This window comes from Humulus lupulus, chromosome 7, assembly GCF_963169125.1.
Source record: "Humulus lupulus chromosome 7, drHumLupu1.1, whole genome shotgun sequence".
In the NCBI taxonomy this organism is placed as follows: Eukaryota; Viridiplantae; Streptophyta; class Magnoliopsida; order Rosales; family Cannabaceae; genus Humulus; species Humulus lupulus.
Window position 1 is genome coordinate 118,158,506 of NC_084799.1, and position 72,089 is coordinate 118,230,594.

Here is a 72,089-nt window from a genome sequence, read left to right on the forward strand (position 1 = left end):
TAATGCAAATATTACAAGCTTGCGCATCCAAAAGGAAATAGATGAAAGTGTGCGACCATACTAGTTGCACCCAAGCATGAGGCTTGACAAATCAATAACTATCTGGTCGATAGTCGAACAGGACTCATTCATTTAAAGTTGCCACATCCCTGCCATGTGTAGGTCAATCCTACCACGTCACCATGAGCCATTTTAGGGTACACATTTGCCCCCCAAGTTTATTTTATTGCGACCAGCATAAAGTAAACTTGAGTGATCGTCTTTTCGTATGCCCTATCAAATCTGTCAGAGCCGCTCATGCCTTCTCGAAAAGGGCAACCAATCATGTCTTTTCTATTTCCCAAAAGTGGTCTGACGGCTATTACACTTACCCATGCCTCGGAAAGTTACCCCTTATGATTACCTTGGTAACTGCTCCTCGATTAATATAAATAACCCTTCAGAATCATTTTTCACTTTTTACTTTTCACCTTATCCTCAAGAACACCAAAGAACAAGGCGTAAAAACTCAGAAACCCAGACAACCTTGACGATCCACGAAGCTCCTACCCAGGCAAATCGATTTAGTGTCTCAGAAATTTACTCCAACTTTTATTAAAGTAAGTTTCTCAAACTTTTCAGTCGTTGAGATGCCATGCAATATCTGTTTCATATCTATTGCTCTTGAATGTTCTTGACTGTTTTTGAAAAAAATTGTTTTGGGGTAAAAAGGGCACATAGATGTTAGCCTAATATGGTAGGAAAATAACACTTTGCAGGGGTTAGGAATCAGTTTGGTAGTCAGGATTATTAACTTAGGGCGTAAAATTGAAGTAAAAATTCGATTTTTAATCTTGTAGAAAAAATTGGGTTTTTCCCGCCCCTTCCGAGTTGAAAAGCTTTTTCTAAAAAACTTTTTCACTTCTGCTTTTTAATCCATTTTTCGAACTGTTCGCTTAGATTTTAGTGTTTTTGCTAGAATGTTGTTGGTCGTATAAAAGCTTAACTTTTATACACGAGCAACGTTATTCTAACTTTCATACTTCTTGGTCTTTTGGCCGTTGATTCTCATCTCCCCTTCTCTGCTTGCAGATTTTCATGCACAATCTGTGGGGAGGTGAGAGGCCAATTGACAATGACCTGCTAGCTCAACTGCTCGAAGACGAAGAGCAGCCGTCGTTGCTAATCTGAGAAATTCCTTTCTCTCGCAACCCTTCAAATAATCCTTCTACCAGACCGCAAAACATCGGTCGAGTAAAATCCACTACCAAAAAGAAAAGACAAACAAACACTCCTGCCAAAAAACCTGCTCCTCAAGCTGAAATTCCTTCGACCAGACCTCCACCCGAAAACATACCCCAGGCAGAAATCCAAACAAAGGCCCAACTCTGGGACGTCCTTCGACCAGAGGTCGAATGGTACTCCTAGCAACATCACTGTTAGGATGGTAGGGAACTATCTTAAAAAGTACAGACTTTCTAGGATAACCCTACCAAAACCTTCCATCGACCAATGGGCAAACTTGCCTGGATGCGCCTACAGCACCTGGTCGAGATTCCATATTGAGGCAGGGGCAACCTTGCCCCTTCATCCATTTTTCCAGGGGGTGGCCAACTATTTCGAGGTCACCCCCTTCCAAATCACCCCAAACGGATATACAATGCTTTCTGCTCTCTATATCCTGTACAGCCACAAGACGTGGCCTGCTCCTACACCACATGAGATCAATTACCTATTTGATCTCAAGTCCAACCCCAATCACAACAATACAAGGTTTTTTCATTTCTGTCATCAGGAATCTGCTCGCATTTTCCTAAGTAATACCACCTACAAGTCCAATGTAGGAAAGTACTTCCAGGAGTACTTTTTAACCACAGACCTGGTCGCCAACAACTTGGCCTTCACCGAAGGAGGTAAATTCTTTATTCACTGGTCGCTTAAATTCCTTTAGCTTTCCCGCGTGTTTTTTAGAACTTTTATGCCATTTAGGTCCATGGCATCGACCAGATCCTACTCTGGATATGGAAATACGAGTAGCATCTTTGGCCAGCATGACTGACGTAGAAAAAAGAGTCAAAAAGCTGGTTACAGAGGCCAATCTAAGGCTGGTCGGTCTTCTGGCACCTGACCAGGATGTGAGGGAATTAATGGTGGGGAGTGCTATTGGTGGAGAGCTTCCCGAGTAGCACCAAGGCGTGTCACAACCTCCGAGGAGGAGAACAACTGGCGTGACAATCAGGGAACCCTTCAGCACCCCGCAAGCAGCTGCTCCCCCTGCTCCTTTGGGAAAGGGAAAAAAGAAAGTTTTCGAACACCCTGCTCCCATTGATGAATCTTCATATGAGAACGGTATTGAGCTCTCACTCTTAGACAGTTTGCCCATTCCCTGTCATTTATTTGACGGGGATGGCAACTTCAAATACACACGCAATTTAAATTCAAATTTCTTCCAGGCAATGAGTGAGTGTAGCGGTAGTATAGTAAATAATGTAGCGACAGTAGTTATAGCTCGGGTATATTACTTATGGTTTCCCTGCTCTTATTTCCTTGACATAGTAGTACATCTATTCATATTGTCTAACTGCTCGTATGTTTTCTTACTTGTAGATATGTCATCTGAAGATATGTTCGAGCTTTATAGCATACCCATTGGTCCTCCGAGCAAGAAAAAGGAGAGCAGGCAACACTGTGGAGAGAGCAGCAAGGCCCCTCCAACAAAAAAGGCTCGAACCGGGGATCCTCCAGCAACAGTTCCTTCAAAGGAAACAACGCCCCCTCTGTCTCCCCTTGACCAGACGTCTCCCCCAGAACCAATCGACCAGAACCCTCCTCCACCAGCACCTGTCGACCAAACTGAAGATGTCCTGACAAATGTCGTGGTTAGTTCTGCCAAAGAGAGAATGACCAAACTCTCAAGGCACAAATGCAGCCGAGAGGCCATTGTCAGCACATATTCCATGGAGGTCTATCAGATAATTAATCGAGCGTTGAACGAAATAGCCAGCGTAAGCTGCTATCTATTGCTGAGTCTTTATTTAATTATTTTTTCATTTTCTGCCATCACCTTATCTTTTTGTTTGATCGCAGGGAATGCTGACTATGACCGCCAGCTGGCGCCGCTCGGGGGATTTGATTATTCAATTCAAAGAGTCCGAGGCCAGGCATGTCGAGGAGTCCCAGATGGCTGAGAAGAAAAACACAGAATTGCTCGAGCAGAACACCAAGCTGGCAAAAGAGCTGAAGCAGTTCCAGGCTGCCCTGACCAAAGCCATTGGAGAAAAAGAGAAGTATAAGGAGTCTTCTAAACTTAACTTTCAGGAAGCCAAAAAGTTTGAGGGTGAGCTGGTCGCTAGTAGAAAGGAAACTGAAGGGCTAGAGGGGTGTATCAAAGAGCTCGAGGAGGCCAACGCCAAGAACTTGGAGAGATATAAGGGAGCCACCTCCAATTTCTTCTATGCATTCTGGAAACACAACTGCGAGGCCAACTTCAACTATCTTTCTGAGCGCATGAGGCGAACTGGAATAGCCTGGTGCCTTGCTCGCCTAGAGGAAGAGGAGAGAGCGAAAATCCCAGCCTCCCTCGAGATCTCCTTAGCCACAGGCATTGAAGGTGCGGAAGTGGAAGCTGGGGCCTCTGTCGACTAGCCAACTCCTCAGGACCCTCCTGCCACTTCATAATTTTACTTGTTTTTCTTTAATTTTAACCTGTAGTTTAAGACATATGAACTACGGTTTGTGATGTCAAAACAATTTATATTTTTATTGTTGCACGGGAATCTTTCCTTTTAATAGACAATTACATCCGAACAGTAACTGCTCACGATGTAAAGGATTTCATTTTTGATATTTTAATATTTGCATTTTATTATAACATATGTTCGCATGACCGAACTTAGCATATCACTTTGGTTTGATTTAACAAAATAACAAAATTTTGAAAAATACTCTAAGTACCGTAGCATGCTTTCACTTATTTTTCTCGTGTGTTTACATACCTATTGATATGCTTTGCTTACTAGATACCTTATATGCCCCCAAGTGATTGAGGAGCCTTAGGTCCTCGGTCACTTGCCTTGACCAAAACCTATTCGAACATTTCTGCTCGTAATAGAAATTTTAGAATGATAATATAGCAAAACAACACACGTAATGAGCAAATACTTGTAATAAATACAATAGTTTGCCAATATTTTGCGCACAGTCCCTTTTATTTCTTGTAATAAATGGACATTCGTGTCTGTACGAGTGATCAAGAATATGATCTTACACTTATAAGCGATCAGTCACAAGAATGACTAACCCTTGTTCATAAACTTGTAAAAAGTATAATTAATACAATCCAATTCTTTAAGAAAAATTGTTTATTGATAGTATTTGTGCAGGTGTTCTCCATTCCAATAGCGAGGAATTAGATCTCCATTTAAGCAAGCAAGTTTGTAAGTGCTTGGATGGAGGACTTCTTCGATTTGGTACGGTCCTTCCAAGTTAGGTTGAAGTACTCCAGCAGCTTGATCGCGGGTGTTAAGGAAGACTCTTCTAAGTACCATATCTCGCACATTAAATTTCCTTTCATGTACCTTAGAGTTGAAATACTGGGCGACCTTTTTCTGGTAAGCTGCTACTCGGAGTTGGGCTTGCTCGCGCCTTTCATCGACCAAATCCAACGATTCCATCAATAACTGGCTATTAGCGCCTTGATCGTAAGTCGTTCGTTGATGTGATGGCGGATCTAATTCAATAAGCAACATAGCCTCATATCCATAAGCTAAGGAAAATGGTGTATGGCCTACTGCTGTTCGATGGGATGTTCTCTACAACCAGAGGACTTTAGGCAATTGCTCTAGCCATGCCCCTTTTTCTTCCTCAAGCCTTTTCTTCAGAGTATCCTTCAGCGTTTTATTGACAGCCTCGACTTGCCCGTTTTCTTGTGGGTGAGCAACTGAAGAAAATCTTTTGATAATTTCATGCCCCTCGCAAAAATCCGTGAACAGATCACTATCAAACTGCGTGCCGTTGTCTGAGACAATTTTTCTTGGTAATCCATAGCGACACACTATGTTTTTAACCACAAATTCCAGCACTTTCTTGGTCGTTATGGTTACAAGGGACTCAACTTCGACCCACTTTGTGAAGTAATCGACAGCCACCATGGCGTATTTGACGCTGCCTTTCCCTGTGGGCAAAGATCCAATTAGGTATATACCCCATACTGCGAATGGCCACGGACTTTGCATCTGCTTTAGCTCATTAGGGGCTGCTCGGGGAATCTTGGAGAATCTCTGACACTTGTCACATTTTCGAAAAAATTCCATCGAGTCTTCATTCATTTTTGGCCAGAAGTATCCTTGCCTTAGGATCTTTTTCAATAAAATCTGCCCCTCAGCGTGGTCCCCACAAAAACCTTCATGGACCTCTCTCATTACTTCTTTGGCTTTTTCTTTTGAAACACACCTGACGAGTGGCATAGAGTATCCTCTTCGGTAAAGAATTTTCTAGAGCAGGATAAACCTAGCAGCCTGCCGCAGAAGAGTCCTGGCTCTGTTCCTGTCCGTAGGCAGTTCTCCCTATGTCAAGAATTCAATGAAAGGTGTCATCCATGTATCCGCTGCTTGAATCACCAAAGAGGTTTCTTCTTCTTTGATGCTTGGTGCGGACAACCATTCAACAGGTACTATATTCAGGGTGTCAGCATCCTTGGCACTCGCTAACTTGGCCAAAGCATCATCGTTTGAATTCTGGTCATGAGGTACTTGCTGGAGAGTTTACTTTTAAAACTGTGCCAACAGATCCTTTGCTTTGTCCAAGTAAGCAACCATCTTCAGTTCCCGGGCTTAATACTCTCCAATAATCAGATTAACCACCAACTGGGAGTCACTATAGATTTCAAGTGACTTTATGTTCATGTCCTTGACTAACCGTAAACCTGTGAGCAGCGCTTCATACTCAGCTTCGTTGTTGGACGCCGTGAAGTCGAATCTAATCGCGTAGTGGAATCGATGCCCTTCAGACGTTATCAAAATCACTCCGGATCCAGTGTGATGTTCATTAGAAGAACCATCTGTAAACAACTTCCAAGTGGGAGTTTGGTTGTGAGGCTCATGCTCTTCTGCCTGTTCACCATCTGGAAGCCCATTGAGCTCTGCGACAAAGTCAGCCAGAGCTTGCCCCTTTATTGTTGTTCGTGGCAAGTAAGAAATTTCAAACTGCCCAAGCTCAACTACCCATTTCAACAATCGACTAGCGGCCTCTGGCTTCTGCAGATTTTGCCGTAGGGGTTGGTCGGCTAGTACAGTGATGGGGTGTGCTTGAAAGTATGGCCGCAACTTTCTAGAGACTAAAATCAAGCAATAGGCTAATTTTTCGATGGGTGGATACCGTAGCTCTACTCCTATTAGCCTTTTGCTTACATAATATATGGCCTTCTGCACATTTTCCTCTTCCCTTACCAAGACAGGACTTGCAGCATATTTTGTGACCGCCAAATAGATGAACAAAGTTTTTTTTTTTACCGGCTTTGTAACGACCCAAAGTCGCTAATAAGGCTTAAGGGCCTTGATTAGCGTGCCAGGAGGGCATGATGGGATTTATGTGTGACTTTGATGAGTTAAATGCATTATTATGATTTAAAGCATGTTATATGACTATTTGACTATTTGAGATGCATGACTATGTGTATTAGTATGCATGTAGGCCCTGATTGTGTTAGAAGGGCATAATTGTAATTTTGGCCATTTTGGAGCATAATTGTATTATTATGTGATGATTGTTGAGACCACAGTGGTATGTGGGTGTATCCGTGACTTGTGACTCGAGACGATCTCAGTGAGCGGATTAGCGGAAAGGCAAGGAAGAATTTATACCCGTCTTGGGTTAAGCTTGGGGGTATAAGCAGGAATTTAGAGAATATATTGAGGTCAATTTTGATAGTAAGGTGTTGACTGCGTTTTTAGCCAACGACGTGAGAACGTCAATAACGACAAGCCTTCAAGAGAAATAAAAACGACACAGACAGTACAATCAAGAAAATAAAGAACACACGAGATTTTTATAGTGGTTCAGCCCCGATTGTCGGTAATAGCCTAATCCACTTAGAGTTGTGATTTATAAATCTATACTCAAGATCAGATGGACTGTGCCAACTGAGTTTCTTCAGTACAGATTGTGAAAATACAAGAATTCTCTCTAATTTCAGCACTTTCTCTCTCTAGAATAGACAGACCCAATTTTATCTCTCTAGAAAGAAGAAGCAAAAGGTGCCCCCCTTCTCATCCCATCAGCTCTCTATTTATAGAGATGGAATCCTCAACTGATATCCCCTTATAATAGGGATATTTTATTATATTTATTACATTTATATTACAAATAAACATTCAAAATTCAAAATGTAACAAATCCCCCTTTGTGGGAAGAATGAGAGATTCCCGCGCATGTTGTTGAAGTTGTGTCTGACTTAGTCTCCTCTAACTAGTTGGTCCACCTCCTACTCACTACCCATGCAAGTGCTGGTTGAACATGCATGGTGGTAGGATATGCATGGTGGTAGGTTGAACGTGCATGGTGGTAGGATATGCATGGTGGTAGGTTGAACGTGCATGGTGGTAGGATATGCATGGTGGTAGGTTGAACGTGCATGGTGGTAGGAGATGCACTTCTCTCCTCTAACATGCACTCTCCTCTAGCATGCCATGTTCCTCCTTGAACCAATCTCCTTGGCTTCTCCTCGGACCAAGGTGGTCCGAGGCAACCTCCTTGGCACCTCACCTTGGACAATTGAGGGAACCTCACCTTGGACAATATTGAGGGAACCTCACCTTGGACAATATTGAGGCAACCTCACCTTGGACAATATTGAGGCAACCTCACCTTGGACAACATTGAGGCAACCTTCTTTAGCATCTCCCAAACAATGTCCGATCGAACATTGTATAGACTTTCCTTATGAAAGTCTAAGTCTCCATTCTCTTGCATGAGACTCCTCCTCCTTAGCTATTTACCTTGGACACGTTCGAGCCAACACTTAGAAAACTTTGGGAGGCTTACCTCCTACACACCCTTGGGGTCTCCTAGGACCACACCCTCCTTGGGGTCTCCTAGGACCATTCCCCTTAACTCTCCTAGAATGCACCTTCCTATTTTTTGGGTATAACATTTGCCCCCCAAGTTTATTATACGATTTCCCTCGTATGATAAACTTTTCTTCTAGCAAAATGCTCTCGAGGTCATCCCAAAGCTCCTATCCGGTTGATAACTTTCACGTAAACTCCCATGACAGAACTTGTCTCGAACTTGCCTTGTGATTTCTTCAAACTCTATTTTCTTGATGTAATGAAAACATAAGCTCCCTTTGTATATGTTGCAAAAACATCATAGTATAGAGACAAGTTGTTGAATTGGGAGATCCTGATGAGCAGCAGGCGGTTGCTCCGGCCTTTGAGGGCGTGCTGGTTGAAGCAGAGGACTCAGATTTGGGGCCCGTTGCAGTGGTGCATTTGGTGGCTGATCCGGTTGAGAAGGCAATGCAGCTTGTCCCCGAGCCAACTGAATGGCTGCTTCTAAAGTGGCTGTGGTATCTCTCCGCCAGCGGTCCATGTCTGCCGGCCACTCATTCAGTTCCTGACGCTAACGCTAGATTTCCCTCTGTTGTAGCGCCAAGGTCTCTACCACATTCTCTTGATTGGCCAACTGGTCCTGCAACACACTCAGTGTTGTCCTCAGCATTTTAGAATCCATTTCTTCCTCCTCAAAATCCAAGTGTGGCTCATTTTCAGCCACATTTGGAGGAGGAGGCTGAGTGGATGCAGCGCCAGAAGTCTGTCCAGTTCTCTTGGATGTCTTAGCCATTTGAGCTTCTGGAAGTCTGGAATTAAGCTCTCAATGAAAGAACCAAAATGTTGACCCTCGATTTGGCCAACGACATGGAGTCAAATAAACGATAAAGAACAAAAAGAAAACAAGAAGAGAATCCAATGGAAAGCAAATGACACAAACGATTTATAGTGGTTCGGCCCTAACTAGATGGTAATGACCTACGTCCACTTAGTGTTCTTATTGATATTGAATCTCAATATTGTGACCAATGAACTAGGGTTCATGAGTTTCATAAGCCTTGAGAGGATTACAATTTCGGTGGATAATCACACTGTGCTCTTTTCTCTGAATACAAAGATCAAAAGTGAAAAAGTCCCCCCCTTGAGCTCTTTGATTCTTATTTATAAGCTCAAGAAGGTTACATGGGCCAATGGACCTTAATTACAATTAAGATTTGTGTATCAAGGTAATAAAGGAAAATACAATTAATGCAAATATTACAAGTTTGCGCATCCAAAAGGAAATAGATGAAAGTATGCGACCAGAATGGTCGTACCTAAGCATGAGGCTTGACAAATCAATAACTATCTGGTCGATAGTCGAACACGACTCATTCATTTAAAGTTGACACGTCCCTGCCACGTGTAGGTCAATCCTGCCACGTCACCATGAGCCGTTTTAGGGAAAACACTATGGAAATCAAAAGAAATAAAATATTGTATAAATACTAATGACATTTTAAAAGTCTTATATGAATATATTTATGGGAATTGTTTTAGCGAAAATCCTTACGTACTTATATTTGTGGCATTTAAATAGTTAGGTAAAAAAATTGGCTACAAAACTCCTCATAATAAGTATTTCAGTGCAGGTTGTAAGTCATTGGTCATTAGGTCTAACCAAGTACCATGTGGGCCTAACTAATTGGTCCAATTTTTTTTAATGTATTATATATATTAATGTTTAAGTAATTTAAATTATAACAAAAAGATATATTTAAATTTTAATTTAAAAAATAAAAAAAAATGTTAAAATATTAAATTCAATATAATAAGGTGTTTTTCCTAATATTTCTTTAATTTTAATTTAACTAAACTATAATTCCTAACATAATTTTTTTTAAATAAAAACCCACTACTCTAAAGCATCTCTTTCTTCCTTTCTAGTTTTACTTTAACTCAAAACTACACTTTTTAAGATCTATAATATTTTTCAATTTTTTTAGATTTTTTTTTTCAAGTAATGAGTTACCATGATGGAGTTACCTTCACATTTTCATTTATGTTTTTTTATTTCTCTTAGATCTGGGTTAAATAACATGTTATCATTAAAGTAACGAGTTACCATCAAGGTAACCTAGTATGTATGTTTGATTTGTGAGTAATTTATTACCTATATTAAAGCAACTATGGACAACGAGTTGTTATGCAATATAAAACTGAGAAAATTATAATTGGTTAGTCTAGCATTTGTATTTGGTTTCAAGCAGTAATATGAGTAATTGGAAAAATGGTAAGAGAAATTTGAGTTTTTATGCATGATGAGGTAGCTTATATAACAAATATGCAATCCTATGTGCACATGACATTTTCATGCTACTATTTCACTTGTTTCCAAAACTGTCATTCTCATTATTTCTTTCATCACTCTTTCTAGCTCTCTCTTCTCCTCCCTCTACCGCTATGGCCAAGGCCGACGCACCTCCATCACCAGCGACCCACCTCCATATTTTTCTTAATTTTCTCCTATCTCTTTCTCTCTATTCCCCTTCATTTCTCTTCTCTCTTAAGTTATCCATGGAGATAAAAGAAAATATCCATGATAGTTTTTGATGATTTAAAACTTAAACCCACAAAAAGTATAATTAAAACACTAATTTATGTATTTCGAACAGATCTTGGCAAGATTTTTTAGTTTTTTTTTTTCAAAATTTTCACGATTTTTCAGATCTGACAAGTGAAAATTTGTAGAAAACTCGATGCACATCGATACACCTCGATTTATCTTGATGCCTAGATCGATGGGCCCTTAAAAATCTTGATTTTCATGAAAAAAAGGATATTCCTCGATCAAATTCAACACACCTCGACATACCTTGATCAAACTCGATGCAATTCATAAAAATGCATAACTTTTCACTCGAGTATCCATTTGAAGTGCTTTTTTTTTTAATTTGGGAATTTTTTTGAGATCTACATGTTGAGATGTGTAAATATATGTAACGCCCTGGATAGCCAAGACCGTTACACTGTGTGTTTATAAAGTGCCAGACTTGCTAATCAAGTCATTTAAATAAAATCGTGTTATTGAAACTATAAAGGAACTAGGGTTAAAAGCGTTTTGGTCTCAAAAGCCACATTTTCATTAATAAGCATCATCTGTTACATGGGATCCAAAAATTTAGAGTTCAAAGACCGTTTACTAAAGACACAAGGTTTATGTACAATAACTGGCCATACTAAGGCAAAACGAGTAGTTAGGTGATCCCTGTCCTGGTCCACTCCTCGACCGTGGCGGCCGAATCGCTGGCTATGTACATTCCACCTTGGAGCTCTCCACCTCAGGCTTGGTCCAGCTTGCCCTTGCCTTTACCTGCACCACATAGCACCCATGAGCCAAGGCCCAGCAAGAATTCACAACAACAACAGAGCAAAACGATTAGCAGACAAGACAACATCTCACACTGCACCTCATAAACTCAGCCATATCATCAATCAGTTTAATCAAGTAATCCACATACTAAGCATATCAATTCATAACATAGACAGTTCACAAATGATAACCAGGGCTAGCGCTCTCAGGCTGCTCCCTCCGTTATCCTGTTGTTCTTGGCTACCAGTGGCCAATTCGCGCCCTGTGCGCTAATATCATGTACGACACTCTTAGGCCGCTTTTACATGTCCCATGGCGTGATAACAACATTGACACGACACAATTCTCGGGAGCACTTAGTCCCATCACAAACATACAACCGGGTGCAGTTTTCTGATCTTTCAATTTACTAGTTTCCGATGCCACGAAGCCGCGAGCACGGTCCTCTACCCCAAGCCTCTCCAAAGGCCTAGTCACAATGCAAATGAAACATCCTCTGTCACTAATCAATCCAAAACTACTTCCCGGAACCAATCCCACACTCTCGGAATCCCCCAAATTCCTAAAACAATGCATCGAAGACATCCCCCGAACCCCCGGAGCAAAGGCTCAAAATTGCAAAATCCCATGCTCTGAAATTGGCCTAGCGCCGCGGCGCCCAGCAAGTCAGATAACTTGCTCCGCCCAGAAACAGCCTCGCGCCGCGGCGCCCAAGAACAGGGCCGCGGCGCTCCTTCGAGAACCCAGATTTCTGGGTTTTCCCCTGCGTTTTCCCCGAACCCAAATCACTCCAAATCATTCCAAATTCATAACTAAGCCCCAAAACCAATTCAAAACCCCAAATAGACCATTCCACAACCTATAAACATTATAATCTAGCTCAATTACACAACCACCCTCATAATTCATACTTAAATTTCATATTCAAACCCTTGAACCAAAACTTAAGAAAAGTGCAAACCAGACCTTTAGATTCTTAAACCATAACAGGTACGAAAATTAAACATGATACACTCTTACCTCAGTCAAGAACCCAACTTGAATTCTCCTCAACTCTAGCTTCAAATCACCTTCTCTTTTGATTATCCCAACTCTGAATTCTACAAAACCAGCCACTATCTTGTTTCAATTCATGCTTATCCTCTAAAAACCAGACTTGAAACTTAAACAAACCATAGACAAATCCTTACCTCTGAGTAATCTTGACTTATGCTCAGCTTAGTTGTCTTGAACCATCAAAACTCTCTTCTTAGGTCTCCCAACTTCAGCTTCCCTCTTCTTCTCTTTTCTTCTAGATTTTCCACCAATTTCAGCATAAATCAATTTTCCAAAGTGTTATACGTGACTAACTTTACCTCTCAGTTGAAGCTCATCTATCCACTGCCAAAAGACCACCTTATCCCTCCACTAATATCCCTTTCTAACTAAACCTCAAGGGCACACTTGTCCTTTTACTTACATTACAATTCTACCACTTGCCCAACAAAACCTGTTACTCTCTATGGTTACTAACGGTTACACAGGTTACCAAATCACCAGTTACCATTATCTAGCTTTCTAGGACCGTCTCGGCACGTGCATCACATTGATACCACCACACCCACGTGGTACAAATCACATAGCATAATTATCACATAACATAATACACATAGTCATATAACATGCTTTAAATCATAATCATGCATCTTAATCATTAAAATCACACATAATTCCCATTATGCCCTCCAGGCACACTAATCAAGGCCCTTAAGCCTAATTAGTGAATTTGGGTCGTTACAATATACATTCGAGAATTTTAAAGCTTGAAAACACCCCAAAGTTCAAAACAAAACCCCAATTTTCTCAAAGTTGAATATATTTTAAACCTTTAAACTTCTCAAATGTATATATACATACCTCAAACGTGTAGATCTTGAAAAAAATACTCAAATTAAAAAAAAATCACCTCAAACGTACCATCGAGTGAAAAGTTATACATTTTCAATTAATTACATTGAGTTTCATCAAGGGGCATTGAGGTGTGTCAAGGTGAATCGAGGTTTTTTTTTATGAAAATCATGATTTTTAAGGGCTTATCACACTTGTCATCAAGGTGCATCGTGTTATATTCAGGTGAATCGAGTTTTATCAATAAATTCATGATTTTAAGGCCCCACCTCGACACACATCGATGAAACTCGATGCAATTCATTTAAAATAAATAACTTTTCACTCGACTATCCATTTAAGGTAAAACAAAATTTGAATTTAGGTATTTTTTGAAATCTGCACGTTTGAAAAATGTACATACATATTTGAGAAGTTTAAAGGCAAAAAACATATCCAACTTCGAAAAAATTAAAGTTTTGTTTAGAACTTTGGGGTGTTTTCAAGATTTAAAATTCTCAAATGTATATTTACACATCTCAAACTTGTATATCTCGAAAAAATACCCAAATTAAAAAAAATCACCTTAAACAGACACTCGGGTGAAAAGTTATGTATTTTTATGAATTGCATCGAGTTTCAACAAGGTATGTTGAGGTGTGTCAAATTTCATCGAGACATGTCCTTTTTTTATGAAAATCATGATTTTTAAGGACCCATCGAGCTAGGCATCGATTTGTATCGATGTGCATTGAGTTTTTTTTTGTAAATTTCACGTTTCAGATCTAAAAAAATCGCAAAAAATTGAAAAAAAATCCAAAAAAACATGTTATGATTTGTTCAAAATGCGTTAATTAATGTCTTTATTGAACTTTTAGTGGATTTAAGTTTTAAATCATCGAAAAACTATCATGGATATTTTTTTATCTCCATGGATAACTTAAGAGAGAAGAAAAATGGAAAGGGAAAGAGAGAGGGGAAATGGAGGAGGAAGAGAGAAAGAGAGAGGAGAAGACTAAGAAAAAAATGGAGGTGAGTGGGTGGTGATGGAGGGGTGTCAGCCTTGGCCATGGTCGTAGAGGAAGGAGATCCAGAAAGAGAGATGAAACATATAATGAGATGGACATTTTCAGAAACAAGTAAAATAATAGCATCAAAATGTCATATGTATATAGGATTGCATTTTTTTAGTTATAGGGAAACTTCATCAAGCATAAAAATTCAAATTTCCCAATAATAACTAATGTAGTGGTAACCTGTTAAAATATATCATAGATTGCACTACAAAACATAGGACTGTAGTACTTTAGATATATTTTTAAAAAAAATTTATAATCACGTATTAACACACAAATCCCAAGCACACATACCCACAAAAAGTAACAAACTTTAAAATTTAAAACAAGATACGACTATTTACGATAAAACCAAAAATTTCTATGATGCTTGCTTAGGTTTTAATAAGGAGTAATGCTAGACACACTTAAATTACACACACTTTTTATATACACTGATGTGTGTTAAATTTTAACTATAGATAATTTTAAGTGAGGACCACATCACTTTTAATTGTATAGTTGATATGTATTGTATGTAAATAGAATGTACAAATTAAGTGTGTCCTAATCATATTTCATATATTTTTATATACGTATAAGTATGGTTGTATCTTACTAATTAAGTCTTTTGTTTATTTAGTAAATAATAAAGATGGAGGTTGTTGGTTGTTCTCATCGTTCACCTAGATGTTGACATGCTTCCTAGCTTAAAGGTTGAGGTAATAATACATACGTACGTTGATAGTGTGTTGTCTTGTTTTTTCGCAAGTTCGTGCTTGTAATTCATAAGAAGCTTTGTAAGGAAAGTTTGTGGAAACTATTTGGATATTGAACAAGTAATAAAATATCCTTATATATAAAAAAATGTGTTTTTTTACGCATTATTTTTTTAGTAAATATCATACAAATTATTAGTTTAACAACTCTTTCCAATTAAGTTTACAGAATATTCTCAATATTTAAGGAAATATTAATTGCTAATTAAGTTACAACTAGATATTTACTATTTGATATAGTAAATATAAGAGTAAAAGATAATACGTAAAAGTTAAGTTACAACTATATATTTAATATTTAATATAATAATAAATATATATATATATATTAAAATTTTATTATTGGCAAGTACCAAAAGGAAAACATACTTTTATTATAAGCTTTATTAATTTCTCTCTTGGTTTATTTCGATAAATAATAACATCGTTTATGTTTACCCGAAAAATGGCTGCTGATGACGTGGCAATGATTTCTCACACGTGGTTGACACGTGGCGGAAGTGTTGTTCGACTATCGACCAGAGGCACATCACTTCGTCGAGCTTAACTATTAGATATGACCAAGCTGGTCGTATAATTTGATTTATTTTCTACTAAGATTGTAATCCTATAATAATTGCATTGAATATTTCCTCTTTATTACCTTGACACGCGGTTATTAAGGAAAGTTAAGGCACATTGGCTCATGTAACCCTCCTTGAGCCTATAAATATGCATGAAATAGCTCAAGGAAGTGATTTTTTGATCTCTGGATCTTTTTCTTGAATATTGAGAGAAAGAGCTATAGTGCGATTATCCATCGTTTCATTGTAATTCTCCCAAGGTTTATGAAACTCAAGAACCCTCATTCTTTGATCACGGCTTTTAAATTCAATATTAATAATAACACTAAGTGGACGTAGGTCATTACCATTTTTGGGGCCGAAGCACTATAAATCGTTGGTGTTTTCTTCTTTTCCATTAGATTAAACTCTTAATTGTCGTCTCATTTTCTGTCGTATATTTGACTCTGTGTCGTTGACCAAATTGAGAGTCAACATTCTGATGCTTTCATTGAGAGCTGATAAAAAAATGTGAGAAAATCTAATGGCGAAAACATCCAAGAAGACTGGACAGACCGCTGGCGCTGCATCATCCCAACCTCCTCCCCCAAATGTAGCTGAAAATGAACCACATTTGGAGTTTGAAGAGGGGGAGTTAGATTCTGAAACACTGAGGGCAGCACTGGGAGTGCTGCAGGACGAGCTGGCTAATCTGAGGGCCAATAAGGAGAATGTTGCGGAGGCAATGGCAATGCAGCAGAGGGAAATTGAATGCCAGCGCTAGGAGTTGGGTGAGCGGCGGGCGGACATGGAACGTCGGTAGAGGGATTCCATGGCCGCTCTCGAAGCAGCCATCCAATTAGCTCGGAGTCAGGCTGTGCCAGCCTCTTAGCCAGATCAGCCGCCAAGTGCGCCGCCACAGAGGGCTCCCAATCCTAGCCCTCCGCTCTAGCCAGCAAGCCCTCAAAGGCCGGAGCAGCCACATGTGGCTCAAGATGATGTCCCAGCTAGGGATCCTGAGCAGTAGCCTCCATCTTAGGCTGGTCGAGGTAATCCCCAGCGCCTGAGGCAGAATAGGGCCGGGTAGCCGCCCCGCAGCAATAAACGCCCGGGGGATAAAGAGCCAAATCTACCGAGCAGGGGGCAACGTCCTTCTACCAACAGAAGCAACACTGAGTCATGCTCTGTGGTCAGGGGCCCCCCATGGCATAACAATGCACAGGGACCCAATGACCAGCGCAGGCCTCCCCTTGACACTGGAGAAATGCTAGCCTGAGGAGGAAATAACATGAATAGCCGGTCATGCCGTAGTCAGCCACAGTTTAGAGATGGCCATGACTATAATGAGGCCGATTCCGACAGAGGAAGCGCTGGTCAGAGAAATTAGGAGAGTGGTGGAGGCAGAAACCCCCCACCAAGGAATAATAGGTCAGCTAACCAGAACGCTGGGGTGCAACCCAGGCAGCAAAACGTCTTTGATCGGCTAGGGGTTAGTGAGCAGAGACGTAGGGATGACGACTTAAGGGACGTACTCAATGACCATCGGGAAAGGCATGAAGAGTATGCTCCCCTGGCAGCGGTTGCCCCAACAGTCCCAGAAGCGGTTCAGGCTCATATTGATGCTCTGAACCAGGCACTACAACAGCTGGTCGGGGAACGAACATCCCATATAGAGTATGATAGGAGGAGAGGCACTCCATTTGTACAAAGGATTGTTGCGGCTGAAACCCCCAGTAAGTTCAAATTGCCAACATTGTCGAATTTTGATGGGTACAGAGACCCAGTATCTCACGTTAATAAGTTTGAGATACAAATTGATATACAGAAAGTGTCAGAAGATGCCCGCTGCTGGATCTTCCAAGCGACACTGTCTGACACCGCCCAGGAGTGGTTCTTCAAGTTCCCTCCTGCTAGTATAGTATCTTGGGAAATGTTCATGAAGGAATTTTACGGAAAATTCTACGCGGGTCGCGTACACCCCACGGAGGCTAGCCAGCTGGTCGAGATACGCCAGAAGGAGGGAGAGCCCTTAAAGGAATATGTCCAACGCTTCATGCGAGCTGCAGCTGGAGCCAAGACAGTGGGTGATGAAGGCAAGATGATGGCCCTCACTGCTGGGGTTAGGCGCCATTCACCCCTCTGGAGTAGCCTCAGAAAGAATGGAGTTAGAAGTACCCAGGAGTTTTTGGATCGAGCTGATAGATATATCAAGCTCGAGGACGCGATTTCCAATGAAGGGAAATCACCAACAAAAGACAAGGGGCCGACGGAAGAACCCGCCAACGGGTCGGAAAAGCCCAATGGCAACGACAAGGGAAACGAGAATGGTAATGGTAGAAACGGTGGAAAACGGGCAAACAATGAACCCTGAACTTCTGAGAATAAATGACTATCTACCCGCAACTATAAGGAAAGATATCTCCAAGAGAGACATGATGAAGTTTTGTCGTTTTCACAATGGCTACGGGCACGATACTAACTTATGCAACCAGTTGAAAGATGAGATCGAGTTCCTAATTAGGCAGGGACATCTAAGGAGATATGTGCGAGTCGTAGAAGGATCCCAGCTAGCTCCTGTGGCAGGCACTTTACTCACCATCTGTGGAGGCCCACACCTTGCAGGGGACAGTGGGAAGGCAAGGGAATGATATGCTTGCACCCTACGCCACGACCAGGACATCGAGATGATGATTGTGGAGGATCGAGCACCAAAGAAGGCTCGAACAGAGGAGGAATTAATAACCTTCTCTGAAGACGATGCCCAGCACGTATGATTCCCACACACCGATCTGCTAGTCGTGGACGTGCAAATTGCCAACATGATGGTGAAGAAGGTGTTGGTTGGCATAGGAAGCTCGGTCAACATCCTATACAAGTCTTCACTGGAGAGAATGAAGCTGTCTGTCAAGGACCTGGAGCCATGCAACCAAACCATCTATGGTTTTCCCAGCGAAGGGCTCGCCCCAACTGGGTCGGTTAGGCTTCCAATTACAGCAGGTACTGCACCTGCTAACAGGACATTACTCACTACTTTCATAGTAGTTGATTGTCCTTGGGCATACAATGCTGTAATTGGGAGGCCAATTCTGGTCGACCTACGAGCCGTCACTTCGATATGGAACCTTGCCATGAAATTCCCAACAGACACAGGGGTAGGATGCGTATTGGGAAATCAGCGGGAAGCAAGGGAGTGCTACAACGCCTCGATAACCAAAGCAAAGAAAGGTGTGTCGAGTGATGTTCTCAGAAAATAATTGCAAATGGCAGTTGATGCTCAGGCTCAGTCAGGTGATAATGTCACCAAATAGGTCGTTGCCCAAAGTAAGGATAGAAACTTGGACCCTCACTTTGGGGATTTTGCGGAGGAAATAGGACCCATCGAGGACCTTGAAGAGGTCCAACTCGACGAAGAAAATTTGACCAGGGTTGTGAAAGTCGGTAAAAACTTAGAGAAAACAACAAAAGAAGCACCGGTGGAGCTTTTGAGGAGGAACCAAGAAGTCTTCAGCTAGTTGCACAAAGATATGGTTGGGATAGACCCTGCAGTCATCAGTCATGTCCTGAACATCGACAAGAGTTTTCCACCGGTGCAACAGAAAAGAAGGCTGCTCGACAAAGATAGATCAAAGGCCTTACAAGAAGAAGTCGAGAAGCTGAAGGAGAATGGGTTCATCAGGGTGGCATTTTATCCATCGTGGGTCTCTAATCCCGTGCTAGTTGCCAAGCTGAATGGAAAATGGCGAACATGCGTGGATTTCACAAACCTTAATAAAGCCTTCCCCAAGGATTGTTTCCCACTCCCTAGGATCGACCAACTGGTCGATGCCACTGCAGGGCATGAGATTCTCTCTTTTATGTATGCATACTCTGGGTATAATCAGATTAGTATGCATCCTCCTGATGAGGATCACAGTAGCTTTCGAACTGATACAGGGCTTTACTGTTACAAAGTAATGCCTTTCAGTTTGAAAAAAGCTGGTGCGACTTACCAGCGACTTGTCAACCACATGTTTAAGGAGTTGATCGGTATAAACATGGAAGTATATGTCGATGACATGCTAGTTAAGTTGAAGAAGGAAGAAGGGCACATCGAGGATTTGCAGGAATGCTTCAGCGTCTTGAATAAATATCAGAAGAAGCTCAATCCCCTCAAGTGCTCCTTCGGAGTAGGATCAGGGAAGTTCTTGGGATTCATAGTGAACTCACGAGGAATTGAAGCCAATCCTGAGAAAATCAAGGCCCTGGTCGATATGAAATCGCCAGTAAAAATCAAGGATGTTCAAAGCTTGACCGGTAGAATTGCTGCTCTTAGTAGATTTATTTCCAAATCGACGGACAAATATGTCCCATTTTTTAATCTACTTAGAGGCAATAAGAAATCTGAATGGATGGAGGAGTGTGAGCAGGCTTTTCAAGCATTGAAGATTCATATGGCCCAACCACCAGTCCTATCGAAACCTGTTGATAAGGAAACTTTGTTCATCTACCTGGAAATCACGGAATATGCTGCCAGTGCTATTTTAGTAATGGAGGAAGAAGGCGTGTAGAAGGCTGTTTATTATGTAAGAAAAAGTTTGATTGGAGCAGAGCTGCGATATCCACCAATTGAGAAGTTAGCCTATTTATTAATTTTTTCATCAAGGAAGCTGCGGCCTTACTTTCAAGCTCACCCAATCACGGTTTTGACCGACCAGCCTCTACGGCAAGTTCTTCAAAAACCAGAGGCTGCAGGTAGATTGTTAAAATGGGCAGTCGAACTTGGGCAGTTCGATGCCTCTTACTTGCCATGAGCAGCAATAAAAGGGAAAGCCCTGGCTGACTTCATTGCAGAGTTCACTGAACTTACAGATAGCGAGTAGACCAAAGAGCCTCATGAGCCTGAGTCTCAAAACCAAGCTCCCTCGTGGAAATTATTTACAGATGGTTCTTCTAACGAGTGCCACGCAGGAGCAGAAGTGATATTGATAATGCCTGAAGGGCATCAATTTCACTGTGCAATCAGGTTTGACTTCACTGCTTCTAACAATGAAGCCAAGTATGAAGCATTGCTCGCTGGGTTATGATTAGCCAGGGACACGAATATAAAGGTACTTGACATCTACAGTGATTCTCAGTTGGTGGTGAATCAAGTCATGGGAGAGTACCAGGCACAAGGTTTAAAGATGGTTGCCTATTTAAACAAAACAAAAGATCTATTGGCTCAGTTTGACAAGTACACCCTCCAGCAAGTACCTCGCGACCAGAATTCCAATGCTGATGCTTTGGCCAAGTTAGCAAGCACGAAGGATGCTGATACTCTAAACATAGTACCAGTTGAGCGGCTGTCTGTGCCAAGCATCCGAGCAGAAGAGACCACTATGGTGATCCAGATGGAAAATACATGGATGGCACCATATATATAGTATCTGATGCAAGGCGTATTACCAACGAACATAAACAAAGTTAGGACCCTCCAGCGACAGGCTGCTAGGTATATCCTGGTCGATGGAATCTTGTACCGAAGGGGATTCTCAATGCCACTCCTCAGGTGTATTTCAAAAGAAAAGGCCAAATAATTGATGAAAGAGGTACACGAAGGCTTTTGCGGGGACCACGTTGGGGGGCAAAGCTTGTCGAAAAAGATCATGAGGAAAGGATACTTCTGGCCAATGATGAATGAAGACTCGATGTAGTTCGTACGGAGGTGCGACAAGTGTCAGAGGTTCTCCAAAATCCCACGAGCAACCCCTAATGAGCTTAAATAGATGCAAAGTCGATGGTCGTTTGCAGTTTGGGGTGTAGATTTGATTGGCTCTTTGCCCACTGGGAAGGGCGGCGTCAAGTACGCCGTAGTTGTCGTCGATTACTTCACTAAATGGGCCGAAGCCGAGCCACTTGCAACCATAACAACCAAGAAAGTGCTGGACTTTGTGATCAAAAACATCATACGTCGCTATGGATTGCCAAGGAAAATTGTCTCAGACAACGGCACGCAGTTTGATAGCGACCTGTTTACGAATTTTTGCAAACGACATGGGATTATCAAGAGCTTTTCTTCAGTTGCTCATCCTCAAGCAAATGGAAAAGTCGAAGCATTCAATAAAACGCTAAAAGATACTTTGAAGAAAAGACTTGAAGAAGCTAAGGGGGCATGGCCAGAGTAATTTCCTGAAGTCCTTTGGTCGTACAGAACTTCCCACCGAACAGCAACAGGTCATACCTCATTTTCCCTAGCTTATGGGTATGAAGCTATGTTGCCGGTTGAGTTAGATCCGCCTTCGCATCATAGAATAACATACGATCAAGGCTCTAATAGCCAGCTATTGATGGAATCCCTGGACTTGATCGATGAGAAACGTGAACAAGCCCAACTCCGAGTAGCTGCGTAACAGCAAAAAGTTGCCCTGTATTTCAACTCTAAAGTACGAGAAAGAAAATTCAACGTTGGAGATCTGGTACTTCGAAGAGTTTTCCTAAACACCCGCGACCAGGCTGCTGGAGTACTCGGACCTAATTGGGAAGGGCCATACTAGATTGAAGAATTCCTTCATCCATGCACCTATAAACTTGCTCGCTTAAACAGAGATCTCATTCCTCGCTATTGGAATGGAGAACACCTGCGCAAGTACTATCAATAAACAATTCTTCTTAAAGAATTGGCTTGTATTAATTTTACTTTTTACAAGTTATGAAAAAGGGTTGGTCATTTTATGTGACTGATCGCTTATAAGTGTAAGATCTTATTGATCACTCGTACAGACACGTTTTGTCCATTTATTACGAGAAATATAAGGGATTGTGCGCAACCAGTCATTCTTGCCAATTATTGTATTTATTACAAGTATTTGCTCATTACATGTGTTTTTTTGCTATATTATCATTTTAATTCTTTTGCTCCGAGCAGTAATGTTCAAACAGGTTTTGGTCAAGGCAAGTGACCAAGGACCAAGAGCTCCTCGATCACTTAGGGGGCATATAAGGTATCTAGTAAGCAAAGCATATCGAAAGGTATGTAAACACATGAGCAAAATAAGTGAAAGCATTCTGAGGTACTTAGAGTATTTTTCAAAATTTTGTTATTTTTTTAAATCAAAGTGCTATGCTAAGTTCGGTCATGCGAACAAATGTTATAATAAGATGCAAATATTATAATATCAAAATGGATTCTTTTACACCGCGAGCAGTGACTGCTCGGATGTAATTATTCAATAAAAAGAGAAAAACTGCCCGTGCAGCAATAAAAAGTTAAAGCATAAGATTGTCTTTACATCATGACCCGTAGGCCATGTAATTCAAAAGAAAAAATAAAAAATAAAAAATTATCAAGTTGTTGGGGGATCTTGCGGCGATTGCTGCTGCTGCTGGTCGACTGCATCCCCAGCCTCTTCTCAGGCGCCTTCGATGCCGGTCGCTAAAGAAATTTTTGGAGATCGTGGAAGTGTTTCCTCTTGTAGACGAGCAATGCACCTAGCTAACTCCGCCTCCCTAATATGATCTGGAAGATAGGAGAAGTTAGCATTGGGGTTGTTCTTCCAAAACAAGTAGAAACACTCGAACGAAGCCCCTTCATAGTCTTCGAGGTTGCGGGCATTCTGTTCCTCCAGTGCAGCAACTTCCTTGCAGCTTATCTCCAGCTCATCCTGAAGCTTATGGGGTTCCTGGTAATTGATAAGCGAAGTCTCCTTGTACTGCTCCTTGGATGTAGTGATCTTGGCAATACTCGCATCCTTCCTCTTCAACTCCTCTTCGAGAGAAGCAAGTTTGACCTCAATCACATGCACCGCCTCGAGGTGTTTCGCCCCTGCTGCCATAAGGGCCTCGGTATGCTTCGCCTCAGTATCCTTAAGTGCCTCAGTCTGCTTTGCCTTCACCGCCTCCAGCGGCTTGGCATAGGAAGCTTCTGCTGCCTTGAGTTGCTCGGTATATCGAGCCTCAGCAGCACTAAGCTGATCGCTAAGCCTCTTTTCGAATTGGACATTCTGCGTCCTCAAAAATCACCAGCCAGAGGTCAGGGTAAGCACCCCCTGCGATCAAAAAAAGATAAGGTTGTTAATAGGAGCAAGTTAAAAAAAATTCATAAAGTACAAAGCAGAAAATTGAGGCTTCTTCGTGGGTTGATTGCTGCAGCCCTCCCCAGACTGGTGCCTGTGGGAATTTTTCTTGCTGTGACTTGGTGTACAAGTCGAAGGCACGTTCAGCAGGCATGTCTGCAAAAAAGAAACAAGCAATCTGTCAGGCAATATAATAAAAGAAACTTGCTAAGTTTAAGAAGCAAGGACAAAGAAATTGAAAGTATAATACCCGAGCTACAATTACTATTCGCTACACTATTTACTTTACAAGTGCTACACTCACTCTCTAGCCTGAAGAAGTCTGAATTTAAAGCAGGAGGGTATTTAAAGATGCCATCCTCATCGAAGAGGTGACAGGGAATAGGCAGACTATCTAAAAGCGTAAAATCAGTACCATTGTCGTCCGACAACTCAAGAATAGGCTCTGTGGCCTTCTTCTTTCCCTTCCCTGGAGGGGCCGGAGCAGTAGCAGGTCGGGGGGCACCAGTTGGCTCGTTGATGGTCACCCCAGTTGCCTTCCTCGGAGGGGGTTGTGACACATCTTGCTGTTGTTCAGGGACTTCAGTGACGGTAGCACTCCCCACAGTAGATTTCCTCACATCCTGGTGAGGAGCCAGAAGGCTGACCAGTCTCAGATTGGCCTCTGCGACCAGCTGTTTGACACTTTTCTCTATGTTGGTCATGCTGGCCAGGAGGGCTGATCGGATCACCATGTCTGGAGTGGGGGTTGGTCGTAGCCATGGGCCTGAAACGCACTAAATTTCTAAGGGAAATGCAGGAAGACTCAAGAAGAAAAATATACGACTAGGGGTACAAAGAATTTACCTCCTTGTGTGAAGGCCAAGTTGTTCGTGACCATATCGACTGTTAGAAAGTACTCCAGATGGTACTTTCCTACCTTCGAGATGAAAGTGGTGTCAGTCAGTAAAGTGAGAGTCGTTTCCTGGTGGCAGAAGTGGAAGGACCCTGTGTTTTCTTGGTTGGGTTTGGACTTCAGGTCAAACAAGTAGTTGACCTCATGTGTCGTGGGGACCGGCCACTTCTTGTGACTATAAAGGATATAGAGTGCAGAGAGCATTCTATATCCATTTGGGGTGATTTGAAAAGGAGCGACCCCGAAGTAGTTGGTCATTCCTTGGAAAAAAGGATGAAGAGGCAGGATCGCTCCTGCCTCGATGTGATACCTCGACCAGGCGCTATACGCGCCTCCAGGCAGATTTGCTCTCTGGTCTCTGGTGGGTTGAACCAGTGTCACCCTGGGAAGCCCGTACTTCTTTATGTAGTTTGCAATCATCCTAATCGTTATTCGGCTAGGAGGGGCGATGTACCATTCGACATCTGGTCGAGTGGCGCTTCGGAGATGGGCATGAGCTTGGATTCCTGGCTCAGGAGTACTCTCATCTCTACTGTTGGTCGAGGGAATTTCTGCTTGGGGGTTAGGCGGGTTTGCAGAAGGTTTTTGTGTTTTCTTTTACTGGGGAGTTCATTTTACTCTACCCATGGCTGAAGGGTTTAAGTGAGGTCTGCTAGGTGGAGTACGAGAAAAAGGGATGTCCGGAATGAGTAACGACGGCTGTTCTTCGTCCACGAGCAGTTGCGCGAGCAGGTCGTCATCAATTGGTCTCTCACCTCCCCACGGATCTTGCATCAAAATCTGCGAATAGAAGAGGGGAGATGAGAACTTAGTCTAAAAACTTGTGTTGGATGTGAGAATAACGTTGCTCGTGTATAAAAGTTAAGCTTTTATACGACCAGCAGCATTCTGGGAAAACAACGAAGTTTCATACGAGCAGTTTGGGAAAACGGATTAAAAAGCGGAAGCAAAAAGTTTTTAAGAGAAAACTTTTTCAACTCCGGAAGGGCGGGAAAAACCCAGTTTTTCAGCTAGCTTAAAAACGAAGTAAAACTTCGATTTTACGCCCTAAATCTACAATCTCGACTACCAAACTGACTCCTAACTCCTATAAGACATTGTTTCATTACCCTATCAAGTGGCCCATTTACCCCAAAATAGTTTCGGTCAAGAACAGTCAACAACACATATATGAAATACATAAAAATAGTTTTGCATGGCATCTCAAACGTCCAAGGGGTTCGTAAAACTTACTTGGATGAAAGGAGGGGCCTAAAACGAAAGCTTTGAGCGTCTGAACGGAGGATCCTTAGAACAGCGATCGAAGCTCCTCAAATTTTCTAGGCTCTGAAAGTCGAGGTTCTTAGGAGTTCTTGACAAGAAAATGGCGAGTGAAAAGTATAAAGTAAAAATATGGATTTGGGGTATTATATATAGTGACTACGACACGATAAAAGAGGTAAATATGAATTACTTTTTTCTGAGTATGAGGAAGTGTAATAGCCGTCGGACAAGTTTTTGGGAAACCAAAAAGGCTTGATTAGACATGATTGATAGCTTTTCCCGAGAGGGCATGGGCGGCTCTGACAGGTTTGGTGGGGTAAGCGAAAGGTCAGTTTCCTAAGTTTATTTTTTGCTGGTCACAATAAATAAACTTTGGGGGCAAATGTTTACCTGAAAAACGGTTGCTGATGACGTGGCAATGATTTCTCACACGTGGTTGACACGTGGCGGAAGTGTTGTTCGACTATCAACCAGAGGCACATCGCTTCGTCGGGCTTAACTATTAGACACGACTAGGCTGGTCGTATAATTTGATTTATTTCCTTCTAAGATTGTAATCCTATAATAATTGCATTGAATATTTCGTCTTTATTACCTTAATACACGGTTATTAAGGAAAGTTAAGACCCATTACATGTAACCCTCATTGAGCCTATAAATATGCATGAAATAGCTCAAGGAAGTGACTTTTTGATCTCTGGATCTTTTTCTTGAATATTGAGAGAGATAGCTATAGTGCAATTATCCATCATTTCATTGTAATTCTCCCAAGGTTTGTGAAACTCAAGGACCCTAGTTCTTTGATCACGACTTTGAAATTCAATATTAATAATAGCACTAAGTGGACATAGGTCATTACCATTTTTGGGGCCGAAGTACTATAAATCGTTGGTGTTTTCTTCTTTTCCATTAGATTAAACTCTTAATTGTCGTCTTATTTTCTGTCGTATATTTGACTCCGTGTCGTTGGCCAAATTGAGGGTCAACAGTTTAAATTTCTTTAATTTTTTTATATGTTCATGTCATAAATTATACATTAAACATATTCTTTTATAATTAATAATATTATTACTTATTCAAAATTTATATGACAACTAAAAAATTATAATAAAATTATACTAAATTGATATATTTTTTAAAATATTAAGTAGAGGTGCAGCGCATGTTACTTTCACCTAGTTATTGATTCGAAAGTGTATTTTAGCGAAAATAATTATATATATATATGGACAAAATGCTTCTTCCCTTTACCTATAGCACTGTAGATTTTTAACAAAGGACAATTCTTTATGATATTTCAAATTTATGTAATTTAAATTTAAAAGTTTGTTAGTTTACCTTAAACTTAAGAATTGGTCTACGCTTGTTTCAACTGTATGCTTAGACTTAGGAATTAGTTTTAACTTTGTTGTATTCATTGCTGTATCAAATGTTTTCATGATCAATACAAAAGTAAGGGCTTCTATTATCCAGTTTTACATCTATTATGGTTTAAAGAGCATTTTAGATAGTTGATATATTTTTTTTCTCTTCTCTACGATTTCATTTTATTATTAATATTTATTTGTTTTCCTTCCTCCTCGAACCATGAGCTCCAACTCTATCCCAGCCACCATTCACAACAGCAATGAACCTCACAAAACACTTATCAGTATTAATGTCCGCTCAAGCTCCACTCAAACTCACTTCTACCAATTATCTTTCATGGAAATTACAGTTCCATACTCTTTTTGTTGGCTATGATCTTATTGGCTATGTAGATGGCTCCAAACCTTGTCCACCAGCAACTATCAGCAGAAATAATACCACCACAGCAAACCCAGATTACACCACTGGATAAGACAAGTCCAATTGATCCTCAATGCTCTTATTGGCTCTATCTCTCCAACAATAATCCCTTTCATAGCTCAATCTAAAAACACACAAGAAGCCTGCAAAATTCTAGCCAATATGTATGCGAAACCCATCCGTGGACGGATCAAACAAATCAAAAACCAATTCAAGAACACCACCAAAGGATCATTAGGCATCAGTGAATTTTTGCAAACTCTAAATGCTAGAGCAGATGAGCTTGCTCACCTTGGGGCACCAATTGAGGAAGAAGAAATCACAGATAAAATTTTAGAAAGCCTTGGAGATGATTACAAGGAATTGGTACTAGTTGTACAAGCCAGAGATACATCCATATCCTTTGAAGAACTACACAAGAAACTACTGACTTTTGAGGCATCCATTAAATCATCAAAGCCAAATAATTCTCACTTTCCAGACACAACAAATCCAGCAAGTCGCAATAATAAGAACTAGCGTTAATCCAGTATGGCAGCAACCCAATACAACACAAACACCCCAAGTCCAAATTGGCGACCACCATTCAACACTTTCAGCCGCCCACATGCTCCCAACACTGTGAGACCCAATTTGCCTCAAGAAGCTCGTCCTCCTCCTTGACCGTATCCCGACCACTGTCAAATTTGCAGAATTCAAGGACATACAGCAAAGCGGTATCCATCGCTCCGCCTTGTACCGGTTCAATCATCAAGCGATACGTCAATGAATGCTTCACCGTGGCAACCACAAGCTCACATAGCAGCAAATAGATCCAACACTCCATCATGGCTTTTGGATAGTGGTGCTTCTCACCATGTTACATCTGACTTAAGCAATCTCTTACTTCATACTCTGTATAATGGCAATGATGATATTATGATCGGCGATGGCTCGAGTCTTCCCATCACACATACGGGTTCCACCTCTCTCAAAACTTCTCAAACTACGTTCACATTAAATAATGTTCTTTGTGTTCCTTCCATGAAAAAGAATTTAATTTCAAGATCTTAATTTTGTACCAACAATAATGTCTCAATTGAATTCTTACCATCCACCTTTCTTGTGAAGGAACTTCGCACCGGGACAATTCTACTGCAGGGCCAAACTAAAGATGGTATATATGAGTGTCCAATCTCTCCACCTTCTCAACCTCTACTTGCTTTCTCCACCATAAAGACCTCATCATCTATTTGGCACCATAGATTAGGACATCCAACATTTCCAATTCTAAAAAATATTGTTTCTAGCAATCACTTAGATATATCTTCCTCTTTATCTTCAAAATTTTCATGTAATGCTCATCTTTTCAATAAAAGCCATAAGTTACCATTTTCAAGTTCCACACTAATGTTTACTTAACCAATACAAATAATTTTCTCACATGTTTGGACCTCCCCTCTTTTCTCACATGATAGATTTAAGTATTATGTAATCTTCATTGACCATTACACTAAATATATATGGTTTTATCCTCTCCAACAAAAATCTGATGTCAAGGAGATTTTCATGAGATTTAGAGCTATCATAGAAAAATATTTTGATCTACCTATCAAGACCCTTTACTCTGATAATGGTGGTGAATACATATCTCTTGCAAATCTTCCCTCCACCAATGGTATTTCTCATTTCACAACTCCACCTCACACACCTGAGCACAATGGTTATTCAGAAAGACGTCATCTTCATATTGTAGAAACTGGTCTTGCATTGCTTTCTCATGATTCGCTGCCTTTAGTCTATTGGCCTAATGCTTTTGCCACAACAATATATCTATTAAATAGAATGTCAACTTCAATACTTAATCTATCCTCACCTTATGAAAGCATTTTTGGCACTACTCCAAATTATTCTAAACTTAGAATATTTGGATGTCTCTGTTATCATTGGCTTAAACCTTATACCTCCCATAAACTTGAATCCAAATCTAAGCCTTGCGTCTTTCTTGGCTACTCTCTCACACAGAGTTCTTACTTTTGTCTTGATCCTTCAACTTAAAAAATATATGTTTCTAGGCATGTTAAGTTTGTTGAGTCACTCTTTCCATTTGCAAGTCTAACCACACATTTACCACGTCCACAAGACAACACAATAACAACTTGGACTCCTCCACCAATTCATGTGACCTCAAGTCCTCCAACGTCTCCACTCATAGTACCATCTACAGTTGAAGTCCCTCAACAATCCCAGTGTGAAGCCTCACCAAAATCACCTCCACATGAGCCCTCATCCTCCACATCTTCTACAACTCAACCTCAAATATAAAATCCCCCACCAATACCAAATTCACAGCCCACCATAATTCCTCCACCTCCTGTTCATACTATGACCACAAGATCCAAAAATAACATCCAAAAGCCGGTCCGAAAAATGAACCTTCACACCCAACTATCCAAAACCAATGATATTGAACCAACCTCTGTGACTCAAGCTCTCAAAGATCCTAAATAGCATCAAGCCATGTCTATTGAGTATGATGCTCTAGTTCAAAAGGTCACATGGGAACTGGTACCACCTGATTCTGTCCAAAATGTGGTTGGATGTAAATGAATTTTTCGAACAAAACGAAAATTAGAAAATTATACTGACAAACTTACAGCTCGGTTAGTTGCCAAAGGCTTTCATCAGCGACCAAGAGTAGACTACCATGACACATTCAGTTCGATTGTCAAACCGACCACAGTTCGTATTGTTCTAAGTATTGTTGTTTCTTTGGGTTGGTTATTACGACAACTTGATGTGAACAATGCTTTTCTCCAAGGCCACCTCACTGAGGATGTCTATATGACTCAACCACCATGAAATTCTGTTTTTAGTAATTACCAAATTAATTAAACCATGTGAATTAATTAAATTGCAGAATGGTAATTAACTGTTTACACAGATAGCAGTTTTGTTGGGACAGAATCCCAACTTGTCACGACAGAAACTGAACACAATAAATAGACAGTGCAAAACAATAAAGAACACACCGAATTTTTACAAGGTTTAGAAACCATTTCGGATAACCTACTCCTTGGGGCCACGCCCAGAGAATAAACCAATTAGTAAAGAAACAATGTGTACAAAAGCATTGACTTAAACAATGTAAGACTCCCTCTTAAGCTATTGCCGCAATCTTGTTGTACTCTTCTCTACGAATCTGATTTGATGAAACGTTGATTCTCTTGAACTCCCTTCAAAGAATAGCGAGTGCACACTTCCTCCTGAAGTGAGACTTAGATAGAATCCTCTCCCGAAGATCCTTATGAACACGTTCACAATAGACACTATCTGTTTACAATGGACTAGAGAGATATCCACAAGTACACTCAGCACTCTCACAAAGATTAAGGTGAACAAACTTAATCTCTACAAATAAAGACACTCTTCAAAATAACATAATGTTTACAAATATTCAAAATGGAAGAGGTGAAAATTCCAAAGGCCTTGGCAAGATATTTATAGGCAAGGAAATCGTCTAAGGCCATCATTTTCTGATATCTTTGAAATCAATTTGTGAATTCCTTTGATTTAGGAAATCAACCAGCCAGATGAATTCTGTGTCGAAAGAAAAGGAAACTGATGACACTACAACAAATATGAGTAAATATTACGGTAAAATATAACATAATTTTTAAAACGCTATTTTTGAATAAGTAAATGAAAACACGGAGTAAACAGCAAATGAAATTCAGGCGCCAAATAAAATAGTAATATCGCGCCTTTACTTCGTCCCCTCCTTTTAATTCACATTCTGATTATATAAAATCATAAAACAAAAGAAAAACAAAAAGCTCTCTTTCTGAAATGGAACCTCTCTGCCCTAACCGTTCCGACTCTCTCTCGATCTCTTTTCTCTCTGTTCTTCTCCCTCTATTTCTTTCACATGGTCGACGGGTGAATGGAAGTGTGCAGGGGCTTCTCTTGGAAACTAGCTTTGGAGAGGGATAGTGCAACGACATCATTCTTCAACGGTAACTCTCTCTCGCTCTATCTTTCTCTCTGAGCTACTCTATCGTTCAATCTTTCTTTCTTTCTCTTTGTTTGTTGCAGGTGTGTAACAAGGTGGTGGAGGCCCACGGCTTGGGTCGTGTGACAGGGAGGCTTGACTCGTGGGTCTACGACGTGACTCGCTCATGGGTGCGACGGTGGTTTATTCGACAGGTTTGACTTTAGTGAGGTTATTCTACAACATTTATGGGTTTGATAATTGTTTTGAGTTTTGTATTGATTTAATTTGAGATTGAGTTTGAGGAAAAGTAATACATATATGGTTTTGAGTCGGTCATGTGATGCTCAAGGCATGATGACAGAGTTTTCTGAAGGAGATGTTTTTGTCGGTGGGGCTGAGATTCATGGGTTGAAATGACAGAAAATTGGGTCTTGGCTACCAAAGTTGGAGCATCAAGTGCTTCCTTTGCATCTTAAAGATGTGAAACATGGTATTAGTCATCAATGTGGTCTTGTACTAGGTTAGTTCCAAGTTAATAGTCTATAATGTATATTGATAATCTTTTCTCAACCAATAATCAATGTATGAAGTTTCTTGTTTTATTTTTGGCCGTAAGACCTTAAATATGATGGACTTATTGGGCACCATGTTTCCTCAATGATAAAAGGTAGAACTGATGAAAATAATTTGTGGGCAAATTATGGCCTAACTTTGAAAAACATGTCAGGTGTTTGATATGATGTTATTTCCTTTGTTGCATTTAATTTTTGATAATGATGTGCATTTCGAAAACTCCATTTCTGATCATTAAAACATGTTTGCTGTTCCATTAATTTTTAATTTTTTAATTAAACTCCATTCCATTACATGTCATGTTGAAATTTATTATAATGTTTGCTGTTCCTGCTCTATATTTTCGCATTATTCATTTTCACTTTTTGAGTATTGAATTGTTTTTATTTCCACTTTTACCTAGGATGATGACTCAATGTGGAGACCTGGTGGGCAGGCAGATAAATCAGATAACTCTCGAAAGAAACATAAGCCAAAGTATTCAGCTAAGCATGCTTACAAAGCTCAACAAAAGAAAACTAAAGGTGAGTTTTTTATAATTTTATTAAATTATCATATATTTTTCTTAGTTATTTAAATTAAGGGTAAGGAAATACCATTATATCACTACCACATCAAAAGTTGACAATTTTTTTATCTCAGTTGTAAACTTGAAAACTTGGTTATGCATCTTGTGATCACTGCAAAACTGTTCCGTGCAATTAGCTTTTCTTTTCCTGTGAGTTTTCTTTTCCTTTTATTTTTTTAGATTTCAGTTTAATATCAAGAAAACATTTTGAATATATCAATACATATATTTTTTTGTGTTGGAATTGTTTCTAATGGAGAGGATATAGTGAGAAAAATTAGTGAGGTTGTAAGCATTAGAATACAAGAAAGAGCAAAGAGCTTTTATGTGTTAAGAGAGAAACTTTTGAGAGCACAAATGTTGTGAAAGTGTTGGTTCTTGCTGCGTGTTGAAGAACCTGTTTGAAAATTTCTTGTTCTTAATTCGTTTTTGTTCATAACAGTTTGTTTAATTGTTTAAGTGTTAGTTTGAGATAAGTTTTATTATTTGTTCTAAGGTGTCATTATAGGTGCTGCATTGTCCTTTTCAATGTTTTTTGTTGGTCTGCTGCTTTCATCTAATCCTGATGCCATGGGAGACCTGGTGCAGGTTCCAAGCATGTTGTTTCAAGGTTCTTTGCTTCTTGAGCTCATCAGTAGAGCCACTCTTGGTTATGCGTATGTCCCTGTTTTCTTTTTCAATCTTCATTATGCCAAAATAATAGTTTGTTTATTATTCAAAAGTGATCTTAATGAGAGCCTGCTAAGTCTTATTTCATCTTTTGGTGATGTTGTAATTTAAATTAAAGTCCCTGTTATTTGTCTATTATCACATTTATGATTAAACTTGTACCATTATTCTTAGGCATCATCTTTGGGTATTCTGTTTTTTATATTGGTTTTAGATTTAGAGTTTTTGTGTTTTATGTTTCTGTATATAGTTTGTTTGTTTATCCTAGTTGTGTTTACTGTTTACAACATGCTATACATGTTGCTAGTTTTGGGAATTTTTTTTCTGATAGTGGTGTGCTATGCAGCCTAGTTTTGTTTTCTGGTTTGTCTTCTCCTGTATCATTGGCTTAGTAATATAATCCATTTTGTATTCTTTGGTTTGAGACACTATAAGCATAAAAAATAAAGTAATCAGATTGAGTTTTTTTGTTCTTCAGAATGAGTGGTTTGCTTGATTGGAGAGTAATAGATGACACGTGAGGTGGAAAGCCCCTCTGTTTTGACTCGATCCTCATTTCAGATGCCTATTCCTCTCTTCTCGACACCGTTCGGTATTGAAAATTACCAAGTTTTAATATTTATATTGGCTCTCTTTATAAACTCAGTATGTTTTGAATTTGTGTATGAGTTTTTATGAAGCTTGAATCTGTGTTTTCCTTTCTATTTGAATTGGAAAATAATTTTCAACATGGCAAGCAACTTTGTTTAAAACTGTACTACTACAGGTGTGTACATGATGTAATTGTTTCTTCATTTCCTTTGTGTCTTGTTCTTCAAATAGTTTTAAATATATGTGTTTACTTTCTTTACTTCAGTAGGTAGGATCATTTATAATTTTTTTTAATTTTCTTTTTGTTCCTTTTTTGAGGATATGCTCTTGCTGCTCTTCTCTTATTACTTTGTGTGTGTTTCAATCATAAAAATATTGTTTTGACTTTGAAGAAACTAGTACAAATCTGGGTCTGTCTTCTGTTATGGTACTTCTGTTTCACAAGCTCAAGAAATTTTCTTGCTCCTTTTAGTAAAATTTGTGTGTTTCATGGTTCCATTGTTTGCCTGAATTCTTATTTATACGTATACTTGAATCAGTGAGGCAGCAGTATAAAAAAACTCATGACTTGTTGTCTTCTCAGTATTCTTATGAGCTTCTTCTGCAATTTCTGCATAAGTCTCAATCTACCACTGTACTTGGTACTATCAATGAGCATATCAACTTTCAAGGTACATGTTTCTTCTTTTACCGCTTATGTAAAAATGCTTCCTTTATTTTTATATGATGTGTAATGTATGCATGTGTACTGGTTTGCAGTTTCTCCTGGACAGCCCAACTCAATTTCTGATGATACGGAGGCTGTTACATTGACTGGCAGCAGCCAGGATGCAGTCAGTCAGATTAATCAGAAGGAAATACATTAGGGGGTGAGTCAACAAAGTTATCTTGTTTCAATCGGGTTTGCTTTTTTCTGTTACCCCCTCTTTGTGCTCTGAGTATTACACTTATGATCCATTGATTCATGTTGGTATGTTGAAGTTAAAATGGAATCTAAATGTCTTTTATTCATTTCTTTTTCATTTGTCTTCTGATCTCAGTATTTATCACATGTTTTTCCCTTTTTCATTTTCATTCAAAATTATTTAGGAATGATAAGCATCATTCTTCTTTTCTAAATTAATTATTTAAAACTTGGTCAACCTACAGAGAGTTATTTAGTAGCCTAAAAGAGGTTTTTTTTTTCTTTCTATATGACAGTTTCCCATATATGTTTGTTAGTAATAGGAAATTTAAGTAGTTGCCATATTTTTATAGTTGATGTAATATATGAGGACGCATATTTTTAGCTTTTGTATAGCTTGAGGAACATAGTTTATGTATATTGGTTTTGTGTGAATGTGACTATTCAAGATAGTTTAAATAGATCTTTTTATGATGGAATATGTTGTTTCCAGTTTTAATTCTCTCTGCCAATCGAAGTCTTTCAGAGGGATTTAGTCTTAGTGTTTGCATACCTATGATTTTTAATCTAGCAAAAAAAAGGGAAATCTACCACTGTTTTTGTAATGTTAACTTTTGATCTAGGTTATTTGATTAATCTTTTATTTTGTTGCTTCAGTTCAGTAGAGGTTGAGCAGTTTATACTTGATGACTTGAGAAACCGTGTATAGCTGAGCAGTGTTGCTCTGCCATCCATTAGTTTTTATACATTTATCAATGCACATAATGGGTATTGTCTTCGATTTTTTTTTGGTTCAACATTATCTTTCTGTTTTAGTAAAAAAAAATTTCTCAATTTCTTATCTTCCTGTTTATCTTTTTCTAGTTTAAACTGTTCAACTATACCCCCTGACGGGTCATTGGTTGCTGCTAGATTTTCAGATTCATCGCTGAAGGTTTGTTCTTGATTACATTTTCGTTGCATTTGACATGTCAATTGTTTGTGTTTTCTACTAAATTTGGTACACATTGTGCAGATTTGGGATATGGCAAAGCTTGGGCAACAGGCTGTTGGTTGTAAGTCAATCCTCTGTTTCTACTATGTTGAGATATTCTTGTACATAAATCAAAGTTAAAAAAAAGATATGCACGTGTTTTACAGTGTATAAATTAGTCTAGGATATATAGACACACAATTTAAGCCTTCATAAATTGCTAGGTTTTTCCGGCTGTAAGTGCAACAAACATTTGGTTAAAAAATTGTTGGCAGTCATGGAGTTAAAAGCTAGTTAAGGATGGTAATATCTCTTTAGGTTTATTAAAGCTATGTTTTGTTTGCTCTGTATTCTGTATTTTGGTCAAAGTATATCTTATTTTTAAAATACTGCTGCTATTAGCTGTTTTGCAGGGTGACGATGATGCAAATCCAAATGAGTTTGGTTCAAATGGAGGAAAAAGACCCTATACCTTATTTCAGGGGCACTCAGGACTAGTTTATTCAGCTTCTTTTAGTCCTATGGGAGATTTTATACTTTCCTCTTCAGCTGATTCAACAAGTACAGTCATCTATTCTCTCTCCCTCTTTCCCTCTTTGTTTTTTTTATGAAAGAATTACATTGTTTTCGTGTAGTTCGGTTATGGAGCACTGAACTAAATGCAAATCTTGTTTGCTACAAGGGTATAATTACCCAGTATGGGATGTACAGGTATATCTCATCATTTTCAGTTGTAAATTGTTCATATTAGCAGTTCTTTTGCATCTCTGCTGTGGATTTGACATGAAATGAGTGGCCAATATATATATGTGTGTGTGTGTGCATTCTCCTTTTTAGTTTCCTTTCTTGGCCACTTAAACATTTGCCCTCTATTTGGAATTTGGATTCTAGGATGGAAAAAAGAAAATCCAAAAGATTTTTTTTCTCTCTTGTTTGGATTCAAATAAAAATTGAGATTTTTTTGTGAGAAAAAAATGAAAGTTAAATTTAGTGCAATTTTCTCAAATTTATAACTTTTATAAATATATTCAATAAGGTGTTATAGAATTTTAGATTTTCCTTTACTTTACTTTTTTTTTTCTCTCAAAAAGAATTTGCTTCTTTAAATTCAAGTTAAAAAAAAAAGTGATATTAGGGGTATTGGTTTTACTTTTGTACCTATTCAATTACTTGTGTTATTACTATTTTCTGCCATACAATTGCTTTGACTTCTTTACTTTGTCTCTTCTCTTTCCCTTCACCACATTAAATAATGGTCGTCTTTCCTTAGTAATGATTTTAATGTTATATATTAACTTCTTTGGTTATGAATTCTCGGAGCAGTATAGTCCTGTAGGACACTATTTCGCTAGTGCATCACACGACCGGACAGCAAGGATATGGTCTATGGAAAGAATACAACCTTTGCGAATAATGGCAGGGCATTTATCTGATGTTGATGTTAGTTTCTCTCTGACTTTATTACGTGTTATAAAAGGGAAGTAGTATTGCTTTGATGTTATTTATATTGTTGAACAACAACAACCTTAATCCAGAAGAGTGCTTTAATGTTGTCTAAACTTACTGATCTAGTCTAGTTCTTATACACTAATTCTGATTGAGGTTTCATTTATCATTATCAGTGTGTGCAATGGCATGCCTATCTCATTTCCCTTGTATTGAAGCATTTATCTATCTCATTTCAACATTTCATGTTTAAGGTGTAAAATTTGAGCCTCTCTCTGTCATTTTAGATTTTCTCTAGAAATCCAAGTCTCATCTTTTTTTTCTGCAATTTTGGGTAAAATCTGAATCTGAATCTCATATTATAATTGTAGCTCTCTCTATAAAATTGTCTACTATATTCATATCTATGTTAATGAAGCAACTAGTAAATTGTTGAAACAATAAATTGCTGCTAGCATAAATTGTTGAAACATTCTCTATGCCTCAATCTCGTTTTGCTATGTAATCTCCTTTGCTTATGAGTAATTTTATTGATTTGATTTATCAATTTTGAAAAAATAATTATTATAATAGTATAACTTGTAGCTTTTCTGCTGTCATGATAAATTTTCCAAAGGATCATTAAGTGTTGACTGCTTAGGATACTTTTTGTACTCACCTTTGATGACACTTGATCATTATAATATTCCCTAGAAAGATTCAAAAGATCATTAAAATGTGGTACCTGTTAGGCCAATTTTTACAACTACTAACTGTTTTGGTTAGTTAGTTGTTCATTCTAACTAATTATTGTTATTTTGTAGATTAGTTACTTTATTAGTTTTGGTATTTTCTGTATATATACTCTTTTGTATCATTACTTCATTAATGAGAATTGATTCTATTCATTCAGTCACTAAGTTTCCTTACAGTACCTACCACCAATGAGGAAAAAAAACATTTACTAAATTGTTATTTTGGTAATTTTAAACACAATATCTTATGGTGCTCAAGTCCCTGCAATCCTAATAGTGCCCACCCTAAAGTGAGAAGCTTTTTCACTAACCTCTATTAAATACTTGACCTGCCTTTGCTCATTGCCTTTTTTTGTAATGTTATAGCTCCTTTTTTTTTTCTTTCTTTCTTTCTCCTTTTTTTTGGCTAAGCTTACTTTTCTGCTGTATTAATACCAAAAAATTAAAATTTGAGTTAGCACCTATAATCAATTGCTATCTTCACTGTAGGGATCTGATTTTTTCTTCTTTCATGTAGTTAGAAAATATTTCTAGCTTTTTTTTTAACTTTCTTTGGTTTTGATGAGTCTTTGATCTGAGTGGTGTGTACATATTAAAGATCATAATAAGGATGCTGAAATGTAAAATATTTTCAACCATATCATCAAACTAAAGGCTTATGCCTGCATTAGATTTTGAAATATCTGAAAGGGTATGTACCAACTATGTCCTGAACCTTTATATTGGTGTTTGCAGATAACAAGGGATACTAGTGGAGTTCCTACGGTTCTTACAAGGTTAGATGCACCCTCATCACCCTTGGCTGACACCATGACATAATATGAGAGCTAGAGATCCTTTTGTTTGTGAAATGAGAATTTAAAATTTTCATGTGTTTTAAATTTGTTATTCTATTTTATTACTTTTCTTACTTTTATTTTTGTTATAATATTATGCTAACTTCAGACACAATTTAAGTGTTAGAATACTGAATTTATTGTATGTGAAACTCAAGCAGAAATTTCTTCTATACCTCTTCTGCTGCCTTATCTTTACAGGGTTGTATGAACTCATTATTAACTTGTTAAAACAGTAAAATACAATATATACTGAAACATATTGATATACATTCACTGTATTCTCTTAATGGCAGCAAGTTGTTTGACAAGTTTGATTTTATTTGCATTGTATTCTCTTTTCTTATTTATAGCTTTGGTAAGTTATAGTTTATATGATAGTTATGGGATTGGCTTTGCATTCACTTGTTATATTATTTATTTATTTTAGTTTTCATCTTGCAGTTGTTCCCAAGCTTTGTTTGAATCTTCATTTTGTTTTCTATTATGCTTATTTATATTTGGATTTCTGAATTCTGTTTTGTTCATGTTGATTATAGTCAGTAATGATTTAAATGGGGCTAATTGTATGTTAGGTTTGTGGCATCAGCTCTCCAAACCTGACTGCTTATCTTTCTCTATTTATTTTTCAGAGAGTTTGAACAAGTTCCCTCGAAGGACTAGTACGCCATCTGGGGTTCATAGTTAAGCACAACAATCTGAAGAACAGCTACAACAACAGCAACAATAGTATTAGCAGCAGCAACAACATCATCCAAACTATAGTTTGAAGTAAAAAATGTTCAAGATTATAAAACTTTATTATGTTATGCTTTCAAACTTAAGTTAGAACTAATATCTTATGAAGTAGACACATTCATGGTTGGAATTAGTTATTTTTTAATGTAATACTTATGGTTTATCAATTTATTGAGAATTACATTTTATGATTAATTTTGTTTTTTTTTTTATCAAAATACAATAATGAAGATCTTTTAATTAAAAAAAAACCATATAAGTATACTTATTAAAATAAAATTTAAAATATATTATCCCCACTAAAGTAACAAAATTTTATTACTATATGTTACGATTTAAAAACATATTATAAGCGAAACAAATCGTTATGATTTATATAATATAACAAACTAAAAATGCTATCAAAATAATCAAATGTAACAGTTGAAAAGTGTTATGAAAAAAGTACAAGATTAAACTTCAAATTTATAACCAAAAACTCTATCTAAATGTTATTATTTGAATATTATAGCACCTAAAAATGTGTTATTGAATAGTTTAAGATAATACCGAACATAACATTCAAAAACTGTTATAGAAAAGACTGGACTTTTAATAACAGGGGCTATGTTAGCATTTTCAGAAGTGCTATCAATAGTCCCGGTTAGTAGTTTTTAAGTGTTATGAATACTGTTTTTTCTTGTAGTGTGAGCCAACAACGTAATCAGTTTTATCTGGCAGAATGAACATGGTCATTTCTTTTGACCATGTTCATTTTCGACACCTTCTTTATTCTAGAATAAACATAATCCCTGAAAATAATCTCAAGATAATTACAAAATATATTTTTACCAAAAATTGATTATTTGTGATAAATAAGGTAAAAGATATATTCACACTTAAAGATATTTTCACATTAGAAAATCAGTTGAATCATTAGATCAAGAATCAATATGGATATGCTACTGATTTTCCTTAATAACTTTAAAATATTTTGTCTAAAATAAAGTTAGCCAATAAAGGACTTTACAATCTCCACATTTGGAAACTTGATAGACAAAAATATTTTAAGAGTTTATTTTGAAAGATCCTGCAAAGACAAACCAGATTAGAGCAAATAGTAATGTTACATTACTCCCCCTGCGAAAGACATCTCAATTATAACCAATATCATAAACAATGTTATCTTTTTGAGAAAGTTTAACAAGATAAAAACCCAACAAAATAAACCTTACTCCCCCTTGTTGTCTATCAATAAGCCAACGGAGTAATACCAACACAAAAAACAATCCAAAGAGTCAAACTACTACTCCCCTTCTTTGTCTATCAAAAAAACCAAAAGGCAATGACAACACAATTTTTCAAGCCTTCTTTGTGGTGACCGAGACGGTTGTTACCAATGGGAGATGCATGTACTCCACTGCCTCTAGTTTTCACCATAGTTGCAACAAACAAAAACAAAGAGAATTTTTTTTGTTGAAAGAATGAGGAAATGAATCTCTCTTTGACCGATTATAAAGAGAAGAAAATGACACTCAGGGTTTTGATTTTATTCCTTTTTAAGACCAAATTAATGAATTGCTATCCCAAAGAAAAAAATTTGCTCAATCAAGGAACATAAACCAAAAATAGAAACCTTTGATGTCAAATAATATAATAAGTGACAAAATAAAAAACAACATATTACCACAATTTCCCTTTCTTGATAGCCACGGTCAAGTCTTTTTTTTTTTTAATTTTTTTTTATATAATATAATATATAAACAAAAGTACCAAAAATATCCTATTCTGATTGTGCCCAATGTCTTCGTGCCTTGCCCTTGGAGAAAGTAACAAACATTAATTCTTAACTTATTTTTACTATAAGGTTAGAAAATATATTTAATATAAATCATGCTTTTATTTATAAAAAATCACAAAATATTTACTCCTGACACAAAAAATATTTTATCCAAATTAATAAGTGTGTATGAGTCTTACAAATTTTTCCAACAGTATATCTTAAGCATTTGTGTGTGATTGTGAAAGCAGAGATCATTGTCCTATATGGCAATTTTAGCCTTTTTCAGGGTCATTGCCCTATGTGGAAATTTTTAGCCTTTTTCTCAAAGAGTGCCCAAATTAGACGCTTTGACACTATACTGAAGGCTGCATTTATCAGTGGTAGAGTATCTTCTACATAATTTTTAGTTACATAGTTCCAACTTACTCAAAGATAGCATTTTACACAACAGTGTAGGTAGCTCTATTCTAAGATGGAGCCTGAAAATACTTTCAAGGATCAAATGCTCATACACTACAAACACAGATTGATTTGGAAGAATATTAATTGGAAGGACTATTTATTTTGATTTTTGATTTAAAAAAAATGTGCATGATATATATTAACTATAAATTCTAACAAGTAGTAAAAATACATTTTGTCATAATGTTTAAGACATTCTATTTGGACAAGAACAAGAAGACATCAAGCAACTCTTTCTAGCATAGGGATATAGCACAACACAAACAATATTTAATTAGTACAAACCCCCAAGGATTTCCCGAGGGAATAAAACCTGACCGTTTCAAGGGTTTTTGTGAAAATATCTGCAATTTGTTTGTCACACTCAATATATTCTAAGACCAAAGTTTTATTTTCAACAAGATCCTTAGTGTGTCGCGACACATCATCAACACAAAAACATTTTTCATGAGAACTTTTCAAATGTTTTCCCAATCGACCTGGTTCACATTTACCAAAAGAATATTTACTTAAAATCGGTAACTCATGAACATGACTCATACTTCCAATTTTTCTCAAATTTTCACAATCCACATGATCATGTTTTTTGTGACACAAATTAGTATCACTCCTTGTAATTGTGTGACAATTATGTGATTGAGATAATGTGTAACAATTATCGATAGATTTATAACCCTTCAAAACACAATTTCCATCTTGGTCAAACACAAAACAATTATCAAGAGAAAAACTTACAAACAAGTCTTGGTCACAAATTTGACTTATACTAATTAGATTAGTTTTAAGTCCATCAACCAAAAGAACATTTTGTAACTTTGGTAGTCCTTCAGAATTTAGAGTGCCACTACCAAGTACCTTACAAGACTTACCATCTCCAAATGTGACTTCCATATTTTTCAAAGGCTTGAAGTCAGTGAGTATGCTTTTGTTACCTGTCATATGTTTTGAACAACCACTATAAAAAAAACCAAGAGTTAGAAGCACATGTTCTAAGACAAGTAAAGGCAGCAAGACATTTGAATTTATTTTTCTTCACCCAAACTTTCTTAGGTGGAGTCCTTTTCTTCAAGGTCATTTGTCTCAAATTACCATGATGATTAAAGTAATTTTTGTGAAGAAAATTCATCAAGGTAAAACATTTAAGTCGAATATGACCTTTCACTCCACAGAAATTGCAAATTGGAATAAAATGACGAGTTTTTTTATTCACGAAATTTCCGGTCTGTTTCTCATGTGTTGTAACAGATTGAAAAGATGATGCCACATGAGTTTGAGTTGTTCCTGCAGAAGGGTCAGTTGTCGAAACAATAGGAAGATTTCCAGAAATATAAATTGTTTTTCCTTTAGGTTTAGATCCATTTGATCCTATCCTAGAAAAATCACAAGCTTTTTGACCTGCAAGCAGAACATCATCCAAAACCATAGATCCAAAACCATATATCTATGATTAAGAAATTTGACACCTTTCACAATTTTATCAACTTCATTAGACAAACGATTGATTTCAGAATCTTTAGCAACAATCTCAATTTCATATTTTTTAACAAGAGAGTCAAGTTCTTCATTTATCTTCTTGAGAACTTTGTTATTGTTTGCCATCAAACGATTATTTGAACATACTTTCAACCATTGATCATACATGTTTTTGTATGATTCTTTCAAAGAATCCTCATCCAAATCAGATTCATTTGAATAACCATGTGAACCCTCATCTGTTGAAATAGTATTATTTAAACAAACAAGGTTCTCCTTCACCTGCACAGAAAGAGGTAAGCAAGAAAAAACAGAAGTTACGGCAAGATTAGAATTTTCTTCCTCATCACTACTTTCAGAGTCCTGGTCACTCCAAGTGACTGCCATGACCTTCTTATTTTTCTTTAAGGTATTGGCACATTCAGCTTGAATATGTCCAAAACCTTCAAACTCCCTGCATTGAATACCTTTTTTATTAGTAAATTCAAAAGGTTTTGAATAATTATTACCTTTGGACGATTTAGACATGTTTTTCTTGTTACCAATCTTTTTTACAAACTTCTTAAATTTTTCCAATAACAAGATCATTTCATCATCATCTTCCTCATCTAAGCTTTCCATTTTCTCTTTGGAAGATTTCAAGGCAATCGATTTCTCCTTCGCAGCAATTGGTTTCTCTTTGCGGATCTCTTGATTAAGTTCAAAAGTTCGAAGAGATCCCATCAATTCCTCAACTTTCAAGGTGTCAAGGTTCTTTACCTCCTCAATGGCTGTGATCTTGGATTGAAACATGTCAGGAAGAGATCTAACAATTTTCCTAACCAAAACAGAGTCAGACAACTTTTCTCCTAAAGCAAAATATTCATTAGCAATGTCAGACAATTCTTCATAAAACTCAGTGAGGGTTTCTTTTTCAGACATGCGAAGGTTTACAAATCTTGTGGTCAACATTACAAGCCTAGATCGCTTAACATCAGCGGTTCCTTCAAATTGAGTTTGAATGATTTCCCAAGAATCTTTGGCAGACTCACAAGATGAAATCAATTTTATATAACTCTCACCAACACCATTAAAAATTGCATGTAAATCTTTATTATTATAAATTGACAATTTATCTTCTTCATTAGACCATTCAAGTTCATATTTCACCTGTGTCTTACCGGATTTCAAATCTGTCTCAACAGGTGGTGTCCAACCGGTCAATATTGATCTCCAAGCCCTTTCATCAAGGGATTTGATAAAAGCTTTCATCCTTACTTTCCAGTATGGATAATTTGTATCATTCAGCAATGGAGGGCGAGTTATAGATCTACCTTGTGCAAAGATAGACATTTCACAAGGCACAAAACAAACGGAAAAATACAAGATCGCACTAAGAGTTTAGTGACCTACTCTCATACCAATTGAAATTTCATTTTTAGTATTTACCAAATTAATTAAACCATGTGAATTAATTAAATTGCGGAATGGTAATTAACTGTTTACACAGATAGCAGTTTTGTCAGGACAGAATCCCAACTTGTCATGACAGAAACTGAACACAATAAATAGCCAGTGCAAAACAATAAAGAACACACTGAATTTTTACAAGGTTCAAAAACCCTTTCGGATAACCTACTCCTTGGGGCCACGCCCAGAGAATAAACCAATTAGTAAAGAAACAATGTGTACAAAAGCATTGACTTAAACAATGTAAGACTCCCTCTTAAACTATTGGCTCAATCTTGTTGTACTCTTCTCTACGAATCTGATTTTATGAAACGTTGATTCTCTTGAACTCCTTTCAAAGAATAACGAGTGCACACTTCCTCCCGAAGTGAGACTTAGATAGAATCCTCTCCCAAAGAACCTTATGAACACATTCACAATAGACACTATCTATTTACAATGGACTAGATAGATATCCACAAGTACACTCAGCACTCTCACAAAGATTAAGGTGAACAAACTTAATCTCTACAAATAAAGACACTCTTCAAAATAACATAATGTTTACAAATATTCAAAATGGAAGAGGTGAAAATTCCAAAGGCCTTGGCAATATATTTATAGGCATGGAAATCGTCCAAGGCCATCATTTTCTGATATCTTTGAAATCAATTTGCGAATTCCTTTGATTTAGGAAATCAGCCAGCCAGATGAATTCTGTGTTGACAGAAAAAGAAGTCAGCAACGTAATCAGTTTTATCTGGTAGAACGAACATGGTCATTTCTTTTGACCATGTTCATTTTCGACACCTTCTTTATTCGAGAATAAGCATAATCCCTTAAAATAATCTCAAGATAATTGCAAAATATATTTTTACCAAAAATTGATTATTTGTGATAAATAAGGTAAAAAATATATTCACACTTAAAAGATATTTTCACATTAGAAAATCAGCTGAATCATTAGATCAAGAATCAATATGGATATGCTACTAATTTTCCTTAATAACTTTAAAATATTTTGTCTAAAATAAAGTTAGCCAATAAAGGACTTTACACACCAGGTTTTGTTGATCAAGATAATCCACTTCATTTATGCAAACTTCGGAAAGCAATTTACAGACTCAAGCAAGTTCCTCAAGCATGGTACCATGAACTTCGAACCTTTCTTGTTCACTTTGGCTTTACAAACTCTCAAGCAGATACACCTTATTTTTTCTAAAAACTGGTCACAATATTATATATTTTTTAGTATACGTTGATGATTTAATAGTGACTTGTAATGGCACTGAAATGGTCACATCTTTTATCAATATTCTTGCTCAATGTTTTTCTATTAAGGATCTTGGACCACTATCTTATTTTTTGGGAATAGAAGTTGTTCCAAATCAGCATGGTATTTTACTTTCCCAAAGACGTTATATTATGGATATCTTTCTCGGACCAATATTTTAGATGCCAAGCCAATACTCACACCTATTCCAACAAGTCCATCTCTTATGTTAAATTCTGGCTCCGCTTTATCTGATCCTATAGAGTACAGAACTATTGTTGGTAGCCTTCAATACCTTTTGGTTACAAGGCCTGATATTGCATTCTCAGTGAACAAGCTTTCTCAATATATGCATCGTCCCACAACTAAGCATTGGGTCTTTGTTAAACATTTTCTACGATATATGTGTGGTACTCTTCATGAAGGATTACAGCTCTATCATCAGTCACCGATCACTTTGCATGCATTCTCCGATTCTGATTAGGCAGGTGATAAGGACAATTTTTCCTCTACAGGTGCTTATGTAATTTATCTTGGTCGTAACCTAGTATCATGGAGTTCAAAGAAGTAGAAAATAGTTGCTCGATCATTTACCAAAGCGGAGTATCATTCGATTGCCAATACTACCGCTGAATTAAATTGGATCTGCTATCTTCTCATTGATCTTGGTGTTACTCTTTCTACGTGTCAATGTATCTATTGTGACAACATTGGGGCTACTCAGCTTTGCTCAAATCCCATCTTTCACTCTCGAATGAAGCATGTAGCAATTGATTTTCATTTTATCAAGGATTAAGTTCAATCTGGTATTCTTCGTGTTGCTCATGTATCCTCTGCTAACCAGTTGGCTGATGCACTCACTAAGCCTCTTTCTCGAACTCGTTTCCTTGATCTCAAAAGCAAGATTGGACTTCTCTCTAGAGCTCCATCACGAGGGGGCGTAACAGAAGACAACTCTTTATGATAATTCAAATTTATGTAATTTAAATTTAAGAGTTTGTTTGTTTACCTTAAACTTAAGAAGTGGTATGTGCTTGTTTCAACTGTACGCTTAAACTTAGGAATTAGTTTTAACTCTGTTGTACTCATTGTTGTATAAATAATTTTCATGATCAATACGAAAGGGTTTCTATTATCTAGTTTTACATCTATTACTTTTTCCCTCGAATTTATTTGCTTGTAAAAAATACCCCGAACTATAGCGATTGTAGACTCTTGTCCCCTCCGTCCATAATAGTAACAATTTGTTGATGTGGCAGTTTATAAATATTTTTTTATTAATTAATTGATTTTAAATTACAACAAATAAATAAAAATAATTTTTCAAATAAAAAAATTAATTAAAATTGATTTTTAAATTTATTGAATTATATAAAATCCAATAAATAAAAATTCAATAATAATAAATATATTTTAACCAAATATAATTTTTTTTAAAAAAACCTAAAATCAATATTTCTAAACTAAATTATACTTTGAACTAAACTAAATTAAAATCTTTAATATTTTGCTTGATTGTTCTCTAAATGTGTTTGATTATCTACATTTGAAATATAGAATTGTTTGAGTTTTTATTTTAATTTAGTTTAAAGATGTTAATTTAGTTTAGAAATATTGATTTTAATTTTGGTAAAATTATATTTATTGATTTTTTATTTATAAGATTTTATATAATTTCATAAATTTTAAAATAAGTTTTTATTAATTTTTTATTTCATAAAATGATTTTTGTTGTCTATATTTTCACCTCCGAGACGTGGCAACCCATAGTGACTGGCTCGGACGCTCGTAAACATCTTCGGGGTATGTTACCCCTTGAGGCCTCTTCTCAGGGCGAAGATCCTTCTAGGTGAGGTCACCTGTCTTTACCAGTTGGTAGGCCGTGGATACCTTAAAGGTGGATTACCCTCCGAAATTCGCCCTTGGAGCTAGAGGTTCTCCAGGCGAAGCAACTACGACAATGACTCTATTCCCTCAGTCGTTCCCTAGGTCCAAGGTTCTGGTTCTCGGACCTAAGAAAGGCGCCATGTGTCAGCCAATGTGAGTTTGCAATGCTAGAGGATCATCTGACAATCTTTTTGGGCGATCCTCTAGAGTGGTGTCGAATGTACAACTCGACAATACACACTCCCACTACGCCGTCTAACATGGAGATACTTACAGCACACCGTGACAGTACCTGAGGCGTGTTCCCTAGAAAGGAGGTACCTTTCTGTAGTGAGCCTCGTGATCTCGCTTGGGTCGTGGTCTCTATTCAATGCAGTCCACTGCATTAAATTTGTATTAATTCCCCAATAATGGGAAGAATGTGTATTAATTACTGATGATTACTATTAATGACCCCGACCTCTATAAATATGGCTGGGAGTCTCATTGTAAAGGGTGGGATTTGTTAGAGAGAAAACACCTTGTACTTAGAGCAATCTAAACGCTGCTTGAGAATACATCATTAGAACTTGCCATAACAAGCTTCCAATCCTCTTAATACTAGAGTCTCATGGACTAGGTTTCTTTTATAACTTGAACCACGTAATATTTCTTTTTGTTCATGTTACTTGTTTCTTTAATCTCTCGTTTTAAGATTGATATCTGTTATACCCAAAAATTGGAGATCAATGACGTGGCAATAGAGGTGACAAATGGCAGTACATGGTCCGTAAAAGACACATTAAATAGTCAATAAGTACATTGACTCCTCAGAGTTGTAATAAAGTGACCCGGTAGACTGACGAAGGATTTGGACTGCTTGAAAGATGTCATAACCAAGCCAAGTGCACCTTGGTCCGAGGAAAGCTAAGGAGAGTGCATCCTAGAAGGCTAAGGAGAATGCATCCTAGGAGGCTAAGGAGAGTGCATCCTAGGAGAGCTAAGGAGAGTGCATCCGAGGAGAACTCAAGAGAGTGGTCCTAGGAGACCCCAAGAGGGTGGTCCTAGGAGACCCCAAGGATTTGGTCCGAGGATAAACATGGCATGCTAGAGGAGAGTGCCATGTTAGAGGAGAGAAGTGCATGTCCTACCACCATGCATGTCCTACCACCATGCACGTCCGACCAACAAATGTTTGTCCTACCACCATGCACATGTTCGACCAGCACTTGCATGGGTGGTCAGTAGGAGGTGGATCAACTAGCTAGAGGAGACTAAGTCAAGATTCCCAGAAACAACTTCAACAAGATATGCGAGAATCTCTCATTCTTCCCACAAATGGGGGGTTTGTTACATTTTGAATTTTGAATGTTTCTTTGTAATTTGAATGTAATAAATATAATAAAATATCCCGGTTCTAGGGGATACCGTATGTATGACCCTAAGCCTATAAATAGAGGGCTTATGGGATTATAGGGGGCTTCTTTTGCTTATTCTTTCTAGAGACAGAAAATTTGGGTCTGAGTATTCTAGAGAGAGAAAACTTGGGTCTGAGTATTCTAGAGAGATAAAGTGCTGGCATTTGAAAGAATTCTTGTATCTTTGCAATCTGTACTGGAAAAACTCAGTTGGCTCAGTCCATCTGATCTTGAGTACAGATCTATAAATCACAACTCTAAGTGGATTAGGCTATTACCGACAATCGGGGTTGAACCACTATAAAATCTCTTGTGTTATTTACTTTTCTTATTTGAACCGTCTGTGTTATTTAAATTCTCTTGAAGGCTTGTCGTATTTGACGTTCTCACGTTGTTGGCTAAAAACACAGTCAAAAATATCGAAAAAGACAGTCAACAATTTTTATTTAATTTTTCTAATATAAAATCAATTAATTAATAAAAAAATCAAAATATTTTTTTAACTGCCATATTAGAAAACCATTACTATTTTGGACGGAAGGGACAAAAGTCTACAAGTGTTATAATTCGGGGAGAAAAATAACATTTTGTTCTATACATATATGACTTTGTATGAATAATTATTAATTATTAGTTAGCTATTGAACAAACTATATTTGTCGTTAATCTCAAATAATCTTTTGAAAAGCTCTAAAAAAAATAAACAATTGTGTAATAGATTATTTGAATTTTATTTTCTGCATGATAAATTATTTACTATTTTTCAAAATTTTGTAAAATAATTTTAATAACTATAATATATACTGTCATAAAAAATTACATTTATTCATATATCAAATACAAATGTGAGTTAATATAAACAATAACAAAAAGGCAATCGCTGAGCTCTGGTTTCTCCATGGCGAGACGCAAGAAGAACAGCCAAAAGCCTGCTTCAATTTTGACGATGATTGCTTCTCCGGTGATTCAAGAGACGTGTGAAGAACGTAGAACTGACAAGGATGATGATGTACCAAAGGATGTAGACGATGAGTTCAAAGATTCGATGGTGGAATTCCCAGATTTTGGTTAGCGAGATGCTTTGGATCCTGAAAGGGATCCGTCTGGTGTTTTGGGGACTGGAGAGATTGGGAAGGATCAGGGTGTTGGTGAAGATGATTATCTGAGTCAGGCTAAAGAAAAGTGGTCCCAGTTTTGCTCCTTGTTGCCTAATCAGGGAGGGGCTAAACTTACATTTGAGGAGCCAATTGTTAAGGAAGGCATTCGAATTTCCCAGGTTGATTTGGATGAGATTCAAGTAGAGACTTCTTTCTGGAACTCAGCTGTGGTTTGTATGGTGCTTGGGGCTAACCCACCATTTGCTATTTTTGAGGGATTTTTTAAGAGGATTTGGGGTAAACTAGGGATTGAGAGAATTGCTCGACTTAATTCTGGTCTTACACTTGTTAAGTTTCGAGATGAGACCACAAGAGATTTAGTGTTAGAAGCTGGGGTTCTGCACTTTTATAGAAAACCAGTGATAGTGAAGCCTTGGTCGGCTGATTTGGATACGCTTAAGGCTATGAAAACTGTCCCTGTTTGGATTAGATTGCCAGGGCTGGGTCTACAATATTGGGGTACGAAATGCTTAAGTGCTCTTGTGAGCACAATAGGGAACACGCTTCTGGTAGACAAAGTTACTAAGTAAAGGTCGATGATGCAATTTGCTAGAGTGTTAGTTGAAATTGAAATCTCTGAGGCTCTCCCTAAATCTATTCAGTTCCTCAATGAGAAAGGGAAACTTATGGAACAACTTCTGGAGTTTGAATGGCTCCCAACTCAGTGCAGAGGGTGCAAGGTGTTTGGTCATACAAAAAGTATGTGTAATAGGAAGCCTTCTGAGATTTGGAGGCAGAAAGGTCATATTGGAATAGTTGAGTCTAAACAAGGTGATGTGGAACAGCTGCCAGCTTCAAAAGAAAAGTGTGCTACTAGTGGAGGAAAGGTTGCTGATACGAAGGATTTAGCTAATAAGGGGTTAGCTGCAGGTCAGGGGATATCTCAGCCTCAGGTTCAATTAAAGAATTCAGATCAAATAGATGATGCATCAGATAGGAATGTTAATGCAACGGACAGGTTGGAATGGAGTACTCCTAAAAGGGGAGGTGGTCATAGGAAGGTAAATAGGAAGATACAGAGCAATATGAGAAATTCATATGGTGCTTTGCAAGATAAGGTAATGGAGGTCACAAACTTGGGATTAGCATCAACAAGTTTGTATAATGGAGAGTCACAACATGCTTAGCTGGAATGTTAGAGGTATTAATAAAAGGGAGAAACAGGTTTCTCTGAGTAAATTCTGTTTTGTGAATAAGATTGGTCTTGGAGCTTTTTTGGAGACCAAACTTTATGGTGATAAAATTGGGAAAATGATGAGTACTTATTTTAAAGGGTGGAATTACTACTCGGGTACTAATTCAGAGGGTCGTATTCTGGTTTTGTGGCAGCCTCAGGTGGTGACTGTTGAGATTCTGATGGATAGTGACCAGTTTGTTCACATATGTGTTAAAGGGATTAATTCTAGTAAAGTGTTCTGTGTTACTTTTGTTTATGGTAGGAATACCACTGAGGGTAGAATTCCTCTTTGGAGTGATCTTGCTGGGTTAAATTTCACTGTAAAACCTTGGGTTGTGGTAGTTGATTTCAATGCTGTTTTTGAGGGTACTGATAGAGTGGGTGGTCGTATTATCTCTGCTGTTGAGTTGGAGGATGCTCGAAATTGGAGGGCTTTGGGGTTAGTTGATGAGTTGCGTTCCACAGGGTCTCATTTTACTTGGACTAACAATCAAGAGAATGATAATAGAATCTACTCTAAACTGGATAGAGTGTTTAAAAATGAAGAATTGTTGGATTTGTTCCCTCAAGCTGAAGCTTTGTTTAACTGGGACCTTCTATCTGATCACTGCTATTGCATTATCAAAATGGGAGCTACTGTTAACAGTGGTCTTAAGCCTTTTAGATTTTTTAATATGTGGACTGAGCACATGAGATTTAAGGACACTGTTTTACAGAGCTGGAATAAACCTATTAAAGGAAAAGGGTTGGTGCGTATTGTTAGAAAGTTGAGTAGACTTAAGGTTGTTTTTTGCAAGTTTAACAAGCATGTTGTGGGTGATGTGGCTCAGCATTAAAATTTGGCGAAGGAGAAATATCAAACTGCTCAAGGTTTGCTTCAGAGGAGTCCCCACTCGACTGAGTTACAAAGGGAGGAATCACTGGCTGGTGCTTGTTTTGCTTACCATTCTAAAGCTTATGACAGTTTTTTGAGACAAAAAAGCAAGGTTGATTGGCTGCGTTATGGGGATGATAACATGGCTTATTTTCATGCGTGTTTAAAACAAAGGAGAGCCAATAATTGCATTACTTCAGTGGTTTCGGAATCGGGTCAGTTAATTGAGAAGTTTGAAGATGTTGTGACGCATTTTGTGAATCATTTTCAGAAAATTATGGGCAGTAATAGTAGTGTTTCAGTCCCTGTTCAGTCCTCTTGTTTCAGACTTGGTCATTGTTTATCCCTGGAGCAGCAAATTAAGCTTGTCAGACCGTTTACAAAAAAGGAAGTGAAGGTTGCCTTGTTTAGCATTAGTTCTATAAAAAGTCCGGGGCCAGATGGGTTCGGTTCTGGCTTTTTTAAAGCTATGTGGGGCAGTTTAGAAGCTGAAGTTTCAGAGGCTATTTTCGAATTCTTTGAGAGTGGTGTTATGCCAGAGGAAGTTAATATGGCTACCATTTGCTTGGTTCCTAAAATTGAGACACCACCTAAGGCAGTAGATTATAGGCCTATAGCTTGTTGCAATGCTATCTACAAGTGTATTTAAAAAATACTCTGTGGTAGGTTGGCTACAGTTCTGCCTAGTTTAGTCCATCAAAACCAAGGAGCTTTTGTCAAAAATAGGTTGTTGGCGCATAATATCCTTATTCTTCAGGATATTATAAAAGGCTATAATAGGAAAAATGCTTCCCCTAGGTGTGTGATGAAAATTGATCTGAGTAAAGCCTATGACATGCTAGATTGGAATTTTATGGAGACCATTCTCTCAGAGTTTTGTTTTCCTATCAAGTTATTAAGTGGATTATGGCGTGTTTGAAGGGTCCTTCCTATTTGATTCTTATGAACGGTAGAATTCAAGGGGAGTTTAGAGGCAAAAAAGGCCTTAGACAAGGGGACCCAATATCTCCGTTGTTGTTTGTTTTAGCTATGGAGTACTGTACTAGGCTGTTAAGTCAAACTTCTTTGGATAAGAGGTTTAGATTCCACCCGATATGCAAATCTCTTAAGCTAGTCAATCTGTGTTTTGCTGATGATTTGGTCATTTTTTGTAAGGGAGTCTCTAATTCTGTTCAAATAATGAGGGATAGTTTTACTGAATTCTGCAAGGCTTCGGGTTTGTCTGCTAATTTACAGAAGTCGCAGGTCTTTTTTGGGGGTTTGGAGGATAGAGAGACTCAACAATTGCTTGGGAAGATTCAGTTCACTGAAGGGAATTTTCCTCTCAAATATTTAGGGGTTCCTCTTCGAACAACTAAGTGGAGGGCTGGAGATTGTGCTATCATTATTACTAAGATTCAGCAAAAGCTTCATACTTGGGCTAGCCGTCATCTCTCGTTTGTAGGGAGGGCTCAGCTGGTTAATACAGTGCTTTTAGGCTTGAGGTCGTTTTGGATGAGTATTTTTATGCTCCCTAAGAGTGTTACTAAGGAGATAGATCGTTTGTGTAGAAATTTTCTTTGGGGAGTTAAAGAAGGCAATGTTAACTGCAGTAAATTACACTTCACTGCCTGGAGTCAAGTTTGTCTTCCGAAGTGTATGGGTGATCTTGGCTTTAAGGAGGGTTGCTCTTGGAACACAGTCCTCCTTGCTAAATTTGTGTGGGCTGTTTCTAGTAAGCAAGACATTCTATGGGTGAAATGGGTGGACTCAATCTATCTAAAGGGTCAGGATTTCTGGTCCTATTCTATTCCTCAGGATGTTAGTTGGTATTGGAGGAGACTAGTGAAATTGAGGTCTATTTTCTCTATCAGTTTAGCTGCGGCTGTGAAGTGTGATAAACTCTGTTTGAAATTGCTGTATTACAGATTACTCAACAGGGAAAAAGTTGAGTTTGCTGATGTGGTTTGGTGCTCTGTGGCAGTTTCGAAGCATAGATTCATCCTTTGGCAAGCTTCTCTCGGTCATCTCCTTACTCTGGATAAGTTGCATTATTGTAATTTGGAGCTGCCTTCTTTACTGTGTCCTGTTTGTGAAATGGAGCAGGAATCTCATGCCCATTTGTTTTTTTTCTGTCCCTTTTCTCAACAGCTCAGGGCTCAAATGATGGATTGGTTGGGTAGGGATATTTGGCCGATTACTTATGATCATTGGTGTACCTGGATGTGTGGGAAGCCGAAAAGTCTGAAGCATCAGTTGTTTGTTGCTGCATTGGCAGCTGCTGTGTACATGGTCTAGAGAAATAGGAACCTCTGTGTGTTTGAGTTGAGATCTTTGGCTATTGGTCATGTAATTCAGTTGATTAAGTTCAGTATTAGGTCTAGATTAGCCAGGTTTCCTAAGCTAAAAGTTAAGGCTAGTGAGGTGGCGTTCTTTGAGGCTGTTACTCAGATGTAACTGTTTTTGTTTGGCTCTTTGAGCTTGGTTTGTAATCTTGCTGGTTTGGTGCAATTTATTCATTTTTTCCATAAAAAAAAAATACAAATGTGAGTTCCACGTCCAGTCCATTTTGTAGGATGTACTGAATAGAATACATTTTATCTTGAAAATACACATGAATATTTTCAGTGTATATTTATTATAGAATAAATAGCATTTTTGTCATCTGAACTATGACCGATTCAAATTGTGCCCTCCAAATAATTCGCAATGTTAAAAATTCCCCTTGAACTACACACATTACTGAAATGTGAGACTTTTGTTAGAATTCGCCCTAGGTGGCTAACAAAATGATGACATGACATTTTGGCCAATGATGTGGCAATACTACGTATAGAATAATAAGTAATTTTGTCCCCAGACTTTGATCACTGCCAAATTGTGTCCTGTTTTTTAAGAAAATAAAAATACTAAAATTTTCAAATATTAAAAAAAATTCAAAATCTAATGAATGAAAAAGTAACTATTTTTTTCTTTTCCAATAGTAAATAATTTTCTTAAAGACATCCATTTGTTGAATTTTATTTTCACTGAATAGATTCCTGGTAGTTGAAGACACCCATTTGTTCAATTTTACATATAAAATTACTAAAAAAACATGAATAAATATCAGTTTTGTCCCTCGAACTGTGACCACTATATGATTGTACCCCCCTCCGTATAATCCGCGATGTTAAGAATTTCCCCCGAACTATAAACATTACTGAAATATGAGACTTCCATTAGATTTCGTCATAACTAACTAATATATCGATGATGTGGCATTTTATCTATTGATGTGGCAATGTCATTTGTAGAATAATTAGTAATTTTCCCCCTCAACTTTGACCACTACAAAATTTTGTCATTTTTATTAAAAAAATCTAACATTTTCTTAAAAATATTAATTAAATTGTTAAACAATTAAAAATATAATTAATAACAAATAGTTCTTTTTTACTTTTTATTTTTCTTTTCTTTTACAATATAAAATAAATATATTTTAGGAAGAAAATTTAAAATAAATACTAAAGGAAAGAAAAAACTTTTAATTAAAGAGGAGGATGAAGGACGAAGAACGAAGGACGGATGACTTAAATAAATAAATAAAACCTTTCAATTTAAAAGGAGAAAAACAAATGGGAAAAAACTTTGTTTTATGATTTATTTTTAATTTTTATTTTAAAATATATTTATTTTATATTATAAAAGGAAAAAAAAAGTAAAAAAAAGTTATTTTTTATTATTTAGATTTTTAGTTTTTGAATATTTGAAAATTTATTTAATTAATTTGAAACTTTTAGTATTGTTTATTTTCTTAATATTTTAAAATGATTTTTTTTAAAGGATTTAATAATTATTTTTAAGAAAAAAATTAGATTTTCTTTTAAAAAAAATAATTTGGTTTAATAAAAATGACATAATTTGGTAGTGGTCAAAATTTCAGGGACAAAATTATTAATTATTCTACACATAACACTGCAACACCAACAGATAAAAAAAACTACATCATCAATTTGTTAGCCACCTAAGACGAAGTTTAACAGAAATCTCATATTTCAGTAATGTTTATAGTTCGAGGGAAATTTTTAACATCCCGAAACCTTCGGGGGGCCCGATCATATAATAGTCATAGTTCGAGAGACAAAAATGTTATTTATTCAGGAAAAAATGTTTATAATATAAGTTTGTATTTGACGAACTTCAAAAACATATCGATAAGAAGAAACAAATAACATGAATTAAATGATTTAATGTTTTAATATTTTTTAATTTTCTTAATCTTTTAAAATTATTTTTTTTAAGAATTTAATGATCTTTTTTAAGAATAATTTTTTTTAATAAAAATGGCACAATTTAGTAGTAGTCATAGTTCGGAGGGACGGGGAGAATTGCTATTTATTCTCTACGTGACATTGATGTGGCAATGCTACATCCATGGCCAAAATATCACGTCATATTTTGTTAGTCACCTAGGGCAAAATCTACAAAAAATCTCACAATTCAGTAACGTGTATAGTTCAGAAAAATTTATAACATCGCAAATTACTTAGGAGCAAGATTTAAATCAATCACTCATATGGCAAAAAATACTATTTATTCTTTATATTATATACCAACAACAAAATTATACCATATCAACGCTATAGAAAATATAGAAGGCTACAAAAGCTTATTTCTTTGCAGAACTTCATAAAGATGTATTTCTCACCAAAAAAAAAAAACCTCATAAAGAAGTACAAAGGTCTATTTATAATTTAACCAATAAACCAAGGAAGAAAAGTAACATGCGGCATAACAATGATGCCCTTGATGATTTTGGGATTTTTGCTTATGTTGGGAATTAATTTCCATATAAAATGTTGAATACGTGCTTTTCCATTTTTTTTTTTTTTTTTGCAAAAGATATGTTTTTTCTTCTATGTAAAAAATACCGAAATTCTCAAATATATATATATATATATGTATATATATTTAAAAGATCAGTGTCTTTTATTGTACCGACAATTCCCACTACAATTTGGTGGTTTATTGTATTGTATAAAAATTGTTATACTTCCTTTTAGCCCAATGAATCTCCTAGTTTTCCTCTTAATAATCAATGCTTTTTAGGGGTAGTGGCCATTTTTATATCAGATACCATAACACATTTTGTATTCGACTAGCTTACTTGACACAAAATTTATTCGAATTTTTTTATGAGAACATAATTTTTATGTAAACAAAAGAGAGAGAGAAAAACATAACATTAATAAGTTAACATTGTTATATATATATATATATATATATATAGGGAATATACTTATTTGGTACTCTATGTTTTTATAAAGTATCATTTTGGTACCTCTGTTTTCAATAATACTCATATGGTAACCTGAATTTTAAAATCAGACATATTTGGTACCCTAAACTCAGATTTGATAGATAAAATTTTGTCAATATGATCAAACTGTCATGAGTTATATGTAATTATGTAATTAAATTTAAATTTATAACTTATATAATTGAAAAAATTTATCTATCAAATCTGAGTTTAAGGTACCAAATATGTACAATTTTAAAATACAGGGTATCATATGAGTATTATTGAAAACAAAAGGTACCAAAATAATACTTTGCAAAAACATAAGGTAGCAAATAAGTATATTCTCTTATTTATATATATATTAGGATATATGTTTAAGAAAATTAATATATTATGACACATCGATATGAATAAGATTTTATCAAAAAAGACAATTAACATTGGATCAACACTAACTAGATGAATTGTCATTCATTTTACTGAGTACATTATATTTCCCTTGAGGAGTAAGAATGAATTCTGATCTGTTAGCACATGTGAATCCTTCTCTCCTATAGCGCATGTGATGTCTAGCTATTTTCGCAAAATGAAATATCTCATTATTAATTTGCTCCAAATACATTTACCAAAGTAGAAATTCCTTTCTGTATACATGGGCAGAAAATATCCAATTCAATTACAACCAATCGATTTAATTATAATTGACCGCCAAAATTTAGATATTCAATGATTATTGGATCGGATCAGATGTAATTTTTAAAAATTCAAATTTAATCGGTCGGTTGTTGGATGGGGGTCCAACATCCAATAAAAATTGACCGAATCGATCCAATAATCATCCAATTACATATATACTTCTAATTTAGATTAATTTGTGTTGTATGCTTCTAAATTATTAGAACTAAATAGTGTTTTCATTTGAATGAGTAATTTGTGTGTTTTATAATTAAAATATACATAAAAATTAGATTTAAAAAGACTTTAAATGATTGGATGGATCCGATCTGATCTAATAAATAACCAGGGGACACATCCAATGGATGGAACCAATCCAATCCAATTATCCATTAGATCGGATCAGATCGATTGACTCAATTCAATTGGATTGGATCGGTTGTAAAAATTCAACTTCCAATGAACAATTGGATTGGATAGACTTAAATCTATTGGATGTGATCCAATGAACACCTCTACTAAAATGTTCTACCTATAAGATGATATAATAACGATACAATAAATGAGTCTATATATGTGGGTGTTGGCACCACAAGCACAAGTTTCACAACCTTTGTCAAAATGATTTTACCTATTGTATTATCTCTTCGTAACTAACAATCATTAATTTTCTCTTTATAAACATATAATATGAGACTCTTTTAGTGGTATGGTATCCTTTCCCTTAAATCAACATCAATATACATAACTTCTTCCCTACCCTAATACTATAATAAATGAAAACATTTTTCTCAAAATAATAATGCCAATATGGTTCTCCATGAAACTATATGTATAATAAAAAAATATCATACATTTGTTTTGGTAACAAATACACATCGAGCTCATATTATCCTTATTAAGACTATATACAACAAATTATATATGTAATAAGCTAGTTCTTGGACTTATTTGTCAACATTCTTTTCCCTTAGACGATATGTGAGACTAATATATAAGTTAGATAAATATGTTATATTATTTCATATAATATAATGTTAGATTAAATAATGTATCAAATGTGATTTGTTACACTTTGTAACATATTATTAAGAGTTACATTGTAACATCCCAAATTTCCTAATGTGGCTTAGTGCCTGGATTAGGGGGCCGGGAGGCAATAATTGAGTTATTATGTGAATTATATTATAATATAATTATGTTAGCATGTTAGAGATATTAAATATGTGTTTGTGTGATTGAGACCACATTATTATGTGGATATATTTGAGTTACTCGACGAGAGGCGATCCCGATGAGCAAGTTAGCGGAAAAGTCACAACGGGGTCTTAATACCCGGCTCGGGGTGAGCTTAGGGGTATTTTAGTAATTTAGTACATTACCGGGAATTAGTGGGCAATGGGAATTTATTGGTAACCAAGTGAGAATATTGAAAGAAATGGGAAATGTAGAATGTAAATTATGGATAGCGGGATTTAAGGAAAATGACAAAATTGCCCTTGTGAACATTTGAGGAATAAGCTAAGGGCAAGGGGGCAATTTAGTCATTTCCACTCTAGTTTAGGACTTAGCTGGCTGGGAATTATCAGAAGGTTTGAGAAACTAAAGGAAAAAGGAACTCAGCAGCTCCCTTTCTCTCTCTCTCTCTCTCGTTTTCTCTATGTGCCATGGAAGTTTGAGGATTTTTCTTGGGAAGTTGAAGAGTAAAGTCTAGGAATCAAGGTGTTAGGCTTTGGGAAAGCAGAGGTTTAGCTCAAGTGGTTCAACTTAGCTGAGGTAAGAGCTCCGAACTGAAAGTTGTTATGGTTAATTATGCTGAATAATTTAGAACTATGGTGTTTATGCATGTTAGATAGTTGGAAGGTTGAGTTTGTGGATTTTGATAAGTTTTATTATGTTATATAGCTGGGTTTTGTTTTTGGACAGGGTTGTGATAATTATGGGAACTGAAATGGAAGGTCAGGGTGGATTTAGATTGGTTTTAGTTGGGTTCGGCTAAAGAAAAACCCATAAAATTCTGGGTTCGTGGGGCTGGGCCGCAGCTCTTTTATGGTGAGCCGCGGCCTGCGAGGGGAATTTTGAGCCAACAGGGCTCAGAGGCAGGAGTGGGCCGCGGCGCGTGTTGGTTTCCAGGGAGGCCGAGCCTCTGGAATTAGAGGCGGGCCGCGGCTCGAGTGTGAGGGGTCGCGGCTCTTGAGGGGAATTTTGGCTTAAATGAGATTTTTAGATTGGGAACCTAACCATTTGGGCTCGGGATCGATTCTACTTCCTTGTTAAGTGGAATTCAATGTACCGGAGGCAAAGAGTTGGTCTGGAAGTTGTTATTTACCTGTTGTTGATGGAACTTCCCTATTACGGTTGTGACTAGGTTTTCGCTAAGGGCTTGAATCGGGGATCGTACTCAAAGGGTCGTCGCTAATAACCTGCATACGGATTGAAGGTTAGAAAACTGCACCTGTTATGTGAATGCATGATTAGAGGTTAGTTAAGGTAATGAACATGATTATAATTATGTTGCGAATATCTTATTAGGTACACTGTAACGTGCATAATTATGATTATGCTTATGATTGCTGTGTGAATGTATTATAATGCATTGTGTGATTATTGATAGTATGCTATGTGAAACATGTGACTGTCTGTTATGACTGTGAAGCTTGGTTTATAAACTAGAGGGTTATTAGGGTGTTAAATGGGGATCAGCTTATTAGTTGAGATTATGTTGAACTCTGGGAGACTCGCCTTATAAATTGAGAGTCCCAAAGCTTCAACTTATAAGTTGAAGGCACGTGGTGGCTTGACTTATAAGTCAAGGGCTTTAAGAACTTAGTTTATAAGCTAAGATTGGCATAATGCACGTGGAGTGCAGGCCACCATGGCTGGGCCACCCAGGGAGTTCGACATGCACTTGACTGGCTCGGATGCCAACAACTTGAAAGAAAGTGCAACATGCACTTATGTGACTCTTTGGTCTCCAGTTTGGTTTAGTGAATGCATCAGTTTCAGTTATTACTATTTGATAATCGTTCTATTCTACAAGCTGTTGAATATGTTTTCTTGTTGAGTCTTTTGGCTCACAGGTGCTTTATGGTGCAGGTAAAGGTAAAGAGAAGCTCAACCAGCCATGAGTCGGAGGGCATTAGCAGTGGTATGTACATATGTAGTCCGCTCGTCCACCACGGCCGAGATGCTCGGTGGAACTAGGGTCAAACCCAGTTTTTGCCGCCTAGGTCGGCTTATTGTATAACCTGAGAATTGTAATTGACTTTTAAACTGATATTTTTGGGATCCCATGAAAAGAACATGTTTTTAACTTAATGGAAATGTTTATGAGTTGACCAAAAGTTTTAATATCTAAACCTTTAGTGGCTTAATCACATGTTTGGTCCAAATGACTTGTTTCGCAAGTCCAGCACTAGTTTTAAACACACTTGGTAATGGTCCCTAATTAGCAGGGCATTACAACTTGGTATCAGAGCAGCCAAGGTTTAAGGGTTCCTGATGTTGGACTGGGCATGTACATTCACTGCTTCTGACAAGCTCGACTCAGGGTTGGGTAACTATTAATATAGTTATGTGTATATATGCTTAAATGAGTTATGTGTGCTTTATCTGCTAGTTTAACTAAGAAGCATGAGTTATTCTGATAAGGCATGGCCCTTGACTACTGTATGTAGGTTGAGAACGTGTTTATTAGCATGATAGATATTTGTAAATGCTATAGGACTGCTTATTAGCGTCATTGAACTTGATGAATGTCAGAAACGCTTATTAGCGCTATTATATGTGTACCCTGGATAAAGGATGCTTATTAGCACCATAGTATGCTCAAGGAAAACATTTATTAACATTGTTAAGTGGTTATGTGTAACAACCCAAAATTACTAATAAGGCCTAAGGGCCTTGATTAGTGTGCCGGAAGGGCATAATTGGAGGTTAAGAGAATTAATGGTAAGAAAGCGTGAATATGGGTATTGAATAAGTATGCGGGCCCTGTTTGGCTGGTAAGGCATAATGGTAATCTTGGCCCGTTAGGGCATAAATGGGAATGTGTGTGATACTTGTTGAGACCACATTATTATGTGGATAGATGGATAAATATATGTGCGTGTACAGGTGTGTGCGTTTGTAATTAGCGGCACGAGGCGATCCTAGGGAGCAGGTAGCAGGGAAAGTCACAACGGGGCTTAATAGTTGACTTTGGATAAGTCAGAGATATTGTAGGTATCGGGTAATTATTTGGACTATCGGGTTATGAAAATAAATATATGGAGATATATTTGAGGTTTGGAAGTCTAGGTGGGAATGTTGGGGAATTTTACCATTTTGCCCTCGGGGATGTTTCCGGCACCCCGAGGCTTGGGATTGACTTAACGGGATAAAGGATAGACTTAGTTAAAACAGAAGCTAGTGGAAAGAAATATTAGACCGACTCTTATTCTCTCTCCCTCCTCTCTCTCAAGAAAACTAAGAAAAACACAAGGAAAACAGAGGAAATTTTGAGGATTTAGGCTGGGATTTCAGAGGATTTCAGTGGGGATTTAAAAGCTTAGCTCAAGGATTATCCAAGGAACATTTAATCAAAGCCAAGGTGAGAATCAAACTGTGTTTTTGAGGTTAGAAACTCTGAGTTTTCTGAGTAGTAAGATAATTGTGATTTTGGTGTTTAAGGTGGAAATTGAGACTTGAAACTTTGAAGATAGGTCAGGGGACTCTTGGAGAAACGATTCTACAGCTGAGGTACGGTTTAATTTAAAGTTTGATGGTTGAATTTGAGAGTTTTCATGGCTGGTTTTGAGTTTTGTGGGTTTGAAATTTCAGAAATTGGAGTTGGGATTTTAGTGAGTCTTAGGCTGGATTTCTGGTTGGATTGTGTTGTTTAAATCACTCTAATGTTGTTATTATTAATTGGTTTTGAGTTGGAGGCTTTGGGATGGCTTAAGGTGAGGTTTAGAGATTGAAAATGGTGGTTTTTTCTGGGTTCGAAGGGTCGGGCCGCGGCATGGTTCCTGGTGAGCCGCGACCCTTCGAAGTTGTTGCACGCTGAGGAAGGAGGGCGGGCCGGGGCATGGCCCAAGCAATGTCGCGACCCTTACCTGTTTTTGTGCCTTAGAGGGTTCTGTTTGGGAGCCATGCCGTGACATGGGTGGCCTATGCCGCGACGCTTAAGGGATTTTGGGATTTTGAGATTTTAGGCTTGGGAATTTAACCTAGGGTGCTCGGGGTTGAGTCTTTTACCATATTTGGTGAAGTTCAATGTTCCGAGTACTAGAACTTGGCTTGGGAACTCATTTAAGATTGTTAATGGAATTCATTATCTTGGTTGTGACTAGGTGATAAGCTAGGGCTCGGGAATGGATCGTGCTCGGGGGTCGTCCTCTCTAATTAAAGCATTTGGAATCAAGGTAAGAAAACTGCACCTGTGTATGTGGATAGGATGGGACTAAGTGTTCCCTATATTTAAATGTATTGTTATGTGATTGTGATACACCATGTGAATATGTTGGGACTAAGAGTTCCCTATAATGGTATGAATATCATAAGGTGGTATTATGCCACGGGGACATGTGGTAACGGCCTAGGGGTGCCGAAATCCATACTTGCGCACAGGGCGCGGCTCGGACACTGGTATCCGAGGACATCTTATTATGCACTGAGCTCATTTTAAGCGGGCCGGAGTCAGTGGGTTAAACAAAGGGTACGGCCTAACTCGTCGGCCCTGAATATTATGTGGTATGAGTGTATTATGTGATTGACTGTGTCTTGAATCTGAATGTATGTGCTGAATATCTGTTGTAGGATATTGTCTATGACTTAAAAGTATCTGGAGCTGGATTATTGATTATTGACTAGTGTGTTGTCTTGAATGGACTTAATGGCTTGAAAGAACTGAGTAATGCTTTGTGGTTATTGGATTATACTCTGTGAACTGTTTAGCTGTTAATACTGTTATGATATGATATTATGTTTTCTTGCTGGGCTTCGGCTCACGGATGCTACATGGTGCAGGTAAGGCACGTTGGCCATTGGTTGGAGAGCTATGGGGGCAAGGTGTACATTGTCATCTGCTCGGCCGCCACAGTCAATGATTTGTACAGGAACGGGAACCTAAAACATATATTTTTCCATTAGAGTGGCTTAGTCATTTATTTGTAATTAAGAGTTTTGTATTTACGATATTTAAACCCTAACTTGGGATCCCATGTAACAAACATCCGTTTTAGTAAAGTTTAACCGTTCATAAATCAAAATTCTTTTTAACCTAATCTTTTGTGTCAATAGATACACAGTTCCAACTAAATGACTTGATTAGCAAGTCTTGCACTATTTCAAACACACAGTGTAATGGTCTTGGTTTACCAGGGCGTTACATTATGCATGCTAAATAATATGCTTATTAGCATTTTGGTTTAGGTGATGCCATGAATTTCCCTGCTTATTAGCATGATTATTGAATGTGAATTATTGGGATGCTTATTAGCATTGTCAATGCATGTGGATGCTTATTCGATCGGTTTTGAACCTTGGGTTGATGTGGGATACCGTTATTACCGCCTGATAAGCTGAGTCATTGATTGCAAATAGACTTGGAAGTATGCTTCCAGGGCAATCCAATGAGCCAGCTAGCGCTGGAAATCAAGCCGAAAGTAATGATCTGGGTCAGAACCCTCCGCCAGCCCCTGAGAACTGGCAGTAGGTGTTAGAGAATATATAATTATTGCTCAATGGAATTATGGAAAAACCAAATACAATGGACAAGATAATATTGATTAAATAAGTATTACAACTCAATTGCTCAAAATACAAGTAAATAAAAGAGGTAGAAGAAGAAGATTACAAACTCAAAACAATAATAATGCAAGTAAATAAAAAGAACAAAATAATGAAAAACACAAACAAACTCTCACACAACCAAAGTGTAGAGTAGTGGGGATCACCAACTTGAACAAGGTTCAAGACCTTTGTCCAAAAGCTTATTTCCCCCTATTCTCTAAGCACTAAGGGATCTCTCTAGGAAATAGCTCTCTGGAATTATCAAGCCTTTTGGTGTATTTTTCAGCCAAGTGCTTTGTGGATGAAAAAATGGTGTGTCTTACAAGTGAGCATTAGGCTCCTATTTATAGAGTTTAGAGACACCCTTTGAATTTCAAATTCCACCAACCCCCATGGCTGTTACCAATGATTAATTTGGTGTTTTATGGAATTAAAATAGAGATTTGGGAGTTACTTAGCTGTTGGAATCGTTCAAAGTTGGATAAAAAACCGAAATTATAGAAGCTGTTAGCCATTAGGGCCGCGGCGCTTGTTCCAGGTGCCGCGGCGCTCAGTCAATTTCAGCAACAAATTTTTTCAGTTTTTTCCAAAACGTTCCAATTTATTCCCACTTGATTTTGTAACTTCCATACACAATATGGGAGTTAAAATCATATCTCTATCAGCCATTTCTCATATGGCTTTATGAAATCCAATCTCAAATGTGTAACATATAATATACACATTATTGGGTAATATTTGGGAGTTACAAATTTGTAACTGATTTTGTAACTCCAAAATATGTCATATTTGGACACACACATGTGTCCAATTTTGTGACTCTCAATAATATGTTACAAGGTGTGACAAATCACATTTGTGTGACAAATCACATTTTGTCACATTATTTAATCTAATATTATATTATATGAAATAATATAACAGTAGGTGCTTGCAGACTTACAAGTTCAACTACAGAGGCAGAATGAAGAGATACTATGATTGAGGCAACATCAACTTCCGGCTAGGAACGCTGCATCAAGGGGCCGCATCTGTTGTTTCAGTACCGGCCTTACAGCAGCAGACAGAGTTGGAAAACCACTGGGAGTTGGTATTTGAGCATTTCAGGAAGCAGCATCCTCCGGTTTTTAAGGGTGGGGCAGATCCACTCAAGGCAGAGCAGTGGATGGCCATGATTATGTCCATCTTGGACTTCATGAGAGTTGTGGGCAATGAAAGGGTGGCCTGTACCACATACATGTTTCGGGAGGATGCCCGAATATGGTGGGAGGTGGTCTGCCAAACTAAAACGTAACCACAATGGGTTGGGAAGAGTTTAAAACCCTCTTCAATGAAAAGTATTACAATGATGCCGTTAAAGCTGCAAAAGCCGAGGAATTTAGTAAACTTTTGCAAGGGAATATGTCGGTGACCGAGTATGGCCTGAAATGGGATAGGTTAGCCAAGTTCACTCCAAACTTGGTGCCCACTAATGGGACAAGGAAGGAAAGATTCCTTCAGGGGCTGCAGCCTATGATAGCCCGGGATGTCAGAATTACTACTGTACCTAGAGTGACGTCATACGCTCAGGTAGTGGAGAGAGCCTTTACTGCAAAGGGTGCCGAGAATAAGATCTGGCGTGATAATGCAGCCAGGAGGGATATGAGGAGGAGGAGACCTCCTTTCTCAGGAGCCAGTAGGGGCGGAGGCCCCAATGACCAGAAAAGGAAGACCCTGGATACCAATTTGGCTCCTAGACTTGATAGGAGGCCACAGGGTGCACAGATTGGCCGCCAGGGCGAAAATGGGAACTGGAAGACATATCCAGAATGTGCCAGATGCAGGAGACGTCATCTGGGTGAGCGTCGGGCGAAGGCCTGTTTTGTATGTGGACTTGTGGGGCATCTTAAGAAGGATTGCCCAAGATTGAAGAAAGAAGAACTTAAGAAGCCAGATAGCTCGACTCCGGCTCGAGTATTTGCATTGACACAAGCTGAGGCTGAGGCTAGGCCTTCAGTGGTCACATGTCAGCTTTCTAGTGCTGGCATATCTTATTCTGTGTTGATTGATTCTGGTGCTACGCAATCTTATGTATCTAGTAGGATTGTTGATAGTTTGTGTAGGCCCTGTGAGTTTTATGTTGTAGGATTTGGGACATATTTAACCACTGGGGAGTTGGTGGTTTCCAGGAGGTGGGTTAGGTCTTTACCAATGATGGTAGATGGTAGGGAACTATCGGTTGATTTAATAGAGTTAGCCATGACCGATTTTGACATGATTTTGGGAATGGACTGGTTAACTAGATATGGAGCAACCATTGATTGTAAGAAGAAGATTGTAACTTTCGAACCTGAGGGTGAGGAACCTTTCATATTTGTTGGCACTGTGAATGGACCCCGAATGCCTATGATTTCAACATTAAGGGCTAGGGACCTATTACAGAAAGGCTGCATAGGATTCCTAGCCAACGTGGTGGATACCACGCAGGTCATACTAGTGGGACCATCAGAGACTAGGTTGGTTTGTGAATTCCTGGATGTGTTCCTAGAGGATTTACCAAGATTGCCGCCGCACAGAGAGATTGATTTTGTTATTGAACTGGCACCAGGAACAGAACCAGTGTCTAGGGCACCTTACAGAATGGCCCCAGCTGAGTGGAGGGAACTCAAGGTACAGTTACAAGAGTTGTTGGATCTGGGTTTTATTAGACCCAGTTTCTCACCATGGGGTGCGCTGGTGTTATTTGTGAAGAAGAAGGACGGATCGCTAAGGATGTGTATAGACTATAGAGAATTGAATAAGTTGACCATCAAGAACAAGTACCCTCTGCCAAGGATAGATGACTTATTTGACCAACTTCAAAGTAAAATGGTATTCTCAAAGATAGATCTTCGATCTGGTTATCACCAGTTGAGAATTAAGGACGAAGACATACCCAAGACAGCTTTTTGTACTAGATATGGGCACTATGAGTTCCTCGTTATGTCATTTGGTTTGACTAACGCTCCGGCAGCTTTTATGGACCTAATGAACAGGGTGTTCAAGGACTGTCTGGATCAGTTTGTGATCGTCTTCATTGATGATATCTTGATTTATTCACAGTCATCGGAGGAGCATGAGCAACACCTCAAGTTGGTCTTGCAGAGACTGAAAGAACATAAGTTATTCGTGAAGTTTAAGAAGTGTGAGTTCTAGTTATCGCAGGTGACATTCTTGGGTCATATTGTTAGTAGAGATGGGATCGAGGTAAATCCATCTAAGGTTGAAGCTGTTAAGAATTGGCCAAGGCCAAGGAATGCCTCAGAGATTAGAAGCTTCCTTGGGTTGGCAGGCTATTATAAGAAATTCGTGGAAGGGTTCTCCAGAATATCATCCCCATTGACAAAATTAACACGTAAGAACCAGAAGTTTACATGGTCAGATAAATGTGAGAGTAGCTTCCAGGAGTTGAAGCGGCGTTTGATTACCGCTCCAGTCTTGAGTCTTCCGACTGGTCAGGAGAAGTTTATGGTTTACTGCGATGCCTCGAGGCAGGGGTAAGGTTGTGTCCTTATGCAAGCAGAGAAGGTAATTGCTTATGCATCACGACAGTTAAAGGATTATGAGCAGATGTATCCAATTAATGATTTGGAGTTGGCAGCAGTGGTCTTTGCATTGAAGGTATGGAGGCATTACCTTTATGGAGAGAAGTGTGAGATATATATAGACCACAAGAGCCTTAAGTACTTCTTTACACAGAAGGATTTGAATATGAGACAGAGGCGTTGGCTGGAACTGGTGAAAGACTATGATTGTGATATTGTTTATCATCCAGGGAAAGCCAATGTGGTGGCTAATGCCCTAAGTCGTAGAGGTCCAGGGCAGTTGTATAGTGTGAGATAGATATCCAAGGAGTTAGCAGAGGATATGACTAGAGCAGGGATTGAGCTAGTAGTTGGCCAGTTGGCCAACATTACCCTGCAGTCTACTCTCCTAGAAAGGATAAAGGAGAGTTAGTTACAAGAGCCACAGTTGGTGAAGGTTAGAGATGTTGTTCTAGCTGGAGCAGCTAGGGACTATTCTATATCTGACATGGGCCTGCTAAGATACAAGGGTCGGATTTATGTTCCGATGGATGTTGTTATTAGACAAGAGATTCTGGATGAATCTCATAACACCCAATATTCCTTGCATCCTGGTACCACCAAGATGTATCAGGACTTAAGAACTTTATATTGGTGGCCGGGGATGAAGGGTGATGCAACTGAATATGTAGCCAAGTGTCTAAGTACCAAAATACAGAATAGTAGAAACGCTACTAAGTACCAAGCCAAGCTACTCAGTATATTTCTAGTACTAGTCAGTAAGAAATTTTTTTGAACCCTCCCAAAATGGTGGGGGGTTTGTATTTATATTGATCCTCTCACCTAGGGGTTGCGCTCGTGTATAGCTGATGGGAAAAAATCTCTATATTATCACGGGTGGTTGCTTCCTTATCCTTTAGGAGCTTTGACCAAGCTTTATAGGCTGTTAGACACTCTTTGTGAGTGGTGGGGCGATTTTTGCAGAGAGCTAATCGGAGAGTGTAACTACTTTCATCCGGGCAGGTATGTTTGTCTGTCATATCGACCAATTGCCCTTCTGGCAAGTGTACTGAGTGGTGACCATTATACTGGCCAACAAGTTTCCTGGGTGTCCTGTCGACCAGCTGAGTCTCTGGAGATAGTATGTTGAGTAGTAACTTGTTGTATACCCTGCGGGTATACACCGACCAACTTGCCTGGGGGTCTATTCAGTCTGCTCCACGTGCCCAAGTTTATCGCCACGTAAGATATGCCAATTTTTGGGATAGCATCCCCCCCCCCCCCCAAGTTTGCAATGATGTAAAGGCAGCATGGAAACTTTTCTTCTGGGGACCATGCCGTCCAGCGTGGTCGGTGGTGCATGCGCCTTGCAACGTGGCATAACACCTAATGTAGTTAATGTCCTTGTATTTCCAAGAAATGACTTTACAATTTTTCTTGCCTCTTTTTGGAACCATAAAGTGTCATAATGTTCCTCCACTACTTGTGCCTTGCAGTTACCAAAAGTGGCTGACGTACCTGACGGTTGAGGCGAAGTGATTGGAAGGACGTACTTATATCTCTGGGGAGGAGTGAATGCAGCAGTTGAAGAGATGACTCATCCATGTCGTGAGAGGAGATGAATAGATGTTGCATCTGGTTTATAAATAGCCTCCTCCTTCCCTAATATCATTTTACACTCTCCCTCTTATAGACATAACCAGTACCTAGAGCTCTTCGAACCTAAAACCCCCCCACCGAGCATCACTCATTCATGCTCTACCGAGGTTTTTCACGCCATACTCGTTCCAGCCGCTTGCTACCAGTAAGTCTTCTATTTTCCCTTTTGTTATTTCCTATAATTCATGTAAAATTCTTTATTTTTTCTTTACATTTTTTCGTTGTGACCATGGGTAATATTCTTGATAAATCCTTAGATTTCTTGAATGCATGCTGTTTGAATTTGTAAATAGATGAATATTTTGAGCAGCCCTTGGCCCGGGTAACCTATTTGAACCTTTGACTTTGTAAAAACAAGGTTTTAAAGTCCCTTCTTTATTGATTTACATTCAGTGTTCTTGAAGAACACCAAGAACAACACTTGAAAAACTTCTTTGGGGAAAGCCCGCCACTTTCTCGGGTTTTCTTGCTTTTGATCTGATCTTCATGTTGTTCGGTATGTCGTACCATGTTTGTTCTAGGCTGGTCGGTATAACCTATGACATCCATACCAACAAGTACTGTTCGGTGCTCTCGCTTCACATTTCCATTTTTCTTGTGTGCGTAGATGGAAGATAACCACCGAACTAGCTTGTAACTCACCACTTGGAACAATCAATGACCCGCATCAAACAAAATAACTAAGGTGTGGAGGAGGAAGATACCCATGTGGCACGTCGTGACACTGCTGGGGATGCGCAGGAGTTTCCACCCCCCGAGGAAGAGCCGAGCACCTCAGGGCAGGAAGGGGAAACCATAACGGACTACGCCACAGAGAACTATACCGAGGACATTCTCAACCCTGCATCAGAGATAGAGGAGGCCCCTCTGTACGTAGCTCCTACTAGCACTATTTCTAAAAAATTGTTGCAGAACATCAAAGAGCATTTCAAGCTCGAAGATGTTTCAATCCTCAAACCTACTGCTTCACATACTGCTCAGCACCCCGGAGCCCAATTCTACGCTTGGAGTAGATTTCATATTAGCGCTGGCGCCATCCTTCCACTTCTGCCATACTTTCGCAGTGTGGCAGATTATTTTGGGCTTTGCCCAATCCAAATCAGTCCTAAGGGCATCCGGTTCTTCTCAGCCCTCTATGTTTTGTACAAATCCTTAAACTGGGCAGTGCTGACTGCATACGAAATAAATTATCTCTTTGACCTCAAGTCCAACCCTCGACAAGGCAGGTCAGGGTATTTTTACATTAGCCACCAAGACTCCAACATTTACTTAGCGAATACAGAAGGTATCTCCAAGGTTTGGGAGTATGCCAGCCAATACTTCGTCACAACAGACATTGCTACTAATCACCTGTCCTTCCATCGCAACCACCCCTTCAGTTGGCCGACCCCCACCAGAGAGATGGAGAGAGGGTCAAAGAACTAGTTGGCCATGGACCCTTGCCACAAAGATTTGGTGGTATTGACCACCACAGAAAGACTTGCATCTGATGGGCTTTAGCCTGAGCCCAAGACGAGGGCCAAGGGTACCACCCCTACTAGGAAATCGCCTAGGAAACCCCTGTCCAACACTAGGTCACCCAGTCCACCACCTAGCAAGAAATAAACCAATTCATCAATTCCTCCGTCTAGACCCTGCGTAGCCCACCGAACAAGAAGCTTGACTGGAGTTGGTATCAAAGAGC

The 72,089-nt window shown here is 38.0% G+C and overlaps 1 protein-coding gene and 2 long non-coding RNA genes across 3 annotated transcripts; all 3 read left to right on the plus strand.

Annotated features, from left to right (window-relative positions):
• The first annotated feature begins 35,767 nt into the window (after positions 1-35,767).
• Positions 35,768-36,391, plus strand: LOC133789871 (uncharacterized). The gene is made up of 3 exons (XR_009873753.1): positions 35,768-35,809; positions 35,891-35,930; positions 36,251-36,391. It is a non-coding gene; the product is annotated as an uncharacterized LOC133789871 (long non-coding RNA).
• A 134-nt stretch (positions 36,392-36,525) lies between these two features.
• Positions 36,526-37,488, plus strand: LOC133789872 (uncharacterized). Its single transcript, XR_009873754.1, has 3 exons — positions 36,526-36,559; positions 37,172-37,288; positions 37,471-37,488. It is a non-coding gene; the product is annotated as an uncharacterized LOC133789872 (long non-coding RNA).
• A 13,492-nt stretch (positions 37,489-50,980) lies between these two features.
• LOC133792116 (uncharacterized) lies at positions 50,981-52,454 on the plus strand. Its single transcript, XM_062230038.1, has 2 exons — positions 50,981-51,499; positions 51,639-52,454. The coding sequence occupies exons 1-2, from the start codon at positions 50,981-50,983 to the stop codon at positions 52,452-52,454; spliced, it is 1,335 nt and encodes a 444-aa protein (XP_062086022.1).
• The last annotated feature ends 19,635 nt before the right edge of the window (positions 52,455-72,089 follow it).

Coding starts and splice junctions, on each gene's coding strand:
- LOC133792116 (XM_062230038.1), top strand. CDS start 50,981: ATGCAATTTGCTAGAGTGTTAGTTGAAATTGAAATCTCTGAGGCTCTC. Junction 51,500..51,638: donor ATGGTGCTTTGCAAGATAAG/GTAATGGAGGTC, acceptor TTTGTGAATAAG/ATTGGTCTTGGAGCTTTTTT.